At 34.3% G+C, this 72,089-nt stretch overlaps 1 pseudogene; it reads left to right on the forward strand.

The window, feature by feature from the left end:
- Window positions 1–1,979: 1,979 nt before the first annotated feature.
- On the forward strand, window positions 1,980–49,356 carry LOC137770922 (protein zyg-11 homolog A pseudogene; annotated as a pseudogene).
- Window positions 49,357–72,089: the final 22,733 nt, after the last annotated feature.

A 72,089-nucleotide genomic window follows, 5' to 3' on the forward strand; every position in this document is an offset into this window, starting at 1 on the left:
TGATTTTACTAATTTTGTCTTTTATCCTCTCTACTAGCTTTATGTGTAGATGATTTCCTATGTTTGCTGTATGTTTGCATTTACCAGTGAATTTTTCATTCTGTAATTTTCTTATTTCTAGTTGTGGCCTTTTCTTTTTTGCCTAGAGAAGTTCCTTTAACATTTGTTGTAAAGCTGGCTTGGTGATGCTGAATTCTTTCAGCTTTTGCTTGTATGTAATGCTTTAGATTTCTCTGTCAAATCTGAATGAGTGCATTGCTGGATATAGTATTCTTGGTTGTAGGTTTTTCCCTTTCATCACTTTAAATATATTGTGCCCCTCCCTTCCAGCCTGTAGAGTTTCTCCTAAAAAAAATCAGCTGATAGCCTTAAGGGAATTCCCTTGTGTGCTGTTTGTTGCTTTTAATATTCTCTTTTTATCTTTGTCATTTTGATTGCAGTGTGTCCCGGTGTGTTCTTTGTGTTAATCCAGTATGCGAGTCTCTGCCTTTCTTGGACTTAGGTGACTGTTTCCTTTCCCAGGTTAGGGAAGTTTTCAGCTGTTATCTCTTCAAATATTTTCTCAGGCCCTTTCTTTCTCTCTCCTCCCTCTGGAATCACTATAATATGAATATTGGTGTGTTTGATGTTGTCCTAGAGGTCTCTTAACTGTCCTCATTTATTGTCCTTTTTTTTCTTTTTTTCTGTTCAGCAGCAGTGATTTCCACTACTTGTTCCAGATCACTCATCTGTCCTTCTGAATCATTTAGTCTACTATTGATTCCTTCTAGTGTATTTTTCATTTCAGTTGTTTATATGCTCCATCTCTGTTTGGTTGTTCTTTTTATTTTCTAAGTATTTGTTAAAAACTTCTAACTTCTCACTCTGTGCATCCATTCTCCTCCCAAGTTCTTTGATCCTCTTGCAGATCATTACTCTGAACTCTTTCTCAGGTAGATTGCCTATCTCCACTTCACTGAGTTCTTCTCAGCTTTTACCTGTTTCTTCATCTGGAACATGTTTCTCTGCTACCTCATTTTGTCTAAGTTTCTGTTTGTATTTTTATGTATGTGGTAGGTTAGTTACGTTTCTTGACCTTGGCGAAGTGGCCCTCTGAAGGAGACGTCCTATGCATCCCAGCAATGTAACTCCTTCTTGTCACTCAAGCTCTATGCTCTAGTGGTTCCCCCTAAGAGGGCTGTGCAGGTCCTTCTTTTGTGGTAGGCGGACTACGTGGGTGGTCTCGTAAGCTTGGTTGACTCCTAGTCTGGTTGTTTGCCAGGGCTTGCTTTGTACACATGCTGCTTTTTAGTGGGGCCTGGTCAGGAGGTGGATGCTTGTGGAACCCTAGGTGGTCCCAGGGCAAGTGCTGGCTCACAGGTGGGCAGAGTCAAGATATCAAAGACACTAGGGCTATTCCCACACATTGGCAGGTGAAGTCAAGTCCTGGGGTTAATGCCTGACTACAGGCATGCGGAGCTGTTTCCTGGAGTTTGGCTTCATGGCCTAGGGATCCCAGAGCTCATTTCAGATTGTTGGCGTTGGGGACCTGGTTCCTGACACAATTGGGCATTGAGTCCAGGGTGTTCTGAAGGTTGTGTTGGCCTGCTGGTGGGCAGGGCAAGGGCCCAGCTGGTCCCAGGGTAGGGTCTGACCTATGTTGGTGGACTTCTTCCACAGGCTACAGGATCATAGTTATCTTGCTTCTGGTGTCTGGCCTCTGGTGGGTGAAGTTGGTCTGGAGGCTTGTGCAGGCTTCCTGGCAAGAGGAGACAGTGCCTGCCCACTGGTGGGAGGAGCTGGGTCTTGGCCCTCTGGTGGGCAGGGCCATGTCTAGGGTGGGTCTAGTGGTTGCTGTGGGCCCAGGAAGACTTTAGGCAACCTGTCTGCTGATGGGTGGGGCTGTGTTCCCTCTCAGTTATTTGTTTGGCCTGAGGCGTCCCAACATGGGTGCCTACAGGCTGTTGGGTGGGGCCAGGTCTTGGTGGTAATGAGCCAAGATGTCAGCTGCCAGCAGCAGCAGTGTTCATGCAGCTGAATGTTCCCAAATATGTCTGAAAGCAGTATCCATGTCACCAGGGTTAGCTTCTGCCACCCTCTGCCTCTCCAGGAGACTCTGTAAGACCAGCAGTTATGTCTGGCCCATGCTCCTATCAGATGACTGCTTTTGCCCTGTGTCCTGGTGCACATGAGATTTTGTACATGCCCTTTAAGAGTGGAGTCTATTTCCCCCAGTCCTGTGGGACTACTGAAATTAAGCCCCACTGGTCTTCAAAGCCAAATGTTCTGGGGGCTCTACTTCCCTGTGCTGGACCCTCAGGGTGGGGACTCTGTTGTGGGGCTCCGAACTCTCACTTTTTGGGGAGAACCTCTGTGATATAATTTTTCTCTAGTTTGTGGGTTGCCCACCCCCAGGGGTAATGGGATTTGATTATATTGCCAGTCTGCCCCTCCTACCCATCTTGTTGTGGTTCCTTATGTCTTTTGTTGTAGAAGATCTTTTCTGATAGGTTTTAGTCTTTTTCATTGATGGTTATTCTGCAGACAGTTGCGATTTTGGAGTCCTCATGAGAGGAGGTGAGCTCAGGGTCTTTCTACTCCGCCATTTTGGCCACTTCAGGCAGTTGATTTTTGACTTGCCCACGTGACTTGATTTTGCCAACAGAATGTGGGCAGAAGTAACACTGTGCCAATTCTGGGCAAGAGGCTTAAGAGGGTGCAAGGTTCCTTCTTGTTCCTTTTGTGGTCCTTTTAACTGTTATGAAAAGAACATGTCTTGGTCTAAGGACAATGAAAACATATGAAGCAAACCTCAGTCAGACCTTCAGCCTGAAACAGAGCCTTACAGCTGATCCTGTGAGCAAGAAAAGTAGGTGTTAGTTATCATAAACCACTGGGAATATGCAGGAATATCTGTGTAACACAAGTTGGTGATGCTAGAAAGTATTGGGAACTCTCACTCTGTGCTGGTGGGAGTTAAGTTCTAACAAGTTTAGAGACTATTTGCTGGTGATTGATAGGTAGGTAGGTAACTTGCTAGTATAAATTTATAGATTTAGGTATCCTATGAGTCAAAAAATCCACTTCCAGTGAGAGACCTAACAAAAATGTGCACATATGTGTACCCAAATCCAGACTTTTAAAGGTTATTAACAGTACCTTTGTAATCAACAAAAACTTATAACAAACCAGATGTTCAGCAACAGTAGAAGGATAAAGAAATCATGGTATATTCACTCAATGGGAAAATCTTTAGAAATAAAAATACTGCTTCACACAACGGCATGAATCTTAAACATAAAGTTAAGTTAAATAAGCCTAACACAGAGAGGCAATACTGTGATACTATTTACATGAATTTTAAAATCACCCAGTTTATTCTTCAGTGTTGAAGTAAAGATAGTGGTCACTTTTCAGGTAGGAGTAGTGTGTGGATTGGGGCATGAAAGGGGCTTATGTGGAGCTCATAATATTCTATTTTTTCATTTGGATAGGGGTTACATGGATGTATTTACTGTGTAAAAGTTTGATGAGCTGAATGCTTATGGGTTGTGCCTTTTTTGTATTTTTATGTTTGTAACTTTTTAATATTACTTCAGAAAAGTATACTAAAAAGAGAGAGAGATTTAGCCTTTGGAGTTAAAGTTAGACTGACTAGATTTTAAAAACACAGGTTTTATGACTGTCTTAAAATGGCCGAATGGTCAATTTTCAGATGATTTCCTTTAAATCAAAAGAGATGTTTAGGGAATGCACATGTGCCTCCATGCTGTTTCTGTCACTAGCCAGAACTATACACAAGATATGGGATTGGATTAAAGAAAAGCCAGATTCAAGTTGAAAATCTTCCATACAAAATTCTCAAACTTATGTGTGGTTTGAGTTGACAAATAAAGACTTAATTCACTTCATTCTCTGCTGTCTCTCAGTTTCCATATCAAAAGTAAATCCCAGGGGCTTCCCTGGTGGCGCAGTGGTTGAGAATCTGCCTGCCAGCGCAGGGGACACGGGTTCGAGCCCTGGTCTGGGAGGATCCCGCATGCCGCGGAGCAGCTGGGCCGGTGAGCCACAATTGCTGAGCCTGCGCGTCTGGAGCCTGTGCTCCGCAACAAGAGAGGCCGCGACAGTGAGAGGCCCGCGCACCGCGATGAAGAGTGGCCCCCGCTTGCCGCAGCTAGAGAAAGCCCTCGCACAGAAACGAAGACCCAACACAGCCATAAAAATAAAGAAAGAAAGAAAGAAAGAAGCTTTCATTTAAAAAAAAAAAAGAAAAAAAAGTAAATCCCAGAGGTGATGGATGTGTTATTGACTCAGTGGGAGGCATCCTTTCACAGTGTATATATGTATCTAATCATCATGTTGTACACTTTAAATATCTTACAATTTTACTTGTCAGTTGTATCTCAATAAAGCTGAAAAACCAGGAGGATAACACATCTGGGATTTAAGAAATAAACCAATTTAGGGAAAAAAAAAACAAACCCAGTAAATCCCAGAGATAGCAGTGACAGTCTCTTTATAATGAGCCTGCCTCTTTTCTGTCATGTGTGCTATTGCACATCATCTTAGACTCTGTGCTCTATTGTTACAAAGCAAGTCATACCCTTATGAGTTGTAGCCATTCAGTACTTCAAGTGCTTCTGTCTACAACTCTACCTGAAATTCTACTCCAGACTTGGATCCAGGGATTTGTGTAGCAGAATGGGGAACAAATCAGCCCAACATTGTTTCACTATCTCTTTTGCTCCTTGGGATAATCATTAGGCAATTTTTTTCCTCAATGAACCAAAACATGATAATATAACAGCAGTAATAGTTATGTGCTTACAGTAATTTTCCAACTACTTCTCATCCTTGCATTTTTAAACTTTCTTCCTCAATCAACCAAGAGTAATCCTTAGGACACCACATCTCAATTTCCAGGTTTTATTGCCTTGTCACTAGCAATAACAGAATACAAATACATCATACATATTATATTTACAATTTTACTGTGTATTTTTAAAGTAGAATGTACATTTTCCTCCCAAATTTCTGGTAATTTGACTTAAAACTTAAAAAAGGAGAATTACTGATTCTATGGAAATCTGGTACAGTATTTTTCTTTTTTTCTCTTTTTCTTTACCTGACCCACAAAAGTTTTATCTGATTATCGATAATTCTTTATTTACTGACATAGGGGAAACTGGAACAACAACAAAACAATAAGCATCTGAAATCACTGGACAATCTCCCATACATTTTTACAATAAAATTATTTTAATTCTTATAGTATTCTCGTAGTAGTAATTACTTTATCCATCTTACACACATGGCAACTGAGGTTCTCAAAATGATATGGTGTATATCAAATGGTATTTATTTTGGAGAGAACTCATTGAATTCATTTTTCAGCTTCTGCACGTATGATATTTGTAAGTTAGAACAGATAATTTAATGATTTTTATGTTCAGTTAAGTATACATTTATATTTGTATTTGTTTTGACAATCAAACAGAATAGTATAAAAACACTAGCACACTGTAACACCTCAATAAATATTGGATACATTTCCCTTAACTTCAGAGGATTAATAATGTCCAGAAAGTAAAAAATCTTGTTAATGGCAAAACTGTATTTCAAACTCAAATCTGTCAGGCTCAAAAGCTTGTAATTTTTATTCCTTAGAGGGATTTTATAGAATTATGGTAATACTGGAAAACAGGCCAGATTTTCTACCAAGTGCTCTAGATGTGGTGACAAAATTTTATAAAATACTATGTTATTTCCACATGTTTTATGGCTGAGACTGTTAAAAAAAATAAAGTTGCCGCAATTATCCAGTCAGACATAAAGTTTATATGTATTTAAACTGACTGTAATAATAAATTTGTTATTAAAATGACTAAAACTTTAGCTGTTCAGTATATAAAATAGCAGTAAAGGCTAAAATAAACAATAGAAACACTGAATGCCAAATGCCACTCAAAATGTAAATGTAGTAATATATTAATATAATTAAAGATAAAATTGGTCTCTAATTTAATGCAATTTGATGACAAAAAGAAACAATAGATATATCAAGAAGAAAGATTGCCCAGTCTTGATTGTTACAGCACCAAATATGCCAGTTTTATAGTACTGAAAGTAAATCCTGACAGTTTCCTGCCTATTTTCTCTTCTCCTCATTTAAAATAATTGTTAAGAATCACAAAGAGGGTGAAGATAAGGACAGCAAGCCACAATTCAAAATACTGTTAGGTTTTACTATGGAGAGACTCAGGATATCAGTTGAGTGAATATTTTCCAGTATGTTATCTAAAGACACCTGTGAGGTACCAGATTCATTTGGGTAAAACAAAAAATATATCCCAGGCATACAATTTTTAAAGCGTATACATATATTGTGATTATATGCACCCAAAGATTTGTTAATTGTATGACTCACACAACCATTAACTTTATGCACTTTCTCAAATGATGCGTGACAAAGTACAATTATCATTGTGTAGAATAGTAAATATATTTTAATATTAAAACAGTAATCTAAGGTTCCACTTCCATTATGGCTGAGAGAAACCTATCAGATCAGTCCTCTCAAGGTAATAACCATAAATTCTAAAAAACGATACATAAAACCTACTTGAAGTCACTGGAAAATGAACAAAAGCAGGCAGAAACTGGAGGAGAGTTGACAATTGAAAGGAAAAAAAAAACAGCCTTGGGTAGGTTTCAGGAGTTTAGCCTAATAAGTCCCTATTTGTGCCATGTGAGACAGCTAAAATTCCAAAGAAAACCTGCAGTTTTAGTGGCTTGAAGACACAGAGGATAGAATTCAGGGAAACTAAAGCTGTTGAATATTGAGGCAGGAAATCCTAGAAAAAAGAGAGAGTACAAGAGTGAGGGAACCCAGATTCCTATGAATAAACTCTGTTTAAATATCCGCTGAAACCTGAGCCATGAATGCATGGGGCAAAATCCAAATTATCAAAAACTGAACAAAAATTTGAGCTGCCGCTCTCCACAAAGGAGATAGAGTTTGCAGTTTGCCTCTTCAGGTTAACATAACAGAATCTATCATTTTTATATTACATGCAGGGATGTGTGCGTCCATATTTAGTCCTTATACCCATCAAATCCCAATAGTAAGGAATTATTCTCCACTAACAATGTGATCTCGTGTACAAATCCAGTCTCTCCAGATACTTACATAGGTTCCCAGAGTAATTTGTCCACAGTTTCCCCATCCTCTAAACAGTTCTAGAATATTGGTCAACACTTGTCTTACTGCATGCAAAGAGGACATGAATCTGAAGGGGCAGGGACAGAATGCTATAGTCTGAACGTGTCTTCCCCCCCGCCCCAGATTCATATGTTGAAACCTAATCCCCAATGTGATGATATTTGTAGGTGGGTCTTTGGGAGGTGATTAGGTCATGAGGGCAGATCCCTCATGAATGGCTTTAGTGCCCTTATAAAAGAGACCCCAGAAAGCTTGTGTACAGCAAAGAAAACCATCAAGAAAATGAAAAGGCAACCTATTGAATGGGAGAAAATATTTGCAAATCATATATCTGATGAGGGGTTAATATCCAAAATATATAAAGAACTCATACAACTCAATAACAGAAAAAACAATCAATTAAAAACTGAACAGAATATCTGAATAGACATTTTTCCAAAGAAGATAATACAGATGGCCAACAAATACATGACAAGATAATCTACCTTATTAATCCTCAGGGAAGTGAAAATCAAAACCACAATTAGATAACCCCTCACACCTTTTAGAATGACTATTATCAAGAAAACTAGAAATAGCAAGTGTTTGTGAGGATGTGGAGAAAAGGGAACCCTCGTGCACTGTTGGTGGGGCTGTAAATTAGTGTAGCCACTACAGAGAACGGTATGGAGGTTCTTCAAAAAATTAAAAATAGAGCTACCATATGCTCCAGCAATTCCACTTCTGGGTGTCTATCCAAAGAAAACAAAAACACTAATTCAAAAAGATATATGCACCCCTATGTTCACTGTAGCACTATTTACAATAGCCAAGACATGGAAAAAAACCTAAGTGTCCATGAATGGGTGAATGGATAAAGAAATTGTATATACATATATATAGCTATATATGTTATATATAGTTATATATGTAAACTAAGCTCATAGATACAGAGAACAGGTTTTTGGTTGGGAGAGACAAGAGGTGGGGTCTGTGAGAAATGGGTGAACTGTTTTTGGTGTTGTTTTTTGTGTTTGTTTTTTTTTTTTTTTTAGTTTAAATAAATTGAATACCAAAAAATTGCTCTAAATTGCAAAAGTAGCTAAAGACAGAGCTAATAGCTAAACCCAATTCTGTTTGACTCAAAAGCCTATGAAATTTATACCACAACAACTTTCAGGAAGAATAATTCTAAACATACTGTTTCATCATATGTTTACCCAAAGGAAATGATAAAAATCGTTTTTTTTTTTTTTTAATTTAAAATTATATGTATGGTAAAAGAGAGTCATCATTTCCTGAAAATGTGGAGGGAATGTTTTAAATTTTCTCAGTTTTAAAGTACAAGAAACGTTTTATGTCTGTACAGTTCTATTGATAAACTGGTTATATCAACCCAACATATAAGTGAGATTATCAGGGAACCTTAGCTCATCTTAGCATTTTCATTGAGGCACAGTCTACAATTTAAACTGTTCAATAAAATGCTTTTATTACTGTGCAAGCTGTACATGAAATGTTGCATTTGAAAATGAAAGGAACACTCTCTGTTTTCTAAAGAGGCTATCAACTAGATCAAGATGCATCTCCATTATTGTTACCTCTCCCTGCAGTATCAATGAGGAAAACTGAATACTACTTTAAAAAATGAAAAAAATTAAATTTCGAGTTTATAAGCAGATTATAGGTGAGGAAGTTTATAATCTAAAAGATGACTCGTTTAAAAATATTTTAAGAGGAACTCAATGAAAAACAGATGATGGTGCACTAAAGAAACTGTTCTGAGTTATATGAGATGAAGGTTGAATCTGACAGGTTCTAAAAATCATGCAGATCTTTGAGGGTTCATATATGAGGAATATGTTATCATATAGGGACTTGGGCTCTGGAGTCAGACAGACCTAACTTTAACTACTCTTCTTAATTGCTCTATGTAACTCTGTGTATACAGTATTATATAAATTTTCTCTGACTCAGGTGTCCTATTCGTCAAACGAGGATCATAAGAAATAGTGTGTATATATCATAGAACTGATATAAAATTATATGAAACAATCCAGGTAAATATCTATTGGAGAGCTGGGCTTTTTGAAAACAAATTCTAGTTGTTGTGTGGAAGAAAAATGTGAGGATTAGAAAAGCAGTAGAATTCTTTATATTTTACATACTGAAAGTTACTAAGTCATTATTCATAGCATTGCCTCAGTTCTAATCAGTTTAAGCCTAAAGGCAATACTTGAGTTATATGAATTGATGCCATTTGGTAGAAAACATTTTTTCAAAAATGATTCACTGAATAGGCCCATGATATATCCATCAAAATTTTCAATTCTTCATTTGCCCACAGTAAAGTAATTATACATTGTCAAGATTTTACTTGTTTATTTGGAAAATTGAATAAGAGAAAACATTTAAAAAGAAAACATCATTTGTTCTTCTGTGCTAGACCCTTTACATAGTTTATTTCATTTAACCATTTTAATCTCTCAAGGTTAGCTATTCTAAGTCTCTTAGGTGAGAAACTTGATCTTATTAAAATAATTAGTAAATTAAAATAAATCACCATTTTCTATAAAATTATTTTCATTTATACATCTTAATTTTGACTCCAGGAAGCTGCATTCATACATGCTTTGCTCAGTTTATACCTGTAATCAATATATAAGATCCTTTGTTTTGAGGTAATAAATCACCATTTGATTTTTCATGACAGAAGACAAACATTTCCCATGGTCCTGGATTTATCAACTCCTGTCCTTCCTGAAATCTTAACCAAAGTATGACTATTCTTTTTCAGTGTTCTTTGTTTTTTATTCTCTGAAACATAATCACATTGCTAGCACAGAAGAGTTATTAAAATCCACTGCTACTATGTAATTCAAATACTTCTACTTAATTTTGTGAAAACACTCATGATTATTCCCCTTTAACTGTATTCTTATTGTTTGTTTACTTAGCTGAGGATGGACAGCTTCTTGTCTTCTTTCTCTTCTATAGCATGCCATGGTGATAATGTACAGATTTCTCATAGAGACTTAATTTCTTATATATGGATACCCTAATGCAGCATAAGGAAACCTCATTGTCATTCTTCTTAGGAGGTAAAAGAAACAGAACAGAATCAGCAGGAAAACAACCATGTTCAGCAGATTGGTGCTTCTTGCATTGGGATTTTAAATTAAGGATGCTGAAATTAGGATGAATTAGGAAAAAAAAAAAGTATTCTGGTTGGTTCATAGAAGTTCAGAAATATGATATTTAGTCCCATTACTTTAAGGAAATGATGTAGAGGAAAAGTAAGCCGAGTAAACAAAGAACACCACATACAGACTACAAGGTCTTACACAGTTACCATTTAAGACTTCATCTTGCCTATTGGCTTCCTGGCATTTTGCTTGGAATCACTTTGCATTTGGGTAAAATTAAAGTTTTTCTACTCTTAAGTCTTTCTAAAGAGAAAGACGGTATATCTTTCAATTTATGCTAAGGAAAAAGAATTAAGGAAAAAATAAAGAAAAATGATAAGGATGTACATAAATGAATGGGCAGTTATTCTTGAATAGAATTATAAATTAGTACAATTTTTCAGGAAGAAAATTTGGCAATATCTATCAAAGTGTTAAATTATCTTAGATCTTCAAACTTTACTTTTAGAAATATATTGTAGGGACCTCCCTGGTGGTGCAGTGATTAAGAATCCGCCTGCCAATGCAGGGGACACGGGTTCGAGCCCTGGTCCAGGAAGATCCCGCATGCCACGGAGCGAGTATGCCCGTGTGCCACAACTACTGAGCCTGTGCTCTAGAGCCCACGAGCCACAACTACTGAAGCCTGCGTGCCTAGAGCTCGTGCTCTGCAACAAAGAAGCCACTGCAATGAGAAACCTGTGCACTGCAACAAAGAGTAGCCCCCGATTGCCACAACTAGAGAGAAAGCCCGCACGCAGCAATGAAGACCCAATGCAGCCAAAAATAAATAAATAAACAAAAATAAATATAATTAATTAATTAAAAAAGAATGTATTTAAAAAAATATATTGTAGGGTAATGATAAATAACAAGGGCAAATGTATATATTTATATTAATATGCTATATATTTATACGTAGTAATATATATATACATATTCTTGTATAACAAAAGTAGTTATAATACATAAAATTACTGTGTGTTTACTAAATACAAGCCACTGTGGGTTTTGCTTATTCTACGCATTAAATCCTGAGGGCATTGTTATTACAAGAACAACAACCACTAACATTGATGTTCCATGTAATGTGACTGCAGGGCCCAGCCTTTTAAAGAAATCACATACTGTAGTGGAAAACTAGAAGAAACATAGATTCTAAAAATTAGAAATTTAATTATATAAATTATTAGACAAGTATATAATATAATACAAATAGCCATTTAAATGATACCAAGGAGACATATTCATGGTCCTGGAAAGAGTTCAAAATATACATAGTCATATATGTATTTTCCAACAAGATAGCTGTTATGAAACTATATGTGTAATTTCATTTCATGGTATGTATATGCATGGTATGTGTATGTGCAGATATATGAAAATATATGTATACATATGCATGAATTATGTGTATATCTCAGTGTATATATGTACATTCATATGCATATATACACAGACAAGTATACATATACTTGTTTCTATACATATTTGTATATGTACACATGTATGCATGTATATGTAGATGAATGTGTCTCCTGATATCTTTGTGTATGTATAATTATATATACAATAAGAGTGTGCATATGTATATTATATACACACATAGAAACATGCAAACATACACATATGTGTGCATATCTGAATGCATATCTGTGTACCCATGTGTGTATATATGTACACAAATGCATATATGATATGTATATATGCACCTATGTGCATGTGTGGTATCTATAAATAAGTAGATATCTTTGTATGTATCTAATATGATTGTTATTAGAGGTATATCTATTTTATATGTATATATATATATTTTTTTTAATGCAGTATACATTTTATTACTTTGTACTAATAATACATTCTCATATTGCAAAGGCAATTTAGTGGAAGAATGTTTCTTTTGATATTTGAATAACCTGAAAGAACATAAACAGAATTATACATAAAAAATACTCATTTTGATAACAATAACAACAAAAAAGACAAGTTAAACAACAACATGATTTCTAATAATGTCACAAACATTCATATATACATGTATGCTTACATATAGCTTACTGTAAAAACATTTGTAGGTCATTTTGTATCTGAAAGACTGAAAATTTTGCCAAATAATTTATGGATATATTTTCTAAGCTGGAGAGATAAGATGGTATTGACACTGGTATTGGTGGTATTGATCAACCATCTCACTCAATCTTTTGAAAAGAGAAAAAATTTAATTTGAAATATAACCACAACAGTGCTGATTCACCAAAGTTGTACTTAAACATACATCATTTAATGCCGGCCTGTAGACAAGGTATTGGTTTTTAAAAACTACTTTTTCTTTTGTCCGTTTTCCTAGCTAAATTTCTTACTATCATAAACTTCTTAATTGCTTCCATTGGGTATTTTAAGAAATAATTTTATCTGTAAAAAATGACTTTTTCTTCTGAATATTTTAATCTTTTAAAAATATCTTGTTCTATTTCATTTGCTAGGAACAAAGTAGAAATGTAAAATCAATGTCAAAATCCATAGTTTGAACTTGATTTTAATAGGATTGCTTTTAATGTTTCTTCAGTAATATAATGTATAATGTAGAGGTCTGTTGGATGATCTTATACTTTTCAGTTATGTGAAAAAATAGATATACCTGTTTGCATTAATTTGTTTGAGATAGATTATCTGTCAGTTGCAACAGCGTGAGTCAAGCTAAACAGATACTCATTTTCTTTCCCTTAAATCTATCATAAAATTTACTGTTCCTTTGATTTCTGAGAAAACACTCCAAGTATGTTAATCCTTTCTTCACAATTCCCAAACATGAATTTAAATTTAAAATGTGATGATTTTAACTGTTTGCAATTATTTATTATCACATCTTCTGTTATAAATTACTTTGCATCCTGCTTTTTCATCTTTAAATTATTATCCATTATCATTCCATGTCATTAAAGAGACTTCACTCCTTGGCTACAAAACATGCTAATATATGCTAGTGGGACGTAATTTTTAAAGTCTCTTGTTTTCTGTTTTCATAGCTTTTTTGTGTGTGTGTGTGTGGTTTTGTGGAAGTCACACTGTATAGCTCTAATTCAAGATGTCAGAGCTCCAAAAACACCTTCTCACTTATCAAATAACTTAAAAATAGAGGGTCAAATTTTTAACGTTTTTCCTAATATTACATAAATAGCTGGGTAGATGGATAGATAGATACATAGATACATAGAGAGATGCATATTGGTACAGTTATAAATGTGCATAAGCATACCTCTCATATATATATATACACACACACATACACACATATAACACACATGTATATATCTACACATGTATATGCACATATGTGTATGGATGCATGCATATATACTACATATGTGTGTATGCGTGCATGTATGTATGACATGGTTGTGTGGTAAAATAAAGCAAAATCTCATGGTCATGCCAATATTTTTTAAACATCTGTGAATTCCTCTCAGATCAACCCCTTCAATCAAAATATTTATTTAGAATTTTTATTTTATATACAAAGGATGAATTCTTATATAGTTTTATCACATACTTATTTTTAAACATTTTTTTGTTTTCTTTGTGTTTGAATATCAATGTATATTTAAACCTGACCTGATTTCCTGAAAATAAGTGAAATTATGGTAATTAAAGGGCCTACATTATAATGTCATTGTAAGAATTAAGTTAGTTAATATATGCAAATAATTAAGAATAACGTTTGAGCAGAGCATTATTTAAGCTCATGATTAGCCATTTCCATCATTATTCACACTTATTTTCCATTTTGTAAATAATCTATAATAGTTTATTATTTCATTCATTTATTATTTCACTTAGGACACTGATATTTCAGTTAATATGTGAAATTGACCTGTAATTTATGTTTCTCCTAGATTGTTGGCATTTTACACACACAGGTACACTCATGTTTTATTAGCCTCAAATCATTGTTTTTGGAACATTTCTTCTTTTGTGTATTTGTTGAAAAAGTGTGTATGTTTGGTGTTATCTATTTCATGAAAGTTTGATGGAGCTTGTAAAACAGAGTGTAAGTTTTCTTTTGATAGAAGATTTGTATCTAAAAAATCAATTTATAATTATAGTATTATTCATACTTTCTATTTTTTTCTTTGAGACAGTTTTGGTAAGTTGTATTTTCTAGGAATGTTTTCATTTCAGCTAAATTTTCACGACTTGATAAAATTTTTACAGTTCTTGTTTTATAAGTTTAATTTCTAATGTAATTAGTTTGTAGATTTCCTTTTTATTCTCATTAGAGAATTATTTATTTGTCTGTTTTATAGGACTACTTTTTGTCTCCAGGTATTAACCTTATACTATATTTGTATCTTAGTGAATAGTCTAGTCTTTCTTAATATTTTCCTTTTATATTGTTTGGATAAGTATAATTTTAACAACTTTTAAGCTAAATGTGTATGCTTTTCAGTATTCCCTATCTTGTGATATAAGCATTTAATGGTATACTTTAAGTATTGCTTTAGATGTCTCCTATGAGTTTAAAGTTTAGTATTTTTATTATCATTCAGTTTGAAATATTATGATATATTTGGAGTTATTTTTTCAATTGTCCAATATAATTTTTATCTCCTTTTTTTTATTGGAGTATAGTTGATTTACAATGTTACGTTAGTTTCAGGTGTACAACAGAGTGAACCAATTATACATGTACATATATTCATTCTTTTTTAGATTCTTATATAGGGTATCACAGAACACTGAGTAGATTTCCTGTGCTATACAGTAGGTCCTTGTTGGTTGTCTATCTTATATATAGTAGTGTGTGTGTGTTCATCCCAAGCTTCTGATTTATCCCTCCCTGCCACATTTCCCCTTTGATAACATGTTTGTTTTTGATATCTGTAAGTTTATTTCTGTTTTGTAAGTACATTTGTTTCTTTTCTTTTTTAAAAAAATTAGTTTTCACATATGAGTGATATCATATGATATTTGTCTTTGTCTGACTTACTTCACTTAGTATGATATTCTCTAGGTCCATCCATATTGCTGCAAACAGCATTATTTTATTCTTTTTTATGGCTGAGTAATATTCCAATGTATATATATATATCCATTCCTCTGTCAATGAACATTTAGGTTGCTTCCATCTCTTGACTACTGTAATAGTGTTGCAATGAAAATTGGGGTGCATATATCCTTTTGGATTATGGTTTTTGCTGGATATATGCCCAGGAATGGGGTTACTGGATCATATGGTAACTATTTTTAATTTTTTTTTAAGTAACCTCCATACTGTGCTCCATAGTGGTTGTACCAATTTACATTTCCACCAACAATGTAGGAGGGTTCCCTTTTCTCCACACCCTCTCCAGTATTTATTGTTCGTAGACTTTTTGATGATGGCCATTCTGACTGGTGTGAGGTGATACCTCCTTGTAGTTTTGATTTGCATTTCTCTGATAATTACTGATGTTGAGCATCTTTTCATGTGCCTTTTGGCCATCTGTATATCTTCTTTGGAGAAATGTCTATTTAGATCTTCTGCCCATTTTTTGATTGGGTTGTTTGTTTTTTTGACATAGAGCTGCATGAGCTGTTTTTATATTTTGGAGATCAATCCCTTGTTGGTTGCTTCATTTGCAAATATCTTCTCACATTCTGTGGGTAATCTTTTCCTTTTGTTTATAGTTTCCTTTGCTGTGCAGAAGCTTTTAAATTTACTTAGGTCCCATTTATTTATTTTTGTTTTTATTTTCATTACTCTAGAAGGTGGATCCAAAAAGATATCACTGAGATTTATGTCAAAGGTGTTCTACTCCTGTATTTTCCTTTAAGAGTTTTGTAGTGTCCAGCCTTACATTTAGGTCTTTGATCCATTTTGAGTTTTTGTGTATGGTATTAGATTATTTTTGTTTATGGTGCTAGATCCTTTTTATCTTTTTTAAATTCCATTTTTATTTGTTTGTTTTCTCACTCTGCTTGTTTCTTTATACAGGTGTGGGTTATAATAAATATTCTAATCCAGTTTGTTTTTTTTTACAATAGTTACCCTTAATGTTATTTTCCAATTCTTGATGAAGTCTAAATTAAATTGGTATCTTATTTGTCTCCTGAAAAATACAAGGGCTTTAAAACACATTGTCTCCTATTACTTCTCTTCTCACGTGACATGTCATTTTTGTTCTGTAGTTTAGTTATTTTTAATCACACAAATAAATTCTTATTATATAATTTATGATTTTACACAGACCACGTTTCAACTCTTCCTGTCAGTGTCACCAGTTTCATTGTGTACCCTTCCACCTTGTAGCTCAGATGTTTAGTCTGAGATTGTTTTAATTCTTCGAAAAAGTATTCTTTAAAAGTCCACTCTTTCAATAATTATCAATTTCAGATATTATAATACTGAATAACTTCTGTCTTCCATTTGCTCTATTCCTTTCTACCTAGAGTCTCATAAGATAATATGTAAAATATTATCATCCTATCCTCCAAGTATCTTGTAATCTTTTATATTCCTAATCATTTTATATTTTGTTATCAATTTTATATAATATCTTTATTTCTATCTCTCATGTCATTTACTTTCTTTTCAGCTTTATTCATCTTTCTAGTTACCCAATGAGTTTAATATGTATGTAAATACATATGTACATATATACATATATGTAATTAATGTTTTGCTAGTTCACTCGAGCACATATTTTTCTGTAACTATTTCGTACATGACTGACATATTCAGGATTTGATTTACATACATATTTCAAATCATAGTTTTTAAGATGTTGTATCTGATAACTGGGGAATATTTCACACATACATTGTATATGTGGTTGCCAAACAGATTCACATGGGACATAGATTTTATTCAGCACCAATGTTCACTTATGAATAAAAAAATGATACATACCAGGAATTGCAGTGTACACACTGCAATGAATTACATCATCAGTTGCATCACCAGTATTGGTTTGGGTCTTTGGTTGTATTCAACAGAAAGTGACGCTGAAAACATTAATGTAAAAAGAAGAGATTTATTTGGAAAAATGTTGAATACTTAGTTTAGGATAGAATATCAATCAGTAAATAAGCTGAGTGAAAAATTTTTAAAAAGTTTAATTATGCTTTACCAGTAAGAGTCTAGCTAGGATGCTACAGAAGCTGCAGGACCTTGTCAGCATCTCTGGACATCACTGCTGAGTAAATTTTAGAGAGATTTTTAGAGACAAATCCTGCCACAGGAACATCTAGAAAGATTGCCTTTGCATCTGGAAACAAAGACATTTATTGCATACTTAATATGCCCCAGACCCTCTGCTAAGTACTTTAACTGTGTTATTTAATTTGTGCAGGGATTTCTAGATTGTATTATTTTCTTTTATTACATAAGGGAATTGAGGCTCATAGGATTTTAAAAAGTAATGGTCATACCTCTAACAAAAGTAAAATCCAGATTATGTACCTATATTCATCTGATTTTTTCCTCTGTGACTGCTAAATATTTCTTTATTTCACTGTCAGTTTTTTAAAAACTGATGCCCTGTTAAGGAAGACCTTCTCAAAACAATTGATAGGACTTAGGCATAATGGACATAAAAAACAGTTAGAGACCAGATACTGCTGCTTGACAATTTGAAACCCCTGGGATGCTTTTTTTTTTTGTTTTTGCATCTTGAAAGCTCTGTGATCATAATCTTCTGTCTCGTCCAACAACATTGGTCTTTTATGCTACGTTAACTTTCTGATACTGGCCAGGTTTTCCATCTCACCAACATAGCGAGATAATTCAGGACTCATTCTTGTTCCATTTAATGGGACAAGCCCAAAGAATATTTCTTGGAGTTCTGGAATGGAAAATTGATTGGATTTTTAAAAGTTGAAAAGGGAAGAGAAAACAGTTATAATTTAAAAAAGAGGAAAATAAAAGACGTATTTCTAGAAACAAATAGAAATTTCTTTTGACTGGAGATTCAGAGTGTTCGAGAGGAGCTGTCAGTAAAACTCTCAGAATCCCAGGAGCAAAGGGAAGAAAGAAACCAAGTAAAGTGTAAAAAAAAATGTACATCTTTACAAGGAAGCTCAAAATATTGTTGAAAATAGCAAAAACTTAGAAACCATCTAAATTTCCCTTAATTGATGATTGGCTAAATCAGTGGTTTCCATCCAGTGATAATTTTGTCTCTGAAAAAACATGTGGCAATTTTTGGAAACATTTTTGATTGTCACATGTGCACGGGGGACAGCTACTGGCATTTAGTGGGGAGAGGTCAGTGAAGCTACTGAGCCTCCTATGATGCACAGCACAGCCCCCACAACAAAAAGTTATCCAGCCCGGTATGCCAAGAGTGCCAACAATGAGAGACCCTGAACTAAATCAATCGGAACACATGAATGCTATGAATATCAAGGAACCATTTAAGAGAAGGGAGTAAACCCATGTACATACTGTCATGGAAAGATCCTCAAGCAATTATATATTTGAAAAATAAAAAACAAAACTAACTGTTTAATATTATTCCTTCATTTAGACATTAAAAACCAAAAAATAAGTATATATGCTTAGGTATATAATGATAATGGTAATGATACTGAACATTTACTGATTTCCTGTCACTGCCCTAATGTTTTAAATGTATTCAGTTATTTAATCCTCACAGCAATCCTAACATATAGGTACTATTATTATCAACATTTTATATATGAAGGAGACACAAAAACGAAGGAAATTTGCTCAGTATGACACAACAATTCAGTAAAGAGTCTGGTATACGAGTCCATACAATCTGGCTCCAGGGAGCATATATCTTCTATACTTTCCAATAATATTAATTTAAAAGACAAGAAAAAATGATTTAAAAAAGCCTACTAAATTCTGGGGAAACAAATCAGGGTGTGAAAAGCTTGGAAGTAGATGCTCTTTTATTTTGCTGTCTATACTTAGGTGCAGTGTTTAAATCTTTTCAAAAATATTTCTTCATTGTCTGTAAATTTTCAAAGAGTAAACAGGGATACCCAACATAGGACAAAGCAACTATACTAACTTAAAAAAAAAAAAAAAGGGAAACTTAAGGTAATGTGTTGAAATGTTTCATAAAGATTGATTAGGTAGCAATTGAATTTAAAAGGCCAGAAAGCTACATATAAAAGAATGAAATTAGAACACTCCCTAACACCATACACAAAAATAAACTCAAAATGGATTAAAGACCTAAATGTAAGGCCAGACACTGTAAAACTCTTAGAGGAAAACATAGGCAGAACACTCTATGACATAAATCACAGCAAGATCCTTTTTGACCCAACTCCTAGAGTAACGGAAATCAAAACAAAAATAAACAAATGGGACCTAATGAAACTTCAAAGCTTTTACACAGCAAAGGAAACCATAAACAAGATGAAAAGACAACCCTCAGAATGGGAGAAAATATTTGCAAATGAAGCAACTGACAAAGGATTAATCTCCAAAATTTACAAGCAGCTCATGCAGCTCAATATCAAAAAAACAAACAACCTAAACCAAAAATGGGCAGAAGATCTAAATAGACATTTCTCCAAAGAACATGTACAGATTGCCAACAAACACGTGAAAGGATGCTCAACATCACTAATCATTAGAGAAATGCAAATCAAAACTACAATGAGGTATCACCTCACACCAGTCAGAATGGCCATCATCAAAAAATCTACAAACAATAAATGCTGGAGAGTGTGGAGAAAAGAGAACCCTCTTGCACTGTTGCTGGGAATGTAAATTGATACAGCCACTATGGAGAACAATATGGAGGTTCCTTAAAAAACTAAAAATAGAACTACCATACGACCCAGCAATCCCACTACTTGGCATATACCCTGAGAAAACCATAATTCAAAAAGAGTCATGTACCACAATGTTCATTGCAGCTCTATTTACAATAGCCAGGACATGGAAGCAACCTAAGTGTCCATCAACAGATGAATGGATAAAGAAGATGTGGCACATATATACAATGGAATATTACTCAGCCATAAAAAGAAATGAAATGGAGGTATTTGTAATGAGGTGGATGGAGTTAGAGTCTGTCATACAGAGTGAAGTAAGTCAGAAAGAGAAAAACAAATACCGTATGCTAACACATATATATGGAATCTAAAAAAAAAAAAGTTCTGAAGAACCCAGGGGCAGGACAAGAATAAAGTCACAGATGTAGAGAATGGACTTGAGGACACGGGGAGGGGGAAGGTTAAGCTGAGGCGAAGTGAGAGAGTGGCATGGACATACATACACTACCAAATGTAAAGTAGATAGCTAGTGGGAAGCAGCTGCATAGCACAGGGAGATCAGCTCGGTGCTTTGTGACCACCTAGAAGGGTGGGATAGGGAGGGTCGGAGGGAGATGCAAGAGGGAGGAGATGTGGGGATATATGTATATGTATAGCTGATTCACTTTGTATAAAGCAAAAACTAAGACACAATTGTAAAGTAATTATACTCTAATAAAGATGTTAAAAAAATACTACTAATAATAAAAGGCCAGAAAGTTTCTCCACAGCCCCAGGAAGGAAGGGAGGAATGGAAGAAGGAAGGGAGAGGGGGAGAGAGAAAGAGACGCAGACAGAAAGAAAGGGAGAGAGAGAAAGGAAGGAAGGGAGGGAAGGAGGGAGAGAGGAAGGAAGGAAGGAAGGAAAAAAGTAATATAGGAAGCAGTTTAACTAAAATAATGATGATAACTGATAGTGCTGTAGAATAATTGTTGTTAAATAGCACAAAAGGATGTTACTTGATTCACCTGTTTTGTTTTCTTTTCCTAAGAGTTTTATATTTGACATTTCAATCTCACAAACGCATTAGAAGTAGCTTTTATAAGCTTTAATATACCATTTTCAGTCCTCGTATATCACTTTTTTTTCCTTGTGATCTCCTATCATGGAATTTTATTTTTAGCATAGAAAGAAACTGAGTTTTCTAAGTTTATTCATGATAGCTTCAGTTTAGAATAATTTATATTCATTTTATTTCTCATTTCATTTTTTTTATGTTGGCCACCAAACTGGAATTTAGTTACTTTATGCAGAATTTCTAAATAAATACATAAATTAATATTCAAATTAAGCCAGAATAATCTCAAATACATAGGAAGATACTTTATGATTAGAAAGTATGGAAGATGTCAACAATATGCTGACTTATTCACTAAGCAATTGGAAAGACGTAAGTGGATAAACAGAGTAGATCTATTATCAACCACCCAAATTCTCACATTGTGATACCATACCTAATTATCTTGAATTGGGAAACTAAGGCTTGATTTTTGTCAGGTAGATATAATTCAGCAATTTTTCCAGAAGGTCAGAGGTCATCCTGCAGATGGGAGTCTCTTCATGGCAGTTGATAGTATGCAACTTGATAAGTAACAACTTGTGATCAGCTTTTATTATGACATTGAGATAATAAAAAAATGGTACCAAATCTTTGGCACTTGCCTTCCTATTGATAGTATTTTCCCTGACATTTGAGAGCATACTGAGTAGTGAGCTTTGGACAATGAAACATCTTATGACCCATGAGAAATTAAGACATCTTTTTGTGTATCTATGATTGTACCCTCAGACTTCTTGATGCATTTGTTACTGTTATTGTTGATACTGTTGCTGCTTTTTGTGAGATTTTTGATTTCATAATGCTAGTGGTCTTTTTTTTAATATTTTAATTTATTTTTGGCTGCTTTGGGTCTTCGTCGCTGCGTGCAGGCTTTCTCTAGTTGTGGCAAGCTGGGACTGCTCGTCGTTGTGGTGCACAGGCTTCTCATTGCGGTGGCTTCTCTTGTTGCGGAGCACAGGCTCTAGGCATGTGGGCTTCAGTAGTTGTGGCACTGGGCTCAGTAGTTGTGGCTCACGGTCTCTAGAGTGCAGGCTCAGTAGTTGTGGCACATGGGCCCAGTTGCTCCGTGGCATGTGGTACGCTTCCAGACCAGGGCTCAAACCCGTGTGCCCTGCATTGGCAGGCAGACTCCTAACCATTGTGCCACCAGGAAAGTCCCAGTGCTAGTGGTCTTATAGATAACTTGTTAAGTTATGCAGTCAAGAGTGGATTTTTGTGTTTTTTTGCTATTCTTTATTCTTTCTATTTTCAATCATGAGAATGTATTTCTTTAATAATGAAAAATATTAAAATAATATTTTAACATGATATGATTACGTTAATGATAGTGAAAGAGTGCACAATTTGGATTTAAGGAAACTGAATCTGGCTCCGAGGCTTAGAGTGGTATCATTTTTTTAGTAAAGTTATTTAATTTCTCTGAGACTCAATTTCTTGATCCTCAGGGTAGAGACAATGATGCCTAAATACAAGTTTTATTGAAAAATTGAAGGTACTATTTATTTCTGTCTAGTAAGTAAATGACATACAATAAATGTAGTTACCATTATGATGAATATATTTCACATTAATTGACTCGTGTCAGATATCATAAACGGTCCTCAGAAAGTCTGAGTATCTCCCTTTCCCTATCATATATATAGAAAATGACCTCAGGCCCCTTTGGAAAAGAACCAGGGAAATATTTTATATTTATATATTGTAATCTTTAGAAAGATCTATTGCTACAAACTATTATAATAGACTCCCCTTTGTAGAGAGAGTTGAGTGCCCATATCCAATCTTATATTCTGTCCTCACAGACCAAAACTCTCAAGATCCACTTTCATACATGTTCCCCCTGGTTTTTACAATTCCTTTGGCACATAGGCTGAGGAGAGACCTGTTCTTGATAATCAGCCTAGAGGCCATGAGTGTAATGAGAGCAGATCTTAAGGAGAATCAACTTTCTATGATGAGGTGTCTTCCTCAGGTGAGTTCATTGCACGGTTATCCTGGAGGGTTCTTTTCACAGGGCAGTCTGGAGGCACAGTATTCTTAGGTTCATCTATCCAAATGTCCCCATCTGTTTCTCAGGACCCTACAGTTTTCTGACATTGCTCTTATTTGCAGATATGGCATCATTAAAATTAGAACTTAGTCATAATTTTGAATCTAGGTTTGCCTGTGTCTGCCAGTGTCTCTGTGCATTGCATTCGTTGTTGGCTTCCCTGACCATGTCATTATAGTTTTCAAGGTTATCAGTGGATTTAAAAGAAATAAGACTACCCCAGTCTAACAATTACTATAATTTGCCAAGTACCATTTAATGTCATAGCCATCATACTTCTATTTCTTACGTTCCATCTACTTCGTTCTAATAAACCAAAAAGGACGACTTTAGTAATTTGATATCACTGCCGTTGTCACAACTGCTGTTGATTGCTGTTACCTCATACTTTCTACCAGCAGTGGGATCCTTAGTGCCATCAGACCAATTTGGAGCTCCAGAATCCCATCTTGATTTTTGTGCAACTCTCTTAATGTAACCTCAAAAAACAAAGTATGAATCAGGAGGTTTGTGTATTATTACTTTATTAGGGAGTATAATTCAATGAGTAGGTGTAAAGGACAAAAAAAGAAAAATGAGAAAGGCAGGAAAGCCTATGCAAGGTTACATTACAGTTGACTGCTGAGATGTCCAACTGACTAATTCCATCATGTCCTTCAAGAAACGATATAAACTCCATCACAGGGTAGGAGGGGGAAAGAATTTATCCACTGACTTCAGTCTCTAATTGATCAAATATTTCCCCATGAAGTTTTATCTCCTCCCCATTTTTGGTTGTACCAGGCTGATTTCAAACAGGGCTGTATGGTGTCTTGTATCAAAGGAGAAAAAGCCCTGCGGCAGGAGTTGAGGGGCTCAGAACAGCCAGCTAAGAAGCCAGGATCGTTAAGTTTGTACCTGCAAGTAATATGAGAGACCAGGATTGTTTGTCATAAATGTTTCAGTCTGTAACTACAGCAGTAGAAGAGTCAAACGTGGTTTCATGACTACAGAAAGAGTGCAAATCAGGAAAAAATAAAATGTGCAGATATGGGAATGAGGTACATGATTGAATATAACACAGAAATATATGATTAAGTATCCATCATCCAAATTCCCTCTAAGTCAGGTCATGATTTTTACATCATCCTTATTCCCATGTGGTAGCTAGAGTCACATAGCCTCTGACAACAGAATATCAGTGATTGTTTTTTTCCACCCTGTATCTATTACCATCCCATTGAAATTAAAGCACTCAATCATTTAAACTATAGCATTTCACATTATGACTAAAGTAATTTTCAAAGTTGCTGGTTGTCCACTCAAGCCCTGAGTGATTGATTTCTTTCCCCTTGTGTATTTTAAATAGAGGTTGCATAAGCTGAACACAAGCTAAATTCACTCAGTATTTTTAACTCCCCAAATATTTTGATTTTTCTTTCTACACTATTGCAAGGGCATTTGAGGATCTCACAGTTTTTAGTGTGGGTCACCTTTGAGTGACATTTGACCCACCTTTGACCCACCTTTTAGTGTGGGTCACCTCTGTTTATGTACAAACTATTAGAATGAAGCAATCCATTATTCATAGAACTTTGAAAACTTGATGAGTGCAACTACGGTTATATTTATCCAGCATTAATAGAGAACTCTCATATCTCACATGCACCTAGAGAACCTGCCTTATGTTTGTTTTGTTATCTTTTTCCTCCTTAGGACACACTTGGACCTGACTATTTATGGTTCTGAAGACAGTGTAGGGAAGCACAAGTGGAACTGTATTGTTTTTGCAACAAAATGACCTGAGGCAAGAAAATAGCAAAATTGTAAAGCAGGGATGAAAGTCTCAATGCACAAAAGAGAAGAGACTTAAGTGGACAAGCAAGGCTCAGTGTTGGATAGGGCATTAGGGAACTCAGGTTGTCCCGATGTCATCAGACATCCTCATTTCAATTCTCCTTACATAACTTTAGCTGACTTTTCCTTATAGCAACAGGTAAGGTTTTACATTCTTCTGAAATTACAATTTGGCAATTCCTCCGATCAAATTTAAAGGTTTGTTCTTAGCTATTTTAACCTTGCAGCTAAAAGAGAGCAGGGAATTTAAGTATGTTTATAGAAAGCCCTTTAATTTCACCCTAGGTATTTGATCTGGTCAGTTATTTTATTTTCAATTCAGAGATACCCATACTTCCCTATGATCCTTGAATTATTCATATTCTTTATCCTAAATGATTACAACATAAATATATTTTCCTAAAGCTTTGACTTCTTTGGACATTTGATACTAGGTTATCATAGATAATCATTTAATCAGCCATTTCAGCATTATTTTACATGAACTGCCAGATTTCCATCAAAGACTTTGAATGCAACATTTACATCCTTATTCCTCCACTGAGTTTGACAATTAAATACGGATTGTCGTTCTTTCTGGAGGATTTGGTGTCTTTATGCATCGTTGGTTTTGATCTGAATCCTTGGTATGCAACAGAAAAGTGATGATGGAATCATTAAGAAAAAAAGGAGAAATGTATTTGAAAGACTATTGAATACTTAGATATAGAATATCAGTCTTAGTCAATGAGTAAACAGAAAATAAAGATGCAATGATTATGTTTTATCAGTGAGTCTAGTTATGATGCTTCAGAAGCTGCAGGACCCTGTCAACACCTGTGGACATCATTGTTGCTACATCATGAGTAGTTACCCCTTCACTTATTCCACATTCAAGGATACAGTTAAGAGCATTTGATTGACCATGTGTGGTTCACATTTTTGAACTCTGAATGAGTAGTAACAGGTCTAGAAATCCTGCCCTCTTTTAGCTGCTATACTGAAAATAGACATATCTGCCTCCACTGAAGTTTGTAAGAAAATACAGTGGGAAATTCTCTAACAGTAATACAAAGTTTTGCTTGCTGAGTAGAAAAACAAAAACAAAAAGTGTTCATTAACATTTTTTTGCTAGGTAAATTTATAGCAAATAAAATATCAATTCTGTGTTTATGGACTATTAGGACATATTTATAAATGAAAGCTTCAAAAATATATATCAATATGAAAAAGTGCTCTAAAAAAGTATAACTTCTTCAACTCAGATATGGTATTATTTTCTTTATATATTCTAAAAATAACAAGAATCTCCAAAATATATTCTAAGTGTAAAATATATACTTATGGTTGTATAATTAGTTTGCACAGTAAACCATAATTAGTGTATAATAAAATAGAAGAAGTCATAATCCCAAGAAACATTTTATCAAGTAGACAACCTAAAAGTATACATAAAATACAAAAGCAATATATGACTATACATGTATATCGGCTTTTAAAATTATTGTTATTGCTCTGTAAACAGCCATATTGAAAATGGAAAGCAATGCCTATTTTATATCAGATATACATTACATATTTACATATATACTTTTCCTTGGAATATTAAGCAATGGTTTCCTACATAAAACTTTAGTAAGGAAAGGAATAATTTAAACTTGTAGAATACCTGGAGAGCTATAAATAATTTTGAGCGCAAAAATACCATTTTAGAAAATATAATTATTTTTCATAAAATTAATAGTTGCTCATTAAAAGAATATCAAAAGTACACATAATTTAAAATGTCAAGCAAAATTAAAAATAACCTCACTAATCATTGATTAAAAGTTACTAGAATGCCAGAGTGTTTCTTGCCAGTAAGAGAAAGTGTACCTGCAGGAGTGGGTATGTGGCAACCATGGAAAAGTGCTTCTCCGATCTCCTTCAAGAGAGCCTACTACAAGGTGCATAGTACACTAACAGTCCCTGCTTCCAGCCCTCTGGATTCACCACCACATTGGTGCACTGAGGCTATGCTTCCCTTGGGCTATTCCCAGAAAATGATTGGACCATTCTTGTAGGATGCATGACTGCTCTAACTGAAACTTGGATTTGAGGATACTCCACAGGCTTAGATGAAACATTTTTGTAACTCCATTTCAGTCTGAGAATCTTCCTGCCCAATCATCCTTCCTTCGCCTTTCTTGTCACAGCTTCTAGACCTGCATCAGTCTAAAGGCTCTTCTTGCTATCCTTTTACCTCCCATTTGCCATTCACAGATATTTCCCCAATAAATCACTTGCACATCTATTTCCATCATTGTGTCTGCTTTTTGGAGGAATCAAACTGATATGAAGTACTTTAGAGAGGATCTTTATCTTCCCAACAATCTTCATCACTCTTTCAAACAATTCCAATAAATTAACAGTAGAAATAAAAACAATATTCTCCCCATAAAAAAGAAAAAAAGTGATTCCGGTCAAGTTCCCTAGCCCTCTTGTCCGATCACACACCTTTCCTAATTCCTCATACAGTGAGATTCTGAAGTTGTAATTGCAAATAGACCGTTAATGTCTTTGTATTTACTTACTGCCCACTTAAGAAAAGCAGTAGAATCTCAAGAGAAGGATGACTATATACAATTTCAGTGAGAATAATCTACTGTATCGGTGAGTCAGGCTATGTTTGGTGGGAAAGTTATGAAGAATATTTTAACTTTCCTTCAGGTGGTCTCTTATCAGTAAAGAAAAGTCAGAGCACCCACTTTAAGATTCACTTTTGTTCTTCCCACTGTTAAATGAGGTTTTTACCCAGTATGCCTAAGTTGTCCCCCACCACCCACCCATAGCTAGTAGTCTAAGTGTTTGTAACTGGATCTTTCAGCAATTGTTTCTTTTTACAACATACCACCAACTGGAGAGAATCCTGATATCTAAAACTCAAATACTCAAGTGGACCCCTTTCATAACGTTTCTATTTCTATCCCTTGAATCATCTGAGGGGCTACTGGTGTTGTCAGAAAGGCAGATTTAATTAGAAATTCTGGCAGCGACTTTTTGGAATTTGACTATATCGAGTATTCCTGTGATAAGAATGCACACCAAAACCTGAGAGCCCCTCATCCAAACCTTTGACTTTTATTGGCACAGAGGGTCAGCGGACTTCACTTAAATTCATGACAACTATCCTATCAGGTTTCATTTGAATTTTATTTCTCTTTAGTTTTGATATATCTCAATTTTTCTTGAAATAACATGTCTTTTCTTTTGTAATTTTTATCTCCCATTCCCCTTCCCTCTCACCTTTTTGTTAACATACACTGAGTAATTCTCTTTCTCCTTTCTACACTAAGTATTACCCAGTGTTTACCAAAGAGAGTATTTCAGCACACAGGTGACATCTGGCAATATCTTGAAATATTATTGGTTGTCACAACTTGGGGAGGGGATTTGCTGCTGGCCTCTAGTTAGTAGAGGTTCAGGATGCTGTTAAACATACTGAAATGCACAGGATAGCCCCCTTCCTTCCAAAAAGATAAATTATCTGGTACAAAATGTTAGTAGTGCTGAGGTTAAGAAACCCTGGTTTCCATATCTATGTCCAAACTACCTCGAAAAAAAAGGTTTCAATTAATTCTTTTAAAATTTGTATTAAGTGATAAGTCAATCAAAATTTAATTTAAAAAATTATTTGATAATGTATAGATAGGCTACTATTCTAGAGCAAGGATTTTTCTTGCCAGTGTAAATTTTACTACATCTTCACTTTTAACTCTAAGGACTTAGTTAAATTACTAATTCTCTGTGCCTCAGTTATCGTTGGATTTATAATGATACCAGCCCTCAAAGTTACTATGAGAGGAATGTATAATGTGCATAAAGCATCTAGCATATCATATGATCTGTAATTAGTCATTGTCATGGTATGTTTCATTTCAATCATTATTATTGTTATATATGAATGTTCCTTTCAGCGTACCATGTGAAAGGTATGCTAATGTGCTGAGGTTCAGAAGAAGTTTATCCTAATTGTATAGGTTGTTGGTCAATTGTGGTCATGTATTAAAAATGTCAGTTTAATGTTCAGAGAATCTTATTAGACCAAGATCTAGAACTTACTATCTGACAGATCTCTTGCTTTTTTATAGGATTTCACTAGCTTCATTTTCATAATAATTTATATTGTAAATATAAATTTTGAACAGAGTGGCTTAATATCCCTTAACTGCAAAATGATGACAATAATATCTATTTTATAGGGTTACTGTTAGTATCAAACCAGATAATGTATTTAAAGCACTGTGTGAATCTGATAAATTGTATACATTCATCACAAGGTCAGAAATTTTTTCATTCCCAGATTTTCTTGACAGATTTTAGATGTTGGATAGAAGGCATAGTGGGTGGAATTTTTTTTCTATAATTTCTGATTAAGAGTTTCCAATACAATGGCAAACACATATATGAAAGAAAATAAATCAAGGAATATTATTTGAGATGGTGCAACTGAAGAGATTTAATAATAGAGAGTTTAAAAACTAGTTTTATAGCATTAGTTTTCAAGTTCCTAATTGGCCATTATTAAATCTTTGTAATTTCATCTACTATTATAACATTGTTCAGATATATTTGTCACTATACAGATATGATGATGCATCATAACCAAATGATAAATAACTTTTTCTAGACCTTTTAACTACAGATCTTACAGAGTTCTGCCAATATTTATGGAGTAGTGGTGTGTGTGTGTGTGTGTGTGTGTGTGTGTGTGTGTGTGTGTCTTGTAGGAGGCAATTACTATTTCCTATCATTTATTTGGAAAATTATTAAGATAGAACAGAATATACCTCAAATTTTGCAGTGGACATAAGGTGTCTTGATATGCTAACAGCTATCCTATGAAACAACGAGCCACTGTCATATGTTTTGAGAAAATATTGGGATATTTGAAATTAAATGGGTTTGTTTAGTTTAGGAGTTCTCAGAATATTTATTGTATTAATCTGTGTGTGATAAATATCAAAAAGAGTTTTAGAGAATATATTTCTTGTCTCCACAAAGTTCTATCTCATCCCTTCATGTTATAAAGTAGATTCAGGGTGCAATGTGCTCTGGCTGGTCTAAGTTGATCATGGCCATCTTCTCTTTCTTGTTTCAGGATCATAGAACTAAGTTAAGGAGTGTATGGCATTTCCTTCGGATAGGACTGCATTTACCAATGGGCCTGTTATTCACCAAAATATAACAGTAAGTTTTCTGAGGTCTTCTGTGATTTTTTTTTTTTCATTCTGATAGATCTCTAGGAAGAGACACTGTATTGTGTTTGTTTTTGAACATTGTTGTTCAGATATATGAGACATTTCTTTGACTACTGGCCTGGGAATGAAGCTGAGAATTAGAGGAGGTTAGGGGGGAGAGAAGTGAACCATAGTGAAGTGAACCAAAATAAATTATTTAGAATTAATTCAATCCTGAAACTTGTCTTTTCTTTGGACTTACTAGCTATGTGTGATAATACATTTCCCTATATTTAATTCTATTTGATTTATGTTGACTGCTGAAAAAAAATTCTTACATTATGATGTAAAAGAGTTTTTGACGATTAAATAGTTTTGTTCAGAATACCAATTGATAGAACAAATTTTAGAAAATCTACCATGGAAAGAAAAGGATGGTTTTATCTGGCTTTAACTCCTTTATGATTAATTAGCAATTTACTTTGGCAGGTAATATAATCTATATATGCAATTCATGTTCCTATTGTATAAAATTATGATAATAAAACTCCCCATGTTAAAATGAAAATTGTTTAAGCATAAGTAAGATAATATGTGTATTGAACTTACCATAGTACTTGACAGATGGTAGGTACTCAGTAAGTTTTGCCTATTGTTATTATTTTACCATGATTAGATATTACTTAATATAATGTAAGATAAAAATTAGGTTGATCAGGGCATTAATCAAAATTATCAAGACGGTTTTTGTGTCCTTTAAATAGTATCTTTGTTCCACTGTTTTGCTGAATGCTTAATATATGTTGTACCTCATTTAATTATTACAACAACCCATCTTACCAATAGGAAAGTGAGTTCCATTAAAATTTTTAGCTTTTCCAAGGTCAGAGATCATTGTTTATTTTTTTCCTACTATGTTAAGTTTTAAAAAGAAAGAAAAAAAGTTTGAGAAAGTTTTTCATGTAGTGGATGACTAAGAAAACAGACAAATGCACTTAGTGACTCTGGATTACCTCCTAGGTAAGAAAAACAAAATAAAGAACAATGTTGGGACAATTGAAATTTGTGTACAGACTTTGTTAGATAAGCAGTTAGATGATGGCATCATATCAATGTTAAATATCTTGATTTTGATAATTATATTGTGGTGGTATAATAGAGTCCTCATTCTTAGGAAATACATACTGAAGTACTAAGGAATAAGAGGGCACTATGTATCTGACATACTCAAATTGTTTAGGAAAAAAAAATATATATATATATATAAAATTCACAACCATGTATTGGGAGGGAGACAAAGAAAGAGACAGAAAAGGGGAGAGAAAAACAGAGAGAGAGAGACATAGAGATAGAGGGAGAAAATGATCATGATAAAACAAATGCGGAACATTTTAATTGATGAGTCTGAGCAAAGGATATATGAACTTGTGTACTGTTTTTCCAACTTTTCTCTAAGTCTAAAATTATATCACATAAATGATATACACACACATACATGCGCACACACACATACTGATTTATTCTTGGTACCTGATTCTTATCTGTATAATGAAGATATCAATGTCTTACTTTCTAGAGTTCTATGCAAATTGAATATAGTAATCTCTCTAAGCACATGTATAGAAATAGGAAATGTTTTACATTGTTATTTTACAATTAAACAAGGATTGAGTATTTAAGTAACTTGCTGGAGAGGAGAGCATACTGCCAGAAATTAGTATGCTATATGTCAGAACACATATCTTTTGATCCCAAAACTAGTAACATTATTTTAAAATTTAATTTGAAATCAATATAACTGTAGAGAAAAATAGTGATATGACTATCTGAAAAGCTTGATTTAATTATTTTGTAACTTTATTGCACATTTTATTTGATTTCTACCTGTTTGTGTAATTCCAAATAGAATTAGTAAATGATAACTTAGATTTCTAAATATTTTAAGCACATATTAGTTTACTGGAGTTCATTTCTAATTAATTTATTGAAGGTGCTGCTAGCATTATTTTACACTTTGCTTCAATTAATGGTTTTCATAAGAAAAAGAAACAAAAGAAAACAAAAATGAGAATCAGATAAAATTGAGCAACATAATCTAAAATTCTATGGAATATGTCATCATGATTCCAAAAGAAAAGTTTAATGAAGATAAATATTGCAGGTAGAATTGTCTATCATATATTTTGTAGGATAATTTTGTCCTAACTATAAAAATTCACTGCTGTAATTCACTAACATTCCATTAGCCTTTGAAGGAAAAATTATTTGAATCAGAGAAAAGTGACGAATATTAAATTTGTCAGTTTTGGTCCAAAAAAGAAAGAAATTAAGGAAAACTAAATCTATGATATCACATACAAGGTCAACCAAGTTGTAATTTACAGGTTTGATATAATTGAGACTTGAATATTCCTTACTTTGCAATTAGTTATTTATAAAAGTGAATTATCCATTGTATGTCTCACAATCAATATAGAATATAAATGAAATAGGTTATATCTCAGGAAATAAGGGAATATAATTGTCCATGTCAGCATGAATGGAAAAACTGCTGCATTCATACTTGGTCTTTCACATAAGATGGCGAAAACAATCCTGCTAAAAACAAGAATTTTTGGTTTATAAAATATAAAACAAAAAAGGTCTATTTAAAAACATTAGAAAGCTGCTTAAATGAGAAATAGGCAAAGGTTTTGGAGAAGTGAGAACATCAAAAAACTGAGCTGAAATTGTGCAGCTGCTTTACTTGTGGGGACATTTTTCAATTTTGGACAGAGGCAAAAAAGATGATGTCTGGAATGAAAATTTAAGCTCTTCCTGACAAATATTTACAGTTCAAGACACTAGGGAAGGTTCATAGTGAACACAGTCTTCAAAGATTGCCAAGGGCTATGTCTCTGGAACAGAGGTGACCCCGAGGTGAATAGAACCTTTCCAAAATTGAAACCCAGACTTAAGCTAACTTTGGTCTAATTAAGGTGATTCAGTGCTACTTTATCAATCTGGAACAGGAAATAATGAATCATCTCTGGGAAAAGAATATAACATCCAGATACTCCATAACATTATGTATACAATGGTACTTAATTCAAATAAATGCTAGGTATTACAAAGAGATAATACCATATGAATGAAAAGTGGAAGAAAATTAAAAAGAGAAGACAAATAAACTTATAGGTGATCTATATATTAGAGTTAGTAGACAAGATTCTTAAACAACCATGATGCATATATTCAAAATATGCAATAACGGAGGACATAGATAATAATATGGAAAATTTTAGCAAAACTTGATTCTATAAAAAGAGATCAAGGAGAAGCACTTAAGGAATAGCAGAGTAAGGATCTCTTAAAATTGTCTCCTCCATAAAGGCAACGAGAGTACTGGTAAAAAAAAAATAAAATGAGAATTGACATTTTCAGAACTCTTGAAATTAAGGTTTGCAACAATGGTAGCATTTATTTTTTAAAAATTGCTGAATCCGGGTAAGAACAGTCAGCTTTGTGGTGTTTTAACTTGTCCTGTTACCACCCCAGTCCTGCTGTAGCCTTAAAAATTACTTCACAACCATAGTTATTGTGAAAAAGAACAGCCTACCCACTGGAGGGGCAGGCAGTATATGTTCACAACAATCCCCCCCCCCCCATAATTGTTACTATTGACCTGTGGGGCAGATCTCTGGAAATGCTCCATTCACAGGGATTGTCTTTATTTGATCTGACTCAGCTCTATGCAAACAACCTGTTGTTTGCAGAAAACAATCAATGATTATTGTTTAATGTTGAATCTGCCTGAGTCAGCAATAACAGTAGAGGCTTACTAAAACACTTAAAAGGAAAAGCTGTGGCATAAAATGCCCATAGCAAGCTTTGTAAAGCTCCCATATATTCCTGAGAATGTAGAACGAAGCACACATTTGCTGGACTCTGTGTATGCTCAGGAAAAGTGTGATTTTTAACCCAATTAAAAATGGACAAAAGATTTGAAAACACCAATAAACATTAAAAGATGCAAAGCATCCACACGTCACTAGGGAATTGCAAATTTAAAAAACAAGGAGATAACTACACACCCATTAGAGTGTCTGAAACCCGTAACACTGATAGCATCAAATGCTGTGGAAGATTAAAGCAACAAGAATTCTAATTCATTGCCAGTGGGAAGGAAAAAAGGTACAGTCATTCTGGAAGGCAGTTTAGCAGTTTCTTACAAAACTAAACTTACTCTTACCATACACCAACTGTGCTCACTGTTTACCAAAATGAATTGAAAACATATACACAAACACCTGCACATGAAGGTTTATAGCAGTTTAATTCTCAAAAATTAGAAGCAACCAAGACATCCTTTGGTAGGTGAATGGATAAACAAATTGTGGTACATCCATACAATGGAGTATTATTGAAAGATAAAAGAAATAAGATATCAAGCCATGAAAATACATGGAGGAAGCGTAAGTGCATATTGCTATGTGAAAGAAGCCAGTCTGAAAAGGCCACACAGTGTATTCTAGGTATACTACACTCCATAAAAGGCAAATTATAGAGCTCATTAAGAGCAGGGGTTGCTATGGGTTGTCTGGGAATAGGTGGAGCACAGGGGATTTTAGGGCAGTGAAACTCTTCTATATGATATTATAATGGTACGTACCTATGTATTAACCATGTTTTTTAGTTTCTCTATCTGATATTTTGACATCAGGGGACTGCCTTGACCAGAGAGGAGCTGCTCTTCCCAGGGTTAGTGGATTCCTAGGGATAGCAAGGGACTGTCTTGGGAACCTCCTTCATTTATGTAAAATAATCAATCCAGAGCCCATACCCTCACCTGCCTTCTTGCTTATATGGGCACTTAGATTTGTGACACTAATTCCTTCTGCTAATATTCCCAAGGTCAGGCATCTAAAAATATAGACAATAGCAAGTTTGGAGAGGATATGTGGATTTTAAACAATTATACATTGCTGATGGGATTATAAAATGGTGCAACCACTTTGGAAAAGAGTTTGGCAGTTCTTCAAAATGTTAAAAATAGAGTTACCATGCTACCTAGTAATCACACTCCTAGCTATACAGCCAGGAATATTGAAAATATATGCCTATTAAAAAACTTGTACATGAATATTTATAACAGCATTGTTTATAATAGCCAAAAATGGAAATATACCAAATGTCCATCGACTGATAAATGAATAAACATAATATGGTATATCTAAACAGTAAAATATTATTCAGTATAGAAATGAATTGCTGGTATATGTTACAACATGAATTAACCTTTAAAGATTATGTACAATGAATTGTACATTTTAAAAGAGTACATTTATGGTATGTTACTTACAGCTCAAAAACTGTTATTAAAAAAAAGAGGATCAAGTAAAATTTCTAGAACTGAAAAGTTTAATGACTAAAGTTAGATTTACAAGAAGTTTATTAAAAGTTTTCCCCTTGAGATCAGGAATTAGATGATATCTGCAATTTCCTCCCACCTTTTTCTTTCAAAATTATAATGAGTTCTTTAAATTAGGCAGAAGAAATAAAAAGCATAAGGATTATAAAGAAATACACCTGTCACTATTGTCACAAAACATGATTGTTTGCATAGGAATCTAAAATAATCTACAGTTAAACGATTAAAATAAGTGCAGATTCCATAAGGCAAAGCAGGGGAGGAATATAGGGGATTCAAAAATAGGAAAGAGAATGGAGAGGAATAAGAAAAATAAAGTAAGTTCATTAACTGTCATGTAAAATCAAGGAATAAATATAACATTTTAAGCTAACAGATTAACCAATAAATGCTCAAGCAAATTTAAAAGACTAGCAAGCAACAAACTATTTGCTAAATTTAATGATGCACAAAAGAAACAAGAAGGAGGGAGAGAGGAGCAGACGTAAAAAGGCAACTTTATTAATAATCATAATAGGGAGCCTAGGCATACTGTCAAAAATTAATATGTGGAGATCTAAAAATATATTTATTATGTTTATATAAGTAACCATGAGAACAAAGATAAAAGTGGTCCTAAATTTAGAAGTACACAGAGTAAAGAAGAGACCACAAAGTTCAGCTGTTTAATTTACATACATTATTTTAAGTTTGCTTTTTATACACATGTATGTATAGAAAATAGAAAAATAATATGGCAGACTTTAGAAAAACTTACAAGTCATGTCATGTGATTTAAGTTCGTTTAACACATCAAACAAAACAAAATAATTTTCGCATTAACTTACAAAGTAAAATTTAACTGTATGCTGAATATGGGACACATCTGAAACAAAATAATGTGCATAAAAGTATGAGAAAGGATATATTAGGTGAATGTGAATTAAAAGGAAAGAGAGGGTATTATATTGATATTATGGAAGGTAGAATTGGACCCACAATAAGCATCTTTAAAAGTTCAAAAAGGACATTTTATATTAATGAGGTCTCTAATTAATCATGTGAAGTTATACTTATTAACAAATATAAAGCAAATACCAGCAGTGAATTGACAAGGCAGAAACTACAAGACATAAAAACTACAGAAGATACACTCTGAAAACATTCATCACTGAAAGAAACTCAGGTTCCTTGAGACACTAGTTGATTCTAGGTCTGGGAACAGAAATGGTCAAGTCTGGGATATATTCTCAGATAAGCAAACACATTTTCAAAAACTAACAGAGTTGGTTCAAATGGATGCAGCAGTCCCTTAATGAAGCCCTCACCCTCGTTGAAGAACGTTTGGAAAAATGAGAGATTAAAAATAGAAATAGTTCTAATGGATCAACACACATAGAATATTGAGTTAAAATTAGTGACTCCATATGATACTTAAAAAAAACAAGAAAAATGGTATGTCACTATTTAAGGTGCTTATTAAAAGAACTCCTTGATTTGAAAAAATAAGTAAAATAAAAACCATTTAGCATTTATCCAGCCTTTCCAGTAGAAAATCTTTTGCAGCGTAACTGGATTCTTATGTCAAAGAAGCATCAAACCTCCTGTTGTGCTTTTATGTGTAATGATATGTATAATGATTCCACACCTTGGGGTATTTGGATCAAAGAGCATATAGTTATGAATTCTAGCTTAATTGTGAACTTGGAAAAACTCATTTAACAATTCACTCCCACAATCAGAGACTTCCCAGTTTTAACACTTTTCCTTTGTTCTGCAATTTTGTGTCAACTATTGTCCTTTCTTTCTTTAAGGGGAAAAAATTACAAAACACTGGGGTGTCATAGACACCCAAGAGCTAACACTTTAGCCAATTAACTGGCTTATTATTAACTGGCTTATTATTCTTCTGTCTTATTGCTAAAGATAAAATGTTAGCAGGAAAATTCAACAATAAACATTTAAAGTATAACTAAATTTGGAAAGTTGAGAAATACTCTATCAGGATGTAAATGACAAAAGAAAATGCACTGGTACTTCTACTCTGAAATTATTTTATTTTCACTAATATGAAAACAGTAATCAAGACTATATTAATTTAAAAGTATTATGAATTCTCTTTTCACTCATGTCAATCATTGATATTTTCCCAAATCACTGTTCACCTTAACTATTAGAAAAATAGCTCTATTTTTAAAAATTTTTATTGAAATATAGCTGATTTAAAACTGATTCAGTTATACATATGTATATGTATATATTCTTTTTTTACAGTCTTTTCCATTATAGGTTATTTCAAGATATTGAGTATAGTTCCCTTTGGGATTGAAATATACACTCTACTATATATAAAATAGATAACCGACAAGGACCTACTGAATAGCTCTATTTTTAAAAGCAGTACACAATGGCTTGCAATCCTTCCCAGGTAAAATCTGACTGAAATGGGCTTAAGATAAAGAAGGTATATTAGAATAATGTTCCCCACATGCTTCACTGTAATCATCAACTAGGAGAATCAATTTAATGGAAAGGAAAACATTTAGACAAATTTAAAAAGTAGTGAATATCAATCTAGTAAAAATAAGAAAGGCAAATCAATAGTGACAAAAGTTAAGTCAATCACCAGGCTTCCAATAGCTAATTTAGGACCAAGTCAGTGTGCAGAGGAGTTTAATGAACCTTAAAGTAAGTCAGCATAGAATTGAGTAAAACTTGGAAAAACAATGTTGCAATTAGCACACATGCTGGGGACATCAGTGGAGATTTCTAAGTGCTATGTGAAAAAGTTGTCAAGAGAAGATTGAAAACTGGATCTGAATGCATGGGAACTGAGATAAACCTCAACTTTCAAAATAATTCTGGCCCACCATCAGTTGACACATAACCTCCTCAGGCAAAAACTTGAATTCTGGTTGAAAACTTCAACCAGAATTACCACAAAATAAAATTCTTCCTTAAAAAAAAAAAGAGAAAATCAGTCATTTGCCTTCAAACTGAGTTTTCTCCCATTAGGCCTCATAATATGACTGATGGTCAGTTGCCAAACTGAACTTGTAAAGGGAAATGAAAGTTGATCATGTCAGGTATAAAACCACTATTTGGATAATAGTCACATGTGAGTCTTTAGTGACAGTCTTCACCCTTGGCAAAACTGATTTAAGTAGGTTTTTTGTTCCATCTGGCGACACAAGTTCCAACTAACTTCTTTAGACTTCACCACCCCAACGGCTGCTTCTCTCATCCTGAACATTTCATATACTTCTGAGTATACCATATTGTTTGATTAGTTAGGGCTCCCTTCATTATAAGGGATTAAAAACAAGCTTGAACTAGCTTAGGCCAAAAAGGAGATAAGACCATGTTGAAGGATGGTCAGGGTTGAAGTAAGGAGTCTGGGATAATTGGATATAATTGTTTTAATCCTGTTGGGACTGGTCTGTTTCCTGTACTGTTGCCTTCTTTCTACAAGTCCACTTCCTTCTTGCATCTGTTTTGTTTTTTTCAACTGTGAGGCTAGAAATTTGGGGTTCCAGTGGGTATTTCTGGGCTCCCACATTCTCAACCTCATCTCCAGGGTGAAAGAGCTGTAAGGGAGGAAAACTTTTCCTTTCTTCTCTTCTAGATTCTTTGCCTGGCCTAATTATTAAATTGACACAATACAGGTTAACAACAGAAAATAAAAACTTTCATTGTGTCCATATGGGAATGCCGAAGTTGTGAGGATCTCTGGCAGTCAGGAAATTGAAGCTTATATGTCATCCTGAGCTAAGGAGAAGGGAGTAGGGGTCTGCGACTTCAAAGGGGAAGAAAATAATTCACAGGAATATGGGAAGAGCAAATGTTTGGTAAACAAATGTTTGCCATGCTCTGCAGATAAGTCTTTCTGATGTAAAAAAAAAAAAAAAAAAAGTCATCTTTTGTAATAACTCTCCTCCTGATACAGGCTCCCTATCTAAAATCTTTTAGGCAGTTGAGGGGGAGGCAAAAAGCTCTTCTTGAGTCTGTTTGGACCCTGATTGTCAGTTCCATATAAGCCATATGCCAAAGTGGCACATTTTGGGGTGGCCTGTCCTGAATCCCATCAGAATCTCTCTTCTCATCATTGCAACAAAATATCCCAGAGAAGAACTTTGATTTGAACTACCTTTGTGTGAAGGAATGACTCAGAGACAAAAGAATTTAGAAAAGAGAACTCTGTTTACCAGAAATGCAAGGGTGTCAGACTTAGAAGGACTGAATAATTAAATAGAAAATGCAAAAGGCATTTAAAGGGAAAAACACAATATTACCAGTTAGTCTATTCAGATTTGAAAAAAATTTTTTTCTCATGATTATCATATTTATAAAGGTATCAGCTTTGAAAAAGTCAATGATAAAATCGTTTTCCTTAGAGAATCAATAATTTGTAAGAAAATCTAAGGAATTAGTTTGGGGACAAAAGCAAAAACCCTGTTATTTTTGGTTTATCTCAGGGTGCAAAATGCTCACCACTCACTTCCCACCAAAGGACTTGCTATTCACACTTGGCTAATGTTGGCAGGGAAATGTGTTAGTTTTGTTCCCATAGTTCCGGCTTATCAAGTGGTTATCCCTAAAACATGTCCATTCCATAAGTTTGTTTTGTGATTTTATAAGTCAATATCATTAATTTTATGCTTTATTTGACCAATTTCATTTGCATAGATGTAACAAGAGGTGTTAATTCACAGAAATCTCCTTACTTTGATTAACATAACTAGAGCCATACATTAAATAACAAAAATTCAACTGAGCAAATTTTAGAGGTAAAATTGGCTTTATTAAACAATTTATGAATCGGGCAAAATCCCATGTAACAATAGAAAGGAACTCAGCTCTGTCAAGCTACAGAAAAGGAAAGTTTTCAAAGGCAGAGAAGGAGAGGAAGAAAAGGAAATTATTAGCAAGGAATGCATTGTTTTAGGCAAGGTCACCTTCCTAAGGGGAATGAAAAGGGTCTATCAGCAGATTTCCTCCATGCTGACCAGGAAATTCCAGGTTGGATGGTTAAAGGTCATATTCCTTGTGGGGGTGGGTGTTGAAATTGCAATTAGGTTAAGTATTAACTCTTGGTCTTCTGACCTGGGGTTTAGCACGGAGTGACTCCTTTTTGGGCCTGCTGTCTCCTTTTTTAACACATATATTATTATGGCTTAGAAGTTATTGCCTGTACAGAGGAGGCCTCACAGTTTCCCTAAGCTTATAACTCCATTGTACCTTCAGAAATATTTTCTTTTTGTTGTTATTAGTTCATTTACTGAGGTCAGGAACAAAGAACCATTCCATGTACCTCAGCTGAGCTATACCATAGTATCTGTAATCTTAACAAACTAAGGAACTCTAGAATAACTTATAGATAGATTTCTATCTCATCATATGCTATCCTTTTGCGGTGCTAGACCAGTCATATTGTGGATTAATTTGGGGAGGGGCTTTATGTTTTTCAATAGTTTGTCAGCATTTGGACTCATCCTTACTTCTTGACTTATTTTTTGTTTCCCAGGACATTCTTCTTTTCCTTTTTTTTCTTTTTCTTTTTTTTAACATCTTTATTGGAATATAATTGCTTTACAATGGTGTGTTAGTTTCTGCTTTATAACAAAGTGAATCAGCTATACATATACATATATCCCCATATCTCTTCCCTCTTGTGTCTCCCTCCCACCCTCCCTATCCCAGCCCTCTAGGTGGTCACAAAGCACCGACCGAGCTGATCTCCCTGTGCTATGCGACTGCTTCCCACTAGCTATCTATTTTACATTTGGTAGTGTATATATGTCCATGCCACTTTCTCACTTTGTCCCAGTTTACCCTTCCCCCTCCCTGTGTCCTCAAGTCCATTCTCTAGTAAGTCTGCGTCTTTATTCCCATCCTGCCCCTAGGTTCTTCATAACCTTTTTTTTTTTAATTCCATATATATGTGTTAGCATACGGTATTTGTTTTTCTCTTTCTGACTTACTTCACTCTGTATGAGAGACTCTAGGTCCATCCACCTCACTACAAATAACTCAATTTCGTTGCCTTTTATGGCTGAGTAATATTCCATTGTATATTTGCGCCGCATCTTCTTTATCCATTCATCTGTCGATGGACACTTAGGTTGCTTCCATGTCCTGGCTATTGTAAATAGAGCTGCAATGAACATTGTGGTACATGACTCTTTTTGAATTATGGTTTTCTCAGCATATATGCCCAGTAGTGGGATTGCTGGGTTCTTATTTTTCTTTGAGTAAGGAGACATAAAAGTAATGCACTCATAAACCTTCATATTTCTCGGAAGGCTATGAAGCTCTGGACAAACCAAAAAGTTTTTTTTTCCCATTTCCACATAGATTGAGATCCGTTTTATAATTATTATACAAATCAATGAAAATTTCTTGAATGTTCTCATTCCTCTCCAAACCATATGAAAACTTTTTTTTAAATTTATTTAAATCTTATTATACATTATTCCTCTTTGGGTGGTAAATCTATTTATCTTTACTAAATATACTTATGGTGTGCACAAATGTTTATAATTAATCTTCAGAGTTTCCAGAGAGAGAGAGAGTCAGAGGCAGACAGAAAGCAAAGCATGAATTTATGAGTGAGAAAGCTGGCCCTAGATATGGGAGATACACAATTATATGTTTGAACTTGCTCTCTTTTTCAGGCTAAGCTTGCTTCTATTTTTCTGCCTGTTTTTCTCTCCTTATCATTCCAGTGACCTCCCTCTTTTTTAAAAGGCCTTGACTTTCTCACTTGTGGATTCAATCTGTGTTGGAATCACATATATAATCTCTGTCCTGGCCATCTCATTCTCTTTGAAATTGAGATGTTACCTTTTTACCAATATGAAAAATAATTATTTACCTTTATAATAATGTATAAGAATAAGAGTTGGAAAAAACTTACAATACCAGAGGGGAAAAGCTTCAAAATTGTGATATTTTAACGCTCTCTACAACAATACACTGTTAAAGATGAGAATGTGAATAAACAGTGATTGTGTAAACAGTTTTCATAATTACCTATGGTTGGTTCTCAGCCTGCATTGAGAGCTTCTGTTGTATTCACAATGGATTATTGTCAATAAATCTGAACTTTATTCTATGAGCTAAAATAAGGTTAAATGTATTAAATATAAATGTAAAAGCTCTTGTCCTAAAAATCATTTTAGACCAATATCACATTTGAAAGTGAATTTCTGAAACACTCTTATTTTCATTCTAGTTTATTCAGTTTTACTAATAGTTCTAAGATTAAATTTACTTATTAATATTCTCTCATTAAGAATCCAAAACCTAACACTTTCCGAACTTCCTAGATTACAGATGTACAGAGACTCTTCTTATAATTTTCTAGAATGATTAATCAAATGTTTTGTTTCTGTTTTCTAAATAATGAAAATATGGATATGTATGTATGCATGTATGTGTGTTTGTATACACACACATACTGTATGTATAGTTATAACACAAATTTCATTCTTAAAATGTGAATATATTTTCTTAAGTTTTATGTTTCTTAATTAGCCTTCATAAAGTGTTTACATTTTGTTTTACACCTTATGTACTCACTATTTTAAGGAAATGAACTTGCATATATTTACCAAGTCCATTGTTTTCTTTTTTTAATTTATTCTTTACTGAACTATAGTTGAATTACAATGTTGTGTTAATTACTGTTGTACAGCAAAGTGACTCAGTTATACACATACATACATTCTTTTTCACATTCTTTTCCATTATGGTTTGTCACAGGATGTTGAGTATAGTTCCCTGTGCTATACAGTAGGACCTTGCTGTTTATCCATTCTATATATATACCAATTTGCATCTGCTAATCCCACACTCCCAGTCCATGCCTCCCCCAGCTCCTCCCTCTTAGCAACCACCAGTCTCTTTGCTCTGTCCCTGATTCTATTTCTATTTCATAGATAGGTTCATTTGTGTCATATTTTAGATTCTACATTTAAGTGATAGCATATGATATTTGACTTTCTCTTTCTGACTTACTTCACTTAGTATGATAATCTCTAGTTGTATCCACGTTGCTACAAATGGCATTATTTCATTCCTTTTTATGACTGAGTAGTATTCCATTGTATATATGTACCACATCTTCTTTATCCATTCATCTGTTGATGGACATTTAGGTTGTTTCCATGTCTTGGCTATTGTCAATAGTGCTGCCATAAACACAAGGGTGCATGTATCTTTTTGAATTATAGTTTTGTCTAGATATACACCCAAGAGTAGGATTGCTGGATCATATGATAATTGTATTTTTAGTTTTCTGAGTACCCTCCATACTGTTTTCCACAGTGGCTGCACCAATTTGTATTCCCACCAACAGTGTAGGAGGGTTCTCTTTTCTCCACACTCTCTCCAGCATTGGTTATTTGTAGACTTTTTAATGATGGCCATTCTGCAAGTCCATTGTTTTCTAATTCATTAATGACTTTGTTATAAATTAGTCTCATATTTCCTGTGGGTTTATTTGTTTTATTTTCAAGCATCTTGAGTAGGACTTTATTTTTATTTACTCCCATAATAAATTAAAGGAAGTATATCTTCCATTGGTGAAATGTTTCCTGAATTCCATAAGTTTTAATATTATGCATTCTCATTGCCATTTATTTCTGAATGCTTCAGAGTTCAACTTTTACTATCTTTTCTTCCTTGATAATGATTGAGATTGTTTCACAGTTTCCTAGAATTTTAATCTGGGCAGGGAGAGATCTATCCCATTTGTTCTTAAGTTCTAGATTTAACAAATTTCATCAGAAAATAATTAACCTAATTTTAAATACTTGTGGAGACAGTAAGTTGAAACTTAACCTACACTCTGTATGCATTGTATATAAAAACATTTTACATGTGGGATCTACAGTAGTCAAAGTCATAGATACAGAGAATAGCATGGATTTTGCCAAGGGCTAGGGCCATGGGGAAATGGGGGAATGTTGGTCTAAGGACACAAAGTTTTAGTTATACAAGATGAATAAGTTCTGGAGATCTAATGTAGTATGCTGTAGGGGAGGAAAAATAATTTCCCGTCTATCCTTCTAGGTTCTTGGCTAAGACACCCCTGTAACAAAAGAGAGAGTAACAGGAGAAAAACATTTAATTTAATTTCATACATATGGGAATCCCAAAGATACCAAGCTCTCTGACCGTCAGAGTGTTAAGATTTATATGCCATCCTGAGCCAAGGAGAAGTGGGGAGGGGTCTGGAACTTCAAAGGGGATTAAGACAATTCACAGGAAGATGGGAAGAGCATATGTTTGGTAAACATATGTCTGCCTGTTTGTTGTGCTATGTGGTTAAGTCTTTCTGATGCAAAAATAAAGTTATCTTTGGTAATATCTCTCTTCCTGGTACAGGTGCCTTATCTAAATTCTTTTAGGCAGTTAAGGGGTAGGTAAAAAGCTCTTCTTGAGTCTGTTGGGCCTTGATTGTCTTTAATTTGAAATAATCCATAATTCACATGCCAAAATGACACATTCTGAGACACCCTGCCCTGAACCCCATCAATATATATGCATAGTACATTATATACATATTACATAGTATATATGGTACATTGTATTTATATAGTATATATAGTACATAGTATAATATAATGTAATATATATGCATAATGCATATATATATATACACACATATGCAGTATATATGATGACTATAGTTAACAATACTGTACTGTATACTTGAAATTCAAAATTTGCTCAGATGATAGATCTTAAGCATTCTCATGACAAAAAAAGAAAGAAACGAAAATGGTAACTATGCAAGGTAATAGATATATTTATTAGCTTAATTGTGGTAATTATTTCACAATGTTTACATGTATCAAAACATCAAGCTGTATATTTTAAATATATGTATATAAATTTTATTTGTCAGTTATGCCTCAATGAAGCTGGCAAAACAGAAATCATCCTCTGTTAAGGTAATTTTAGTATATATAATTTAATATATAATCCATATATATGTGCTCATAAAGTATATGTATGTACATATATATCATGTTATATTCAGCTTTCTTCATTTGTACATCTAAAGGTCATCATCGCTTGTGCATCTAATAGACTTATTAGATTTACAAGTGTACAAAACAAAATTATAAGTCACACTCTCCATTTCTTCAAGACTACTTCTTTCTCCAGTTTTTCTTGTATACATGAATACTAAGACTTTTCACCTAGTTTGGTAGGCCAAATCACCTAGTAGTTAATTTATTCATTTGTTTCTTCCCCTATTACCCTATTTAATTCGTTAACAAGTCTTATTGATTCTATCTCAAATATAAATATATACTGAGTCTATTTCTCTCCATATCTCCTGTTACCTCCCTGGTTAAAAGTATACTAATATTCGCTAAGCTTATAACTGTAGCTTTCTAAGTGGTTCCCCTCCCATTAATTCTCAGCGTAGCAAACAGAGTAGCCTTAAAAAAAAAAATTAGCAGCCCTACATTTTCCACCCTCTGCCAGTTACCATCCTCATTCCATACGCTTAAATTTATCCAATGGCTTTTCATTGTTCCTTGAATAATATCCAAACATGTTGTTGTGGTCTATATAATACAGCTAATATCTATCTCTTAAAACTTCACTCTTCACTGTCCTCCTTAATGCTATGCTACAACCACTCTGTCTGGCTTTTTGTTCTGTACAAAGCATGGCTTATTTCTACCATTGGGCTTTTACACATTTTTTCCCTGTGTCCGGAATTCTTCCCCACACAACCCCGAAATTTTGTGTACCTAGCTGTATCTCATTATGGTTTGATAAAACAGTCCATCCTCAGAGAGGGCTTCCCTGACCACTCTTTTTAGGTGAATTTCCCAGTCACTCTCTGAATGTATAATCCCCAATTAATTGATGCCTTTTATGTTGACTTTCTAAGCTACCTTACTAGAACATAATACCATGAAGAAGAGGAACATTGTAGTCCTTGTTCACTACTCTATCCTCAGTACTTTGTGTGAAACATAAGGTAAAGCAATAACTATTTGTTGAATGACTGCTATCTCTTCACACCAAACGATACCCTTCACTTCTCAGAAAACTATGTCCCTGCTCACAAGAAGAGAGCTTGATCCCTTAATCCTTTCAACAGAAAATGCCCTCAGTAGTCAGTCTACTAGCTTTAGGAATGCCCTAGGTTTCTGCTGGATGATCATCAATGTTTCCCAGGCTTGTAAGCATAATTAAGTGAGGAATGAAATACTCTAACCCAATTCAAAGCAATAACCTAAGATCTCAATTGTGGTCTTTAAAACACTATTCTTACTGATAGATGGTTTTTGGTTTGATTGATCCTACATGAAATGATATAATTTTCTAAAGTGATATATTTTTCTTCCTTTTAGATAAAAACCCTCTCCCATACTTCTAATCAATAGGTCCCTTGTATTGTGCTTTAGGGCATTTAGTTTCTCTTCTATTCATTTAGTGGAATGGAAAGTATTACAACAATTTTTAACATCTGACTTCTTAGGGACTCGGGAAGACTTCAATTATTTTGTTCAATTTAGTGATCTATTTTTGCTGCTGGAGAGTGGCTCTGAGGGCTAAGAATGAGAACAGGCAATTCCTTAATTCCACTTAATTATAACATTTATTTCTCACATTTTCCTTTATAGCAGCATAGTGTTAGATTTTGCTTTTGGATCCAGTCAAAGTTTATTATCTCCATCTTGCTGTAATAAAGTTATTATATGTTTCTGTATTGTATGCTTCCTTGATATTTCCTTCTCTAGTTCTTGTTTTGTAAAAATTTTTGAAAAGTATTTTTTGCCATTTTTGTTCTTCTCCAATGATTTTGAAATTACATATTCTCATTTCAATTCTTATCCCTCAAAAAATTGTGTGAGATAATAAATGAATTTTTTTAAGGTACTAAGTAATGGGATAATTTTTTGGGGGGTAACATGTTACCTATATATAAAAACACAGATGCACTGTCTTTGATACTGTGCATCAATTTGTACCAAAAATAAAAATCATCCCAGTGAAAAAGAAAAATACTACCCCTCTGAACATAAATATACTACCTAGAATTTTTGCTGATATAATCAGAGATTTTTTTGGTCCAAATTATTATTCTTACATATTAATGTATTTTCTTGCAGTTTTTTGAAGTAACATCTGAATGCTTTTATAACCATGTTAAGGATTATTATTGAGAAAATTTTGTTATTTTTTATCATCTCTACTTGTTTTATGATATTCCTTTTATTTTAATTATTTTCTTGATTTGAAGCATTGCCTTGGAGCCATTAATTATTTGATCAAAATCTCTTCTCTTTAAACTCTGTGGTGGTTAATCCATTGCCTTACCATATTTTAAATATCCTGCCCCCTTCCCCAGTGGTGATAATTTTAGGATTTATCTGATATACTTAAATATCTAAAATTTCATCAGAATATGTCTTTGTTGTAGTTTCTCATTTTTTAAATTATTCAATTAATTATTTCCATAGGAAGTTTTGAAATTTACTTTAGATCAAGAAAATTGTATCCTGTCATTTCAACTTGGTAGATATTAAAACATTCCCAATAGGAGTGCGGTGTGCCCTATTCATAGAGTAGGCCCATATTACATCTCACAGGAATCCAGGCCCAAATTGACACCTTCTCCCTTCTTGGGCATCATGGTTTACTGGTTCACTTCTTGCACCACAGCTTCTGGAACCAGACCATTGTCCCTCTCTACTTTCAAAAGGATGCCCTGGGCTGCTACGTGGTGCAAGAGGAGGCATCTCCTTACTCTGGCTAATGTCTGCCTGAAAGATCTGATTGTTACCTTGGAGAAATTGTGTTCTGAAAGATGTGATGGAATACAAAGTCTTCTGGAGCTTTGGAGTTTCCCTCAGGGAGTAACCAATTAATTCCTTGGTGTGATGCTTTGACAAGGATTCGTGTTGGTGTTCCATTAGACTGGTATGATGCTGCCAGGTTTGTTATGAGATGGCTCTGAAGGCATGCAAATAGTGGCAGTGAGCTTCCAACTCTTTTCTAGCCCTGCAACGCTCACCTCAGCAAACTTCACAACCTAAAGGAAAGCTCTTCATGGCAATCAAGGATCTTGTAGCAGTAGGAAAACAAAAGAATACTGAGAATTCACATGATGTTGCTCTCTTGTTTACTTTGAAAGCACTTTGGAATCTTGAAGATGAATCTCTAGCTGCCTGCAAGCAATTTATTGAAAACTGAGGACTGGCACTCTTCATTCAAGGCTTGGAGAACAACATAGCTGAAGTCAGAGAAATCTCTTCCAAGCTAGTGACTGAAGATGTAGTGAAGCATATCAGCAGTTTGCTTCACAGCGAAGAAGTGGAAGTCAGTTGTTTTGCTGCAAGTCAGTTGTTTTGCTGCAGGCCTCGTATACCATCTGATATCTGATTAACAGCCTTGAATATTCCATGATCTTCATAGGAGAGCTCTTTTCCAGGATCTGCATGGAAACATCCAGAAATGGCCAAGTTCAAGGTGTAATATGACAGCTTTTGTGACCTACAGATACTTCTTGGTACTGATGCTGAAAACTCAGCCTCTGTGCACCAGTGCCGAATTGAATCTCAGAGACAGATTTTTGTGTGAAATAGAAAAGAATAGTTTTATTGCTTTGCCGGGCAAATGGGGACACAGTGGGCTCATGCCCTAGAAACTGTGTGTCCCAAACAGGGGGAATTTGGTGAGGAGGTTTATAGCAATGGTTCAAGGGCGGTGTTGCTGATAAGGATCAGGGTGTGTGCAGAGCCTGCATTCCTTTAATCTGGCCACAGGTGGTCTCCTGATGAGCTTCTATGGTTCTCAAGGCTATCAAACTGTGACCTTCTCTCTGGAATGAAGAATGCTTCATCAAGTAGTAACATCTCCCATTTGTTGGGGGTTTTAGTTCTGCAGAAGAGCTCAAAGATATTTTTATGTGTACTCCTTGAGTCAGAACCAGGACCCCGCCCCAAGGCTGCACTATTGTTTCCTGACTGCTCCTCCCTTGTCTCTGTATCCCCTCCCTTCCCTGATTAGCAACTGTTTGAACCTACCCTTTGGAACTCAGGGAAGGTCATGGAGGCTGAAGACTATTCCCAAGAAATGGGGAATACAGAAAGGCTTCCATGCCCAGGAGCCCCACTGGGTCCTGCTCAGTTTCAGTACTACTCTGGTCACTGTGGGCTATGTATCCTGTCTGCTGTAAAAACCCCAGCAAATACTGCAGCTATTGTGTGGCATCTAGGAGCACAGTGAGGCAAACCCCCAAGCACAGGGGATTGCAGCCTTCATTCTAGATGACTTCAGAACTTATTTCAACAATTTTCAGAAAAACCCCTCTGTGTTAAATGATCTTATTAACCTAAGGGACTCCACAGATACATAACATATGTAATACATATAGAGACAGCTTCAATAAAATATATAATGTATAAATATTACACACAGATATGTGTATGTGGTATATATATATATATATATATAATATTTTTTACTTTATAATTTTGGTTGTAAATGATGGTACATTTATTTTAAAAATGATTTTATTATTTGTTGTTGCTTAACAAATTACCCCACAACTTAGAACTTAAAAGCAAAAACATATAGTATCCCACATAGTTTCTGAGGGGTGAGAAACCTGATATGGCATAACTGAGTCAAGTCAGATGATTCTCTCTCAGGATCTCTCAGGAGGTGACCTTTACCTTGTTCAAGAGGGAGTCAATAATTTCAGCCCACAGTCAAGGTCGTGCACACCAGGATACGGTATCATTGGGAGCCATCTTGGAGGCTGGTTACTACAATTTCACACTTTAAACTCAAACTCAAAGTACAGTAAATTCCTCCTAATTACTGTTTACTAAAAATATTTAATGAATATATTTGGTTTGTCACCAGAAGAAAAAAGAAAACTATAGGCAATGAAGTCTATTAGAAAGTGCCTGGGTGGCAACCTGGGTTCCGCTGCTTCTTCTTCCATTAGTAATTAACTGTGAAACTTTGAAAAAATTATATTTGCAACACAGATTCCTCATCCATTTATTTATTCAACAAATGTAAACTAAGCACTTATGCATTACTCCAGATGTTAGGATACATTAGTATAAATATTCCTGCTCTTATGGAGATTACCTTCTAGTTGACTTCCAAATCAATATGTAGCTGTAAAAATCAGGTTAGAGATCTGTTTTTATGAAGACAAGTGAAAGTCTATAGAAAAAGTTTCAAAGGCCTGGGTTTAAAGCCAGGAAGTAGGACACAGATAATTTCCAAATTGCAAAGTATAGAGCTAAAGGCAATCACAAAATCAAAATGTTTGGACTTCATTTAAATGGAACAGCATTAGGGAAGAAGCTGAACATAGGGCAACCAACCAGAGCAAAGGGGTTCAGGATTTGAAAATAATAGAGCTTGAAGCAACTCCCCAAGTCTTTACTGAATAGTCATATGTAATTTTTATTGGGGAATTTAAATTAAGCTCTGTGTGGAAAGGGAGCCGTTAAAGAAGCAATACTAGCTTGATCCACATACTAAGACTATGCTCCTGTTAATTGTACAGCAATATATTTCCAAGGATTCATGGCAGGAGACACTAAGATAATGCTGTGTAATCACAGCATTAGAAAATGTATCTTCCCCCTAGAAAATGTATCTTCTCACTGAGGCCAACACTTTTCCATATAATTTTTCTGTACTGATTAACTAGGGGGTTCACTAGGAATGAATCTTACTGGACCTCATATAAAGATGGCAATATTGTGAAAGTTGAAGCAAATAAGGCAGGAATACTCCCCCAGGGTACAGGGATTTCTAGCATATTTCATGAATTTCTTTCATAGAGTGTTTTGTTACTGAACCAAACTTAGGTCTGCTTGTCCAGTGGCAGTAAAGCCGGTCTACTGACACCGGGTTGTGATGAAGGAAAGAGCAGTGTTTACTGTAAGGGGCCAGGTAAGGAGGTCAGGGCAGCTAATGCTCAAAAAACACAAACTTCCCAGTGGTTTTCAGGAAAGCATTTTTAAAGGCAAGGTGAGAGAGGGGAGTTGCAGGGTATGTAATCAGCTGGTGCACAATTCTCTAATTGTTTGATGGTGAATGTCATAGGGGTTAATATTATCAATCCTCAGGCTCAAATAGGCCTGGGGGCTATGTGCTCATGGTCATCAAGTCGTCAACTTCTTCCATGTGGTGGGGGTTTTAGCATCTGTAAAACAACTCAGGAAATGTGTATCAGATACTGTTGTCTAAGTACTGCAGAGAGGAACTAAAGATTCTGCGACCACCATATGGCTGATTTACTGTTCAGATTGTTACCAGTTCTCCTGGCCTGACTGCTGCTTTTGTCACTATGTGTTCACATCCTTTCAATCATTAATTCTTGAGCCAGGCTTTTGTGACTCAGGGGAGGCCTGGGAGACTACAGGTTTCCACAAATAAGAGGCAGGCCGAGGACATGGGGGGAGGAAAGGTCCCACAGGGTCCTGCTTAGTTACATTTTGTTGATCTTTTTTTTGTTTTTTTGAAAGGGGAGGGGAAGATTTAAAGAACCCCTAGATTTTATTGCATAGTCAGTATGTGCAGGAATCCTTGTGAGTATGTGTAGGGGGAGGGGCTCATATTTGTGTGAAAAGGAGTGTTTTGAGCAGAGTAATATGATGTATGTTCTCAGCTGAGGTTGTCTTTAATTTATCAATTAAATACTTCATTTAAACATCAAAAAATGGCAAGCAGAAGTTGGAAAGGCTTCTGGAGGTTTAGTACAAGTACAAGAGTACTCTAAATTCATCTTTACTGCTGGTTGAACAGAAAGAATTCAGGAGAACAGGAATCTGGAGGGTGGTGCAGAAGGATCCGGGGGTTTGCATTTCTGGGAATATCCTGCCATCTATACAGTCTGTAATCAAATAAGGCACAGCTAGTGAACAGGGCTCAGGCACTGGGAGCCTAAGTATTGCAATATCATTCTGAAATACAACAAAAGCATAGGGTCACACTGGGTCCCTAGAGATCAGGGATTGCTCTGAGGGTATAGTGGAACTATTCCCAGATTTGCTGAACTACAATGGATATTACTTCTCTTGATCTCAAAAGCTAGATAGAAATTTTAGCATAGATTCTCATAAGATGGGATTAGATTATTGCAGTATCCAAACCAAGAGGGAAAACACAGAAATAGGAAAGCATAATAAGATAAAGAACCAAAGACTGGGGCCTTGAGAGATTTCCATAGCTCTTGGGGGTATACAGATACCTTGTCAAGAGCATTAAGACAGCTTAGGTAATACGGTCTTTAGGTAATAGGAGCCATAAAAAATACTCTTTTATTGTTGTTGTTTTTAAATTGCTGTCTCATTATATGTAGACAAACACTTTTTTGGAATTTTTTTAGTTATATAAATATTCCTTGAAGTAACTTCCTAATACTACATATGTATTCATTATAAATGAGAATTAAATAGGTTAACATCCGTGGTTGTATTACTTGGAAATGTTTAGGGCAAAAATGAAATAAATTGGGATTAAAATATAAATATTGATGGACTTCCCTGGTGGCGCAGTGGTTAAGAATCATCCTGCCAATGCAGGGGACACGGGTTCAATCCCTGGTCCAGGAAGATCCCACATGCCATGGAGCAACTAAGCCCATGCACCATAACTACTGAGCCTGCGCTCTAGAGCCTGCGAGCCACAACTACTAAGCCCGCGTGCCTACAGCCCATGCTCCGCAACAAGATAAACCACCGCAATGAGGAGCCTGTGCCCCACAATGAAGAGTAGCCCCTGCTCGCTGCAACTAGAGAAAGCCTGCACGCAGCAATGAAAATCCAATGCAGCCAAAGATAAATAAATATATATTTTTTAAATTTCCATCTCTCAAACCACTAAAAAAAAAAAATTAAAAAAATATAAATATTGATACTTGATTTATTTAATACTTGTATTATGAATTAAAGAAAAAATAATTCCTAAGAATTAGCATTGATATTTCGAATTTTTGTAATATGATATCAGTAAGTTGAATAAAGAAGGAAAGGAAATTTTGAAAGTGCTGACCCACTGATTTAAAAGAATTTGTGGCAGAAGTTGAAATAAACAAGGAAGTAGCTATTCCTAATGTTTCTGTTATCTTCTACTCAGTAAGTACTCCCAAATGTCCATATTTTTTTTTTCCATTCTCTCTTCTGTGCTTCTTATTCTCTTATAATTAACTATTTGCCATCTGCTTTGGGGATTCTCATTGACATAGGTACCTGAAATCCAGTGTCTCCTCAACTACACTCAACCATTTCTATTTCTTTGTGAACATCCAGAATGGATGTTTGTTTCTTTAAGGAATAAGAATTTTGCAGTGTTTTGCAGTGCTTGATCTTGCTCTAATATGTCTTGATTATGTTGTTGTTTATGAGAGGATATATTGCAGAGTGGTCTCTGAAGTTTGATAGCCCAGGTTCGCTTGAGCTCCACCACTTTCTTCACATAGCAGAGGTCCTTGTTTGCTGATATATTTTCTAATTTCTCAAGTAATAGTATATGTGTCAAGAGAACAAAACAAGTCAAAATAAAATCATAGAAATGAAAATAGTGACTCATACATGTTAGGCATTCAGCAAAATATTTAATTAAGGAAATGAATGAATGGAACTAAACCCTTTGTAAACTGATAATGAGATATATTCAGTGGAAAGTGTCACTTTTCCTCAAAAAGTTAAAAAAGAAAGTTATCAGATTTCTTCCCTTTAATATTTTCAGTTGTAAAATAGCATAAGTAACCTAGTAGAGACTAATGTACTGCACATTTGACAACTGTCGGAATTTTGACCTCTGTAGGGGTCATATGATCGTAATCAGCCTAATCTAGATTAGAAACGTTGAAAGCTGGTATTTCAATGAAATGAACATAGTCTGAAGCCGTTCTAGAACAGAAAGTGTGCTGTTCATTTTATTTTCCCAAATGATTATGTTATCATAATATGATTTACTAAAAAATCCTTTTCTCTCCCTGCTGATTTGAAATCTAAATATCAAGAAAAATTTCATATATATGTCTATAACTTTCTGGCTCACAATTCTTTTCCATTGCTTGCCCTACTAGTCTCTATGCCAGAACTATAACATTGTAATTACTATATCTGTGTCATATTTTAGTACATTGGGGAACAAGTTTCTTTTGATTTCACTTTTTTGTAAAAAATTATTCTATTCAAAGTTTTATTCTTCCTGCTGAATATAAAACTATTTTAAAGTTTCATAAAATAAGTACTTATTATTATATTAGAATTGTATTTATTTATATATTATATTAATTTACATAGAATTAACATCTTACTAATTTTAGGTTTCCTGTTAGGGAGTCAATCAGGTCCTATTTTGTGTCTCTAAAAAAATTTGTGTAGCTTCCTTTATATTGGTGATTCTAGCTACTTGTTCGTTTTTATGATATTGTTCATTACAATTATTGTTTTTATGAATTAGGTCTTGCTTTCTATTGCATTTTTTTCAGGATAATTTAGATATATAGGGAAACTATACTTTTCATATATTTGTTTTGTAACTACCCATTTTACTTTCATGTTAGATAGCATAATTGTTTTCAGTGGATTCTCCCCAGGTTTCAAGTAGATAGTCATGTCATCTTCAAATCATAAATGTTTTTGCCATTTTGTTTTTTAAATTATAGGTCTTATTTCCTCTTCATGATTTATTATATTGTATAAAACCCATAGTTATGAATTGCAGTGATGATAGTGAACATATTTAAATGGAATGCTGTGTTTCACTGAGAGGTTTTGATTTTAAATAATTACTCTGAAATAAATTAAGACTTTTCAGATCATGTATTTTTGAATTTACCTTATTAACATGGAACGTTACATTAATAGAATTTTTCATATTGCTGAACCATCCTTTGATATCTTTTTTTATATGGCTCCTCTTCACATAATAGACAATATAGCCTCCCTCACTTTTTCAAGATTTACCACCTTTATCATGAGTATTTGAGGAAAAAAATTCCATGTTTTATTTCCACTCAGAAGTTGGTCCATACTGCAGTATATTTCATTGTTTTCTGGCTCCTAAGCAGTATTCTTAACTTCTGTGGCTGCTCTTTTATCTTCTTCCTACGAGAGTCCGAGCAAGAAATACAGATTTTATTTTCATTTACTCAAAACACTGCCAACAAAAGTTGTTGTACATAACACTCTCTAAAAGATTTCAAATTCACAATCAGAATTTTCTTTATTTTCAGAAACGATCTGCCATAGTCAATTTTTCGATGATTATATGTCTCCTTAGACTGTTTACTTTCATTTCTGTGACCTCTATTTCCTACTATTATCTTTTTCAAAATTCAAATCACAGTTTGCCATACAGATAGTGCTATGTAGTAGGCATATTTTGCTAATAATTATATGTTGGCTTTAAAAAATATGAACTCACAAATAAAATTAGAAGGTCACTTTTGTTTTTTAACTCTAAAATGTTTAAGCCAGGTTAATTCTGGCTTCATAAAACATTTTTGGAAAATTTTACGTTATCCTCTATAAGCTTGAAGGTTTTATATTAAATTTTCTTTCTTACACGTTCAGTGGAATTAATCCTTCAAGCTACAGGATATGGCATCTTTTTGGTTAGTATTCCTTAGAAAAATTCTGTAATTATTGTAATTTAATTCACATCTGGCCCTTATTCCGTTTTAGTTTTTCCCAAATATCTTTCTCTTTACTACGAGTTTGGTTGGTATCCTTCTAGGAGCTTTATCTATCTTTCTTTCTTCCTCTCTATCCATCTGTCTCTATCTATCTATCTATCTATCTATCTATCTATCTATCTATCTATCTATCTATCATTTGTTTATTTTTCTGTTATATAGTTTGTCTTCCAAGTTAGATTGGACAGTTCTATTTGAATCACCTCCAGTGTTTACCGTTCATTATTTTATTATACAACTTTGTGTATACATGGATAGTTTATACTTTTCAGTTGAGCATGTTATTCATGCATCACTCATATAACATGTATCATTCATGTTGCATCTTCACATTATTTAGATGATGTATATTCGTACATAAATTAATAGATAAGCATATATCATTGATAAAATACATGCATTACATGGATTTATAATAAATAAATACATATTTATTTTTGTATAACAATATATGAAACAATTTATATGAAACTACACACACACACACACACACAGCATTATCTTGGCCTCCCCTACAATCTTACCTATGTCAAGCACAGTGACATGTTAATTTTGACATATTTTGAGAGACCACTTTTCAATATTTCTAGTGATAACACAAATTTTATGATATGCATAAATACTTTTAATAATAGTATTGGCATTTCAATTATATTTAAGGGAGATTAGGGAAATTAGCTATGCTCAAGTATCTTTCTATTCATAGTTAGTTTCTTTTCTTCTCTTTTCTTTTTTTTTTTTTTTTTTTGGCTGCGCTGCGTGGCTTGTGGGATCTTAGTTCCCCAACCAGGAGACCAAGACCAGGGATTGAACCCAGGCCCTTGGCAGTGAAAGTAGAGTCCTAACCACTGGACTGCCAGGGAATTCCCCTCAAGTTTCTTTTTAACAATATGAATTTTGGCACTGCCTTTTAATTTACCCACCACGTATCAAGTCTTAACTTACTCTTTACATAACAATAAATGTATGCTGCTTTGAGATGTGAACTCTTTGATGTTTACAAATGGATGACTATCTACTGTAACTACAGTTGAGTGTCCGGTATGAATAGTGTCTTGAGTTTCCCTGGAGATTATCAATATTTGATTTCTTATTAACTTAAACATGAAATGTAGTATGTGCTTATGTACTGGGTATTCAGTGTATGTATAACTGAGAGTAGGATTTGTACCACTTTTCATACAGAAAAGCATTTTCTCAGCTACATAGTGATACAGTACGGGGAAGACATTAAAAAAACCTTGCAGGCACAAATTATTGGAACCTGTTTGGTCAGCAAAGATGTTATGCAGTCTCATGAAAACGAACTCTGCTGAAAAATGTCTTGTGCTTTCCTGTTTCAGAGTTACCTGAAAACATGACATAGCCAAAATTGCATTAACTATGGATAGAGTCCTGTTTTGAAATGTAATTGGAAATTTGGCTGAAAGTTTTTTACAAGAGTATTTATAATAAATATAGTCTAAAATTATACCATCCATGAAGGTTTGGTCAGAGAAATTGTTATATTGATTTCATGATGCCTTCAACAAATTAAACTTGTTTTCCTAATGAACGTACTGTTTAGAAAAATATTCATATATATCCTTATTAAATGTTTGTTGCTAGATTAATTCCATCATAATTCTCTTTTTTTATTAATAATTAGCTTCAAATGATTTTTTTTTTCAAAATATTTTGAAAGCTACTCCAATATCTTGGTTTAAATAAGTAGTAGGGACATATGAAAGGGCTTACTTAGTCAACCTTAACTCTTGCCTTTGTGCCACCCTCTGGGCTAAGAGAAACTTTTTCAGAGACATTGAAAGGCCAAATAAAAGGAATAGTCATGAGCATTTGGCTTAAAAAATAAGGAAAAAACTTGTCCTAGATGAGCTGTCTCAATATCTGCAGAATATGCTGCTGTGTCAGGCAAATGAGTCAAAAGACATTTGACTGAATACTTAAAGTACAAAAAGAATTAGAAGGTAGGCAATGTGGATTCTAGTTCCTGCCCTGGCCTCATTACTTACTAACAAGAGATTTTACCTATAAAATGAGATTTATGCTATCCTTTCTATCAGATAGCGAGATTATCGTATGTGACATGATATATGTGAAAGTGCTTTGTAATACTAGCTAAATAATATATTACTGTCATTAATGAATTTTGCCTCTTGTTTGATATGTCAGCTACCTTTATATATGACCTCATTTAATCCTTACACCAACACTATGGTGATTATATTTTTATTAGTATTTTGATACTGAGGAAAATGAAGCTTAAAAGTGGTTAAGTAACTGGCCCAGGTTTACACAGCGGAGATAGTAGAGCTGGAGTTTGATATGCAGATATGTCCATTATGCCAGACTGTTTCCAACGTAAAGCTATTAGGAATCATTTTAATTAATGTTAAATAGATAAAGTAGACTTAATGTATATCTAAATTTTATTCTAGATCCAATATTCTGTGCTTCTAACTAGTGTATTTCTCAGTATACCTGTCAGAAGATTTTTGAACCTCATGTAAATTTATAAGAACTTATAAATGCCTAGTACTATTCTGGAAACATTCCTGTCATAATCTAAAATAGAGATAAAAGCATAAAAGGATAACCAGGAAAAGAAGAAGAGAGAAGAGGGATTGCTCTGAGAACTTGTAAAAAATGGTATTAGCTTAGACAACAGTGTCAGGAATTAACAGTAATGTCTAAAGAGAAGCAAATGTTTTCAAGCAACATATGAGTTAATTAAAAGGAAAGTATTCCAAATGATTGTGATTCCCTGTTGAACAGTCTCTGAAAGTAAAGCATCAGAAACACACTGTGCATATTAACACTATGATTAACACCTTATTGAATTTAACAAGGTTTAATATGATAAGAATAAGAATACTGCTTTACACTTCATAGGACTTTACAATTTTACTTACCGTTTATAAGAATCTGATCTCATTAAATTTATCCTCAAGTTTTACTAGGAGCCTAGTTATGATGACTGAAATCTGACTAAGGCTTAAGGGAAAGCATCTTATGTCTACTGAACAATCACTACATACTAGGCACCCTCTATTCCACACACCTCATCTCATTTAAGATTCACAGCGGCCCCAAATGCAGATTTTATCATAATCATTCCACTATTGCTGATGAGGCTCAAGAGCTTTAAGAGGATACAAAATAAAAAACTAATATGTTTCTGAACCAGTACTTGAATCTTCTAAAGCTACTGTATATCTTAAAATATTTACTTATTCAGGAAAGGTTGTCATGGACTATCTACCTCATCCCCACCAAAAGCATATTATAAAACCATTATCAAGTGAGTAAAATGAAAATACAACTTAAACTGGAGTTACATAAAGCTTAAATTACTGCAGCTTTAACTGGAGTTACATAAAGCTTAAATTATGCAGCTTCTTGGGCCTCTTCCATGGTGTTAATAAGCACAGTGAATTTCTGGTATTTCACTTTCAGAGATTCCTTGGAAAATTGCATTCAGTTGGAATTCCATCCATTTACTTATCTCATATACTTCCTGAAAATTTTTTTCTCTTTGGTCATTTACTACTCAGTCTTAAAGTCTTATCCTCATCTAATACATACTGCAGATGATGATGAGGTTGATGAAGATGATGATGATAGGAATGATAACAATGACAGATGTCTTACTATGTACCAGACACGAGGACATTTTTTATTTCAAGAGGGAAAAAACACATACTTGGTCTCAAAATTATAATCTGTTTGGCTGGTAAAAGTAGGTTTGAAGTTGAATGCCTGTGTTGTTTTATACTCATATGTTAAATGATAGTGTTTAATTAGTTTCCCAAATTTATTTTCCTGCTGATGTTTAGTTGAGGGACCAAACTCAAGAAACCAAGTCTAGAGAAAGATGGCAATGCAATCCTTTTTTTTTTTTTTGTCTTCAGGCGGAGACATCCTATTTCATTTTATTGCACTGGAGCTCTTTCCTAACTTTATTTAATTGCACCCAAGTTCTCTCAGGATATAATAAAAGTAGGAAATTTAAGTTTAACCTTTTATTAAAAATGTCTTTGTTTCATTTAAAAAAAAAATCATGGTCATCTTATGATTGAGAAGTTTCTAAAAATGTCTGAGAGACTCGTGCTTCAGTCCCACAAGATGTCCACTTGAATGAGAGTCCAGAAAACCTTCTGTGTGTGCATGTGTGCGTGTTGGGGGGGGTGGTTGGTGGAGAGAACATCCTCAGGGAAGGAAGAATCCAAGACTTAGGTACAGTCCAAGTTTACTGAAGAAGGACTAGAAGAGAGGAGAAGACCTGAATTACGGAAAAGGTCTTTCACTCGTTCCTTTCCCCGTATGTCTCCATGAAGTAGCCTGAAAATGTGAGCCTTCCATGAAGTGAAATTGAAAACTCTATTTCACTCTGTGAATGCGGTTGTATATTCATGTAACATTTGGCTGCAAGTAGTCAACAGCCAGCTTAATCACAAAGGGTTCAACAATGGAATAATGCATGGTCAGGAAACACAACTAAACCCCATGAGTGATTGAAACCAGGAATTTGCATGTGAAGGACTAAGTTTATTATCATATTATTCTTCTCAGTGATGCCTTGTTTCTTATCTCTTGCATTTCTGAGTGTCTGTTTACTCCTATAGTTTATTTATTTTAAGAATATTATTGTACATAATTTTGTACATATTATTAAAAGCCAACCTCAGCCTAAACTTTCCATAATTTTATACCTGTCTTTTAACTGAGAGGTTCCCCTGATTGGTCTATATGAACAAACTCTGTCCCATAATTCTCTATCCCCTTATCTTCCTTTGTCTTAATGATCATACAGCTACCTCACATATTATATATTCATTTTATTTAAAAATTTTTCTCTCACCCTCACCAGACTAGAAGCCCCTGGGGAGCACATATATTATCTGTTTTGCTTCCCAGAGTCTAATATAATGCCTGTCAAGAAGTAAACATGCAGTACATGTATGTTCAGTGAATGCCGGACAAATCTCAAAGTCCAATCACACACACGAAAATAACTGACCTGTAAACTAACTAAATAGATACATAATAGGTGAGTTCATGTGTGAGAGAGAGAGCATATAAAAGGCTCCCAAATACAGACTGCCTGTAAGTAAGTTATTGCTAACAGGGGAACAGCCTGGCTGGCTGTCCTCCTTTTCCTTTCAGACTCAAAAAGATCATTACCAAGACCGTAATCAGCCTCTTCTCAGTAATTAAGATTCTACTCTCACTCCACTTCTTGGGAGAATATCCAGGGGAAGTGAGGGAGTGCTCAGCCAAGCCAAACCTTGCCCCAGTGATTTCTCTCCATATATTGGCTTGGCCAAAAAGTTCGTTCGGGTTTTTCCGTAAGATGTAACCACTATCATTTAATATATGAGTATAAAAGGACACAGACATTCAACTTCAAACCTACTTTTACCAACAAAACAGATTATAATTGTGAGACCAGGTGTGTCTGTTTTGTCCCTCTTGAAATAAAAATCTCCTCGTGTCTGGTACATAGTAAGATGTTTTTACCCACTTTCTCCTTTTTTGAGATCACTTCAGATATTAAACTATCAGGATTTGGAGTTAGATAGAACTGTGCTAAATTTTTTACCACTATGGACTGTTAGCTTAATGAGTCATTTAATCTCCCCCAAATGACAATAATAGTACATTCCTGGGGGTTGTCATGTGGAATAAAGAAGATAACGAATTTAACCATGTCTTCTACTCTTCAAAGCCCTCCAGAGTGGCATCTTGTAATTCTCTGTAACAACAGCCCTCATCTCCCTCGGATCAGCACATTTTCTCAGATGCCCCTTTCCTATCACATTACTTGTTATTTCCTGCCTTGGATGGCCTATTTTATGTGGCTATAGAGAAAAGAGTGTTGCAAAATAGATGCGGTATAGTCCATTGAAGGTCAAAGATAGATAGGTAGGTAGGTAGGTAGATAGATAGATAGATTGATTGATAGATTGATAGAATCAGTAGATTTCAGTTTCAATATTCATTACCTTAAGTTCTAAGAGTATGAGTCAACCAGTAAAATGTGGCTCTTGAGAAAGTGATACAGCCAAGTACCTCATAGAGTTTGTTGTGAATGTTAGATGATACATTTATGTAAAGGGATCAGTTAGTGTTAGCTATTACTATTATAACTCTAGTGTATTTCCTCCACAGCCCTTTGGCTCCTCTGTCTGTATTTGGGTACTGATGATGTCCTGAAATCACCTTCTAGGTGGCATTGTTGTTTTGAGGTTTGGGTGGGTTCACAAGAAATGTAGGAGTCAATATAGTGCAGAGATAAATATAGGGAACCAAGAGCCAGCCTGCCTTGATTTGTACTACTAGCTACTGAGTGATCTTGGATAAGTCGCCTCTCTGACCCTTGTTTTCTTCATGGGTAAAATGGGCTTATTGAGAATGCCTATCTCCTGGGTTATTGATAAAGCACTCGCACAGTGCCTAACAAACAGTAAATGTGAGTCATCGATGCTACTCCTGTTGTTGTTGTTGATGTTGTAATAGTTTAAAAAAACACACTTTGTTGTGAAACAGTGTTTATAATCATGTTTTTATAAAGCCCTCTGTGATACCCCTCCTGTAACAAACAACAACAACAAAATTCTGATTTTAGATTGCCTAGAATGTTATTTCTCTTGTTCTATTCCAAAAATTCCACTAGCTAGAAATTCCTTTGAATAACAAACATTCCTTTTCAAATAAAATGTTTCTGAATTGGGAGATTGTTGGCCTTCCATAGTCATATGAACTAATTCAATCAGCCTTCTTTCTTTTGAGTCTACCTGAGATCAATTTCACTGAGAAACTGAACTATTAAAGGAGAAGAATAACTAGATCATGGATTACTCTGGTGTCATGTATCAATCAATCCCCTTTAGGTTTATGATACAGTAAAATCAATGGGAACTTGGAAGCTTACAAGGAAAAGCACAGGTATAGAACCTGGTAAATTTTTCCTAAGATTAGTCCTGTGCCTAGGAAACAAACAAAAATCTTCTCTTTATCCTTTTAACTTTATTCATGTTTCCAATAACCAAGATCCAAAGGAGAAGAAGTGATGCAAGGAGAAAGAAGGAATAATTAAAGGAGCAATATTTTGAAGAAGGAATAATTAAAGAGCAATATTTTGAAGAAGGAATATTTAAAGGAGCAGTATTCCATCCTCAATATTTTGAGGATGGAATTAAGATCACAAAATGTATGGTAAACCTTTTGTTGAAAGAAGTGTACTTCCTGCTTTTAATCTAGAATGAAGAAAAGGAAAATAGAGGAAAATGGAATTAAGTTTGTGATGGTGAGATGAGGAAACTAACACGTGTTAGATTTTCCCAGTGAAAGTGGAGAATGTGCTGGAGGGTACCTAGGAGGCTTCAGGAGCAAAGAAAAGGTATGAAATTGCAATTAGCAGTGATGGTCAAACTTTTTCTGTTAAAAACCAGATGGTAAATAGTTTTAGCTTTGTGGGCCATGCAATCTCTGTTACAACTTCTCAACTTTGTCATTTTAGGGCAAAAGTGATCATAGACAATAAAAGGAATTGGTGTATCTGTGTTCCAAAAAACTTCATTTACAAAAACTGGCAGTGGTATAATTGGGCCCACTTGCTGTAGTTTGCTGAACCCTGTTGTTAAAGACTGGGGAGGGCTTCCCTGGTGGCGCAGTGGTTGAGAATCTGCCTGCCAATGCAGGGGACACGGGTTCGAGCCCTGGTCTGGGAAGATCCCACATGCCACGGAGCAACTGGGCCCGTGAGCCACAACTACTGAGCCTGCGCGTCTGGAGCCTGTGCTCCGCAACAAGAGAGGCCGCGATAGTGAGAGGCCCGCGCACCGCGATGAAGAGTGGCCCCCGCTCGCCGCAACTAAAGAAAGCCCTCGCACATAAACGAAGACCCAACACAGCCAAAAATAAATAAATAAATAAATAAATAAATAAATTTAAGACTGGGGAAATAAGTCTATTAGAGAAATATAATAGTGGATTAGCTGTGCAGTCTTGGTGTAAATTTAAATTTAGAAATCAGTCATTTAAATCAGTGAAATCAGTTGTGCAATTTCTTCTACAACAGTTTTCATATTCTCTGGTAGAAAAATAAAATAGGCATATAGAAGATAGCATACACAATTGGTAGTTCATCAAGAGTATAAACTAAAAGGAGACTGAGACAATTAATTGAGTGCATTTAAAGAGAAGTGATCATAAGGATAAGTCATAGAAACACATCTAGAAAAGGAGAAAGCCCATTGGGGCTAGTAGCTGGTGACAAGGGTGGGAATGGTCATGGAAGGTAGCTTTTGATGGGGTCAAAGACTTTTGGCATTGAGGTGCTTGGACAAGTTATCTGGAAAAATTTAGTGTCTTAGAGACTGGAATATTTGAGAGGAAGTGATGACTAATTCAGATTATGACTATGGTAAGAATTGATTGAGGTGGAATTGAAAATATTGCTGATAAAGAGATAAAATAAATGAGATATCTGGATTAGCATATTTTATACATGTGAATATTTAAATTTCTAGACTAGAGTTGGGGTAGGGAGGAAGTTAATAAGCCAGAAACTGAGATCTTCAAAGAGGAAAGAGCTGTGGTATAGTGTTGGTAGATAACAGCAGTCAGCCTGAGAGAAAGGATTCACTGTGTTGTTGGATGACATGAGCTTCAAATAAGCAATGACTATTTAGGAAGGAGAGGTTTTTATGATTTATGTGTGCCTGTGGGGAAAAAGGACTTGTGCAATAGAAACAACCAGTGAAAGTAAAGAAGGGAGTTTGTACAGGTATGCCTAGCCTCAAAGCTCATGCTCTTAAGAACTATAACATTAAACGTGTTTTTGTCTCCACACTGCATGTCCTCATTAGGAAGTAACTGTTTTCCTTCAAAGGTACACAAAACAATTAGGTCCCTGAGGGAGCCTCATAAAAATGTGAACTAAAGATTTTAATAGCAAGCAATGCAGAATTAAACTATCATAGAAACAATTCATTCACTAAGGAAAATGTAACATAAACTTCTAATTTCAGAAGCCAGAATCTTCTTATAATGAAATGATCTTATTTAATTAGAGAATGTGACTATTTTTAATTTAAATTGAGAGCAACGTGTCATGGGGCTTCAGTACATTTTCCCCCACAAGCTCTTCCCTTGTCATTGAAATCACAGTTATTATTTTTGATTCAAAAAATATAGACAGATAAGTAGTTTTAAGACCAAAGACTCTTAGACTAAACACTTTAAGACTGAAGTGTTGTAAATGGTAAAACATGGAACAGAAGTCAATTACTTCATGGAATAACTAAAAAGAAAAATCACCTAGTATATGGTAATTTAGAACATATCTTGTAAACTGCTAAGTTTACAGTAAATCTTGGGAGAAAGTTATAAATACCTCCATGTTGGTAACAACACCCTGTCAAAAAATCACTAGTATCAAATAATATCACTTGAAATCTGTCAAGTTACATTAGGTTTGGACGTAAAAATCTCTATGCATGTATCTCAGTATTTAAAAATTCACAAAATGTTCACTTTAATAATTTGTCTGATGTATCAGTCCAACAGTAAATACATACATTAATCTTAATAAATTATTACAATTTAATAAATACATGAATATTAAACGCTAAATACACAAAACTTCAGTAACTTCAAATTGTCAGTTGAAATGACATTTAGATGCATGTATGAATATATAAATATACAAGTGTATACATTTAAATGTAACATATTAAGAATTATATCATACTGTATACTCAGTTATGTGCTTTTACATCCCTAGATAGCCATATACATCATTCTTTCTGTCTACAATTTTATTAACTACTTTGGACTATGGAATATGGAAAATATCTCAAGTCCTATTTCACCCAGTTATTTTTGTGTCTGTGATTTCATAGTGTGCTGCTTTCTTTTTGGATTGTGTTATGTATTACTGGTGCATAATGACCTCTGGGCAGGAGGCATTTTTTCAGTAGTCAGCCTGTTCTCATTTACCTAATAGAATGAATTATTCATTATCACAAGAGACAGAGAGAAAGAGAGAAGGAGGAATGGAGGGAGACAGGGAAGGAAAGAGGGTAGAAACAGTATTTCTTATCTAATAGTAAAACATGTAATCTCTGTCTTTCCCTACTCTGAAAGAGATCTAAGAGAAAGTTTGAGTCTTGGGATGTCTTACTGACATGATTCAATGCCAACTCCCACAGCTCCAGTCTGTGACCAGGTCTCACAAACTTTATACTACCAGCTCATGTCCATTACTTGTTGTTTTCCCAAAGTATTTTCTTCTTCTTTTCCCCCTTCCTTCTCATCCTCTTTTCTCCTCTTTCTTCTTATCTAGCATTAGAAGATCATATTTATTTGATAAAGTTTCTCCTAAGACCCAGAGAGGAAAGTCCAGTTTCTCTGAACTGGTTTAATTTCTCTACTACATTTGGGGAAATTAGTTTGATAAATCCAAAAATTCATATATCTGAATTTCATTGACCATTATATAGTTTTCTTGATCAATGAAGAAAAAATGTGCTACCATATACTTGTTTATAAACCCTAAATAGTAGTGAGATTTTTGCTTCTATTTTGAATAAGAAAAACAAATAGGAGGAGGAGAAGGAGAAAGGAGGGAAGAAAAACTGGAGTTTCACAGTCAAATAGCTAATAGAAAGTTGATATATATCCTACTTTTTTGCCCAAAACCCAAATTTAGAAAATAAAAAAATTTAATAACACATGCAATTTTTAGTCAATATGTCTATCTTCTTCAGTTAATGTGTTCACTCCTATAATAATGAGAAGGTATGAATCTCCCTATACCTTTACATATAAAGTTTGCTTAATAAATAATTGTTAAGTAAATATATGACTGACAGTTACTTTAAAACCTTTGATCAGGAGGGAGTGAAATTAAACAGTACACATATGTACACACACACATATACAATACAAGTCAAGATGTTCAAAATAGCTTATTTGAACTCTCTAGGCTTCCAGTTGTTCATGTTTCTGTGTGTGTGTGGAGGCGGGTGGTGTTTAGTGGTCATAGACTATTACTTGAAAAATAAAATGTCATACTAAAAATAAAGGTAGAGAAATGAAAATAACAAGCCAATGTTTAACTCCAAAGACATTTTCCATGGCTTTACCATAGGGCTTATCATTAAATAAAGGATAGTTTCCCCTCTTTTGTGAAAGGTCTAAGTCTTAGCCCATATTTAATTGGTTTAACTTTTTATTACTTACTTATAGAAGATTACTAGATATTCTAGATAAAGCTTTCTATAAATAGCAATTATTTCAACATCTGTAAAACTTGCATTTTCATTTTCTTATGCAGTGTTTTTCACTGACCAGAAGTTATACTTTCCAGGAAGTCTAATTTATTATTTTTTCTTTAACAATTAGGAATTTTTTTATTCTATGGAGGAAATCTTCACCTATCTCATGATCATGAAAATATCCCAGAAGCTTTATAGTTTGAGCATTTATATTTATATCTGTGATTCAGTTTTCATGATATGGAGTAGGGGTCAAAGTTATTTTATTCTACCACCTTTTGTTGAAGAGTTTCTATTCCTCATTGAATTGTGTTGAAACACTTGTGAGAAATCAGTTGACTGTATATATTGTATATGTGAGTTAATTTCTAGACTGTTCTGTTCCATTGACCGATATATGCTGCAGTATTTTATCTCTACATATATTATAAACCCCACAACATATTGTCATTATCTTTTTGAAAAGTAATAAGAAAAATCATGCCTAATAGTAACTAAAAACTATTATCATTTCTGATAATCTTTATTCCTTTGTATACATGCAAATTTTAATCAGTTATTAGTTTTCTTCTATCTGAAGAACTTTAAAAAAATATTTCTTGTAGAGCAGTCTTATGGCAATAAATTCTAGCTTCTTGTGTTTGAAAAGTCTTTATTTGCCTTTATTTATAAAAGTTATTTTTAATTGGGTATGGAGTTCTAGGTTTATAGATTTTTTTCTCCCCTTTGCGTATTTTATTTTGTTATTTTTCCTCCAGTTTTATTGAGATCTAATTGGAATACAGCACTGAATAAGTTTAAGGTATACAGCATAATGATTTGACTTACATACATCATGAAATGAATACCACAGTAAGTTTAGTTAGTATACATTGTCTCATATAGATACAAAATAAAATTAAAAAATTCTTTTTTCCTGATGATCAGACTTCTTAGGATTTGCTCCCTTAACAATTTTTATGTGTAACATACAGCAGTGTTAATTATATTAATCATGTTGTACATTACATCTCTAGTGCTGCTTTATTTTATAACTGGAAGTTTCTACTTTTTGACCACCTTCATCCAATTCTTCTCCCCCTTCCCCCGCCTCTAGTAACCACAAATCTGATCTCTTTTTCTATGAGTTTGTTTGTTTTTGATGTATAATTGGCCTACAACACTATGTTGGTTTCCTGGTACACAACATAGTGATTCAATATTTCTGTACATTACAAAATGATCACTACCATAAGTCTAGTTACCATCTGTCACCATACAAAGATATTACATTGTTATTGACTGTATTCCCCATACTGTATATTTCATACCCTTGACTCATGTATTTTCTAACTGGAAATTTGTATTTCTTAATCTCCCTCACCTATGTCTCTTTTCCGGCCAACCACTCCCCTCTAGCAACCACCTGTCTGTTCTCATGTTCTCTTTATCTATGACTGTGTTTCTGTTTTGTTATGTTTATTTGTTTGTTCTGTGTTTTATATTCCACATTTAAGTGAGATCATATGGTATTTGTCTTTCTCTGTCTCACTTGTTTTGCTTAGAGTTAATACTCTCTAGGTCCATCCATGTCGCAAGTGGCAAGATTTAGTTTTGTTTTTGTTTTTGTTTTTTGGCTGAGTAATATTCCATTGCATATATATATATATATATATATATATATACACACACATACACACACATATATATACTGTACTTTATCCATTCATCTATTGATGGGCACTTAGGTTGCTTTTTTATATCTTGGCTATTGTAAATAATACTGCAATGAACATACGGGTGTATATATCCTTTTGGAAATTGTGTTTTTCTTTTCTTTGGATAAATACCTCGGAGTGGAATTGCTGGATCAAATGGTAGTTATATTTTTGTTTGTGGAATCTGCATATTGCTTTCCATAGTAACTGTCCCAATTTACATTCCCACCAACAGTGCAGGAGGGCTCCCTTTTGTCCACATCCTTGCCAACAATTGTTATTTGTTGTCTTTTTGATAATAGCCATTCTGACAGGTGTGAGGTGATATCTCATTTTGGATTGACTTGAATCTCTGTGATGATTAGAGATGCTGAGCATCTTTTCATGTGCCTGCTGACCACCAGTATGTCTTCTTTGGAAAAATGTCCATTCCTGGTCCTCTGCCCAATTTTTAATCAGGTTATTTGCTTTCTCATGTTGATTTATATGATGTTATGTGATTTCTTTGTATATTTTGATATTACTCCCTTAACAGATATATATTTGAAAAGATCTTCTCCCATTTAGTATGCTGCCTTTTCATTTTGTAGATAGTTTCCTTCAACGTGCAAAGCTTTTTAGTTTGATGTAGTCCATTTTTTTACTTTTGCTTTTGTTTCCCTTGCGGGAGGAGACAGATCCAGAAAAAATTGCTAAGACCAGTGTCAGAAAGCGTACTGTCTATGTTTTCTTCCAGGACTTTTATGGTTTCAGGTCTTACATTTAAGTCTTTAACTCTTTTGAGTTTATTACTGTATATGGTGTGAGCAAGTAGTCCAACTTTGTTCTTTTGCATGTAGCTATCCAGTTTTCCCAGAACCATATATTGAAGAGGCTGTCTATTCCCGACTGTATATTCTTGTATCCTTTGTTGTAGATTAATTGACCGTATAAGTATGGATTCATTTCTGAGCCATCTATTCTGTTCCATTGATCTATGTGTCTGTTTTTGAGCCAGGAGCATATTCTTTTGATTACTGTAGCTTTGTAGTATAGTTTGAAATCAGGGATTGTGATATCTCGAGCTTTGTTCTTCTTTCTTAAGATTGTTTTGGTTATTCAGGATCTTCTGTGTTTCCATACAAACTGTTTCTGTGAAAAATAACATTGGTATTGTCATAGGGATTGCATTGAATCTATAGATTGCCTTGGCTAGTATGGCCATTTTAACATATTCTTCCAATCCATGATCAAAGTATATCTTTCCATATGTTTGTGTTATCTCAGTTTCTTTCATCAGTGTCTTATATTTTTCTGAGTACAGGTCTTATTACCCCCTTAGTTAGAGTTATTCTTAGGTATTTTGTTCATTTTGATGCTATTGTAAATGGGTTGTTTCCTAAGTTCTCTTTCTGATAATTGATTGATAGTGTATAGAAATGTAACAGATTTCTGTATATTAATTTTCTATCCTGCAACTTTACTGAATTCATTGATGAGTTCTAGTAGTTTTTTGGTGTATTTAGGATTTTCTCTATGTAGAATTATGTCATCTGCAAACAGTGACTGTTTTTCTTTCTTTTTAATTATACCAACAGCTTTATTGGAAGACAGGAGCAGAGCCCTGCCCCCCCCACCCCCTCGTGGTCCTGGTGGCATCAGCCTCAGGCTCTGAGCATCCAGGTGTCCTATAGCCTGAGATCAGTGACTTTTAATTTTTCCTTTCCAACTTGAATTCCTTTTATTTCTTTTTCTTCTCTGATTGTTGTGGCTAGGACTTCCAATATTGCATTGAATAAAAATGATGAGGGGAGCATCCTTGTTTTGTTTCTGATCTTAGAGAAAATGCTTTCAGCTTTTCACCATTGAGTATGATGTTACCTGTGGCATTGTCATATATGGCCTTTATTATGTTGAAGTACGTTCCCTCTATACCCACTTTTTTGAGAGATTATATCATAGATGGATGTTTAATTTTGTCAAAAGCTTTGTTCTGCATCTTTTGAGATGATTATATGATTTTTATTCTTCAGTTTGTTAATGTGGTTTATCGCATTGATTGATTTGCGGATATTAAACCATCCTTGCGTCCCTGGGAGAAATCCCACATCACAATGATATATTATCCTTTTAATGAGTGATTGAATCCAGTTGCTAATATTTTGTTGAGGATCTTGCATCTATGTTCATCAGTGATGTTGGCCTGAAATTTTCTTTTTTTGTGGTGTCTTTGGCCTCATAGAATGAATTCAGAAGCATTCCTTCCTCTGTAGTTTTCTGGAATATTTTGAGACGGATACGTATTACCTGTTCTTTAAATGTTTGGTAAAGTTCACCTGTAAAGCTGTCTGCTCCTGGACTTTGGTTTGCTGGGGGTGTTTTTTCATTACTGATTCAATTTTATTACTGATAATTGGTCTGTTATTTTCTATTTCTTCCTGATTCATACTTGGAAGATTGTATATTTCTAGGAATTTGTTCATTTCTTCTAGATTGCTCATTTTATGGGCATATACTTGTTTGTAATAATCTCTTATGATCCTTTGTGTTTATATGGTGTTGGTTGTAACTTCTCCTTTTTCAATTCTGATTTTATTTACTTGAGTGTTCTTTCTTTTTTGTGTGACATGTTTGGCTAAAGGTTTATCAATTTTGTTAATCCTTTCAGAGAACCAGCTCTTAGTTTCATTGATCTTTTGCATCGTTTTTTAGTCTCTATTTCATTTATTTCTGC

The sequence above is a fragment of the Eschrichtius robustus genome, chromosome 10, assembly GCF_028021215.1.
Source record: "Eschrichtius robustus isolate mEscRob2 chromosome 10, mEscRob2.pri, whole genome shotgun sequence".
NCBI classification, from domain to species: domain Eukaryota; kingdom Metazoa; phylum Chordata; class Mammalia; order Artiodactyla; family Eschrichtiidae; genus Eschrichtius; species Eschrichtius robustus.